Source organism: Prionailurus viverrinus, chromosome B1, assembly GCF_022837055.1.
Source record: "Prionailurus viverrinus isolate Anna chromosome B1, UM_Priviv_1.0, whole genome shotgun sequence".
NCBI lineage: Eukaryota > Metazoa > Chordata > Mammalia > Carnivora > Felidae > Prionailurus > Prionailurus viverrinus.
This window is the reverse complement of record NC_062564.1, coordinates 48,608,705-48,671,443: the sequence shown is the minus strand read 5'-3', so window position 1 is coordinate 48,671,443 and position 62,739 is coordinate 48,608,705. Positions and strand designations below refer to the sequence as shown.

Sequence of the window (62,739 nt, the reverse complement as noted above, 5' to 3'; positions counted from 1 at the left end):
GAGAAAGAATCCCAAGCAGGCTCCACACTCAGCATGGAGCCCAACACTGGGCTCGAACTCACCAGCCATGAGATCATGACTTGAGCCGAAACCAAGAGCTGGATGCTTCACCAGCTGAGCCACGCGGGTGCCCCTGGGAACTGCTTCCTGTTGCTTCCTTGGCCTGGAGGGCCTGTTGCCCTCCTTTATTTGCCTTCAGTCATCTGGGCTCCATGGTGCCTCCTGAGACCTGCCCAGGGCTTGCCTGGCTGCCACCTCACGTTGTCCACTCTGCTGGAAGGGCGCCTGCATGCAGAGTGCCTCTGCTGCCTTCTCTGCGCAGGGACTTTTGAGTGCAGGAACCACATCACCTTCACCTTTCTACTCCTGGGTCCTTGTTGCTGGGCATAAGCAAGATCATTGGACATGTGAGTTGGAGTTCAGGCAAGCTGTGCCTGAAAGCCTCACATGACTGGTGGCATCTTTGGTAAGGAGAAAGCGGCCTGGCACCTGAAATCCAGACTCCTGGGATCCTGATCCTAAGTATGATTTATGAGCTACCGGAGCCTTTGGAACCATGATGCTCTCATCTAAAATGAGGATTATAGTACCTACCTCAGATTGTCATGCGGACTGAGATAATTTTTTTGGTACAAATGCCATGTATTCTAAACATAGTACAGCCTTAATACATGTTGGCCGGTTCTTCAGGAAATGAGAGATTCTGAATACTGACATGATTCACATTAATGAATCCCAAAGGAAATCGAGAAATTTAAAGTTATTTATCCTGGGAGTACTCCAATTTCTTGAGATTTTTAGCAAGGATATATACATACAGGATATAGGCTTATGAAAAATTTCCATACAGCAGGAAAATGGTTATGTTGTAGTGACCGAGAAAAATAGGGTTCAGAGTTAACAGACATGCAACACACACAAAAAGACCAGTAGGATCTTGTCTGTAATTTGTGTGTGTTTGAGTAGATAATCCATTTACATGGCTGTACATTTCAAGGGTACAAAAGGTACTAAGAACAGTCTCCCACTTCTGACCACTCAGCTTCCCTCCTGTGAGCAATCCATATTACCATTTTTTAAAAAAACTCGTTCCAGTGACATTTCATGCATAGCATGAGTATATTCTGGTTCCCCCAAATACACTGTCATGTAAGAGCACATACTCAGATCTGTATCCCTAAGCAACCTAACCAAGAAGAGAAAACTCAAAATAAAGGCTGTTTAAAGTAATTTCCTGTCCTTAAAGGGAAGGTTTGCCATGGATGTTTTCTTGCAGTCGGCTCAACTGGCGGATTTATTTAGCTTTCCATTCTTGTTTAAATATTTCACTCTAGGGTTTTTATTTTCATTTTTTTTTAGGTTTACTTATTTATTTTTGAGAGAGAGAGAATGTGAGCCAGGGAGGGGCAGAGACAGAGAGAGAGAATCCCAAGCAGGCTCCACGCTGTTAGTATAGAGCCCGACATGGGACTTGATCTCAAGAAATGTGAGATTGTGACCTGAGCTGAAATCAAGAGTCGGATGCTTAACCAACAGAGCCACCCAGATGCTCCTCACCCAAGGGTTTTAAAGCAGAGGGAAAGCTATGGAATTTAGTTGTTCCTGACATCAGAAAATTAACCTGAAACCTCAACATGTTTTTAAATTTTCAATTCTCACAGGGCAAGGACCTGAATTGTCTAGTGGTCACAAGGTCTTGATGTGGGATCGGAGAGCTTGGGTTCAAAGTCTGACCTATCCACTGTGTGACTTGGGCACAGTTACTTGACCGTAGTGCCTTACCTTCATCATGTGAATAATGGAGATAAAGATACCTAAAGGGCTCCTGGCTGGCTCAGTGGAGCTGTGACTCTTGATCCTGGGATTGTGAGTTTGAGCCCCATGTTGGGTGTAGTGATCGCTTAAAAAAATAAATTAGAAAAAATGTTTTTAAATTTAAGAGAGGCAGAGACAGTGCGAGCAGGGGAGGGGCAGAGAGAGAGGGAGAGAGAGAATCCCAAGCAGGCTCCACGTTGCCAGCACAGAGCCCAATGTGGGACTTGAACTCATGAAACTATGAGATCATGCTCTGAGCCCAAACCAGGAGTCAGGTGCTTAACCAACTGAGCCCCCGCCACCCTCTCCCCCCCCAATAAAATTTCTTTAAAAAACTAAGATATGTTAAGATGAATGGAGATAATAACCCACCTTGTAAGTGTGGTTGTGGGACTACACGAGCTAACCTTTAAAACACTTAGAACACGTCTGGCACGTACTCTGTGGTTGAGAGTTTACTGTTATTTTACCTGGTTCTGCTACCAAATAACAGGTTTTAGAGAAAACCATTGAACTTGTCTTCTGTAAAAAGGGAAACTGGGACACTTGCGTAATTGTTTTCAAGGTCTTTTGCAATTCTAACATCCTGTGATTCACAATCTGTGTCACTAGCAGAAGCCCAGGGTCCTGCACGTGGTAGCAACTGCTGCTGACCAGTATTTAAGAACCCGGGTGTGGCACCACCCAGAGCTTTGCCCATGTTTTGAGTCTAGACAAAGCGAAGGCTAGTGTCCTAATGTTTGAAGCGTAACAAAGCTTATTCTAGAGGGGAGCGGGTCTTGAAGAAATGTTGCTAAAAATAGTAAACAGCCATGCACAATAAAACCGTATGGTCACGTTCCAGAGATGGCTCGTATGCTTGGAGGGGCGAGATTAAAGATGGCGTCAAGTGCTGACCCACATCCACTGTGGGGATGATTTTGGTGGCAGCAGAGCTGTTTGGATCCGGCGAAATTTGATGACTCTCTGTGGTGGAGATTGTAGCATCTGCCTTCAAGTTCTCAGAAAATGCAGCTTCTCACACTGGCCTGTGCCACCCTCTCCTTCCTCCGGCCCTGACTGGAGGCTCACGCAAGATGGATTCAGTGATGGCTAAAGCCTCATGGCCCAGCAGAGGGAAGCTTCCCTGCTCTGGGTGCTCTTTGTCCTTGTTTGTGGGTGTCACTTGGGTGTGGGGGGGGGGTTAGTTTTGCTAGGGAACAGACTGAGGAAGATGGGAGATTCTGGTTTCTATGGATACTGGGCTAGCTGGGATTTGCATAATGCATTTCAGAGAACAGTCTGGGAACAATGTGGCCCCAGGAGGAACATAAAGGCACATGGAAACGAGTTGGAGGGCCTAGAAAGTCAGGCTCCATTTCAGCCCTCATTTAGGAACAGGAGTCTGGGATCCAACCCCCTGCACCCCTGTCGGAGAGGAAGCAACAGGGAACCCCGAGGATGCATGGAGGTTGTGCATACACAGCGCCCCTGCCACAGGCACGGTCTGTACTGTGAGCTCAAAAAATGTCCCTGCTCTTTGGCTCCCCCTTTATCTCAGCTACTGTTTGAAGGGGTCCTTAAATACCTGTACCCAGCATGGGAAGCTCCCAAGTGTGCTTCCAGAACATTTCACACAGGCCCTCTCATTTGAATCCTGACTCCCAGGTGAGACGTGCTCAGGAGCCGGCAGGTCACGTGACGAGTCAGTAGCCCAGCCAGCCCTCAATGCTGGTCTGGTTCCTGTCCTCAAATCCCCAAATATCTCAGGTTTGCAGCAGTAAGGGTGGCATAATTGAGCCCGTTGAGTTTGTGAGGGCCTGAACTAGAGGAGGAGCAGTGGGGATAAGGAGAAATGGGCATCAGGAATACCGGAGAGGAGGCAAATCGGCCAGGCAGCATCAGGCAAGTCAGGGGCAATGGCCACCAGTTTCTGGCTTGATGGAGTGTGGTCAGTGAGGCCTGGACAAGGGGAGCACCCGGGTTCAGTGTTGTGTGGTGGGACAGCGGGATGGAAGTAGAGTGAGGGCCATCAGAGAGCACTCTAGATCAGGATGGGAGACACTAGAGTCAGGAGTCATCACGGAGTCACCTTGTGGAGGCCCGTGGAGGCTGCGGGAGGCTGACTTCCCATGTGGGGAGAGTCTAGAAGGAGAGGAGGAGGCAGGCACAGAATCCTGGGGAGTACTGACACATTCGGAGGTGGGCCGAGGTCTCCGGGGAGAGACACAAGTGAATGCCCAAGCAGAACCAGGGGAAAGTGGTGTGACAGAAGCAAAACAACATGTTGAAGGGAGTGGGCAAGTGTGGAAAGACCCAGAGAGTCTGTATCATGAGCACAGAAAGTGATTGAACTCCAGTTTAATCATGGAGCCTGGAGTAGCTTTTCCTGGTATCAGTGAAGACAGAAGAAAAGACGAAAACTCACACCATCAGGAAATGATGGGTAGCCAACCTGTTGGCAGAACGTAGGAGGAATGCCCCCTAATTATGAAGCCAGGGGTGGTGGTGACATTTTTAGCACCCACCCTGACTGCCTTTTGAAACACTCTCCCAAGAGATCTCAAAAGCTGCTGTGTCTCTCCTTGTGTCTCTCCTGTATCTGTACTGTGAGGACCAGACCCTACGAAGGTTCTGGTGTTAGACTCTGGGGCTCAAATGAGGTGGGCTTGTTGGTGCTACAAGGTCATGGCCCTGACTCCCTCCTTGCTTTATTCCCTTTTGCTTTCCATGAACCTGGTCTCAGCTGTGGGGATTAAAAGGGGAAAACCACACTGCAGGGCCATGGGTGCCACCACAGCAGCGACTGGGGAGCTTATGGAGATCAATATTTGTTGAGTGGACGAATGCGTAAAGGAATGAATCAGTACCCCAAAGGGGAAAGTGCATTTGGTGAACAAAAGTTGAGGTGGTGAGACCCAGCCATTCCCCTCACCAGGAAGTGATGGCTTTCACTGTTGAGACTGAGGATCACATTTTTTTTAACTAAGGGATTTCCCTTACCTGTCCTAACCCTCTACCATTCCCAAGCTGTTCTTTCAAGTGGCCAGGAATACTGGTTTCTTCTGTCCTTCACCCTGCCATACCCATTCGGTTGACCGCACATCCCAAAAAAGTACCAGGCAGAAAGGAGGGGGAAGTGATGGCAGCGTCGTGAGACCAGGGAGGTGTCCCTACAAAAGGGGGGAAGAGGTGGCCCTACCAGGGTGCACACAGGTTTGTAGTTTGTCGTTGCTGTGTTTCTGTTTGTATGAGTCCACTTTTTCGTAGTCTCAGGAGAGCTATAAGCCTAGAAGATCCCACCTCCATACAACAGAGCCCCCCTCTGCTGGTACCTGCGGGAAGGTGGGAGGTGCTGGGAACCCAGGCACCAGAATGGCCCTCCGTTGTCCACACATTGTCACCTGACGACCTTGTGTGGGGTGGAGGGAATCCATGCGTCCAGTTAGAAACCATCTTCCTGAGGATGAGTTTATTGATCAGAAGCAACAGAGGACATGACAAAATACCACAGAACAAAGGAAAAGAATCATCCTGACTCAGTGGGAGCGCATGCCCCTTTAAAAGGCCATCTGCAACATCCGGAAGAAAAGTGTCTTCCTCAACAAGGAGTCTTGTGTGTAATAGGAGCAGAGGGAGCAGGAGGGGAGCACGTTCCAGTGGAGACAGAGGGAGGGGAGGTGGGAGGGAGGGTAGAATCCCAGGAAAACTGAAAAGGTAACTGCAGGCTTGAAGCCCATAGAAGAGACAGCAAAGACCCGAGGTGTAACTAAGGTGGGTATGATTGAGCAAGAAATGTGGAAATGGACTTGGAAACAATGCCAGAAGACAGAGGTGAGGGATTTTTTTTTTAAAGAAAAAGAAATCAAGATATGGAGGACAGAAAATAAAAATCCAGCTTAAGAATGATAAAACTAAATTACTGGCGTAACTGGAGGCTGAAAGTGTGTATCACATTCCGGACAAATTCATGACAAATGCTTTGAGTTGTAGAATATAAAATAAACTCTTCTAAATATCCATGAATCCCAAGGAAAACAACACAACAATCACCCAGTTATGTACAAATCAAAACCAGCCCTTGCTACCAAAAGAAAAATAACGGGGGAGTATATATAGAATCTTGAGCAAATTCTGAATTGTTTGAGAATTTTATACCCACACACGTTGCACGAAGGTAAAAAATGGCATTTTCCGAAATGTAAGGATTCAGAAAATATACGACCCATAAACCCTGCTTGCTTGATTATGTAATTTTGTTGAAGATGGATTAGGTTGCAAATGTCAAAAATATTCCTGGAAGAGATAATATATAGTGTTAGATGAAATTTAACAACAATAATCTGATTATATGACTCCAGGTTCTATTAACCAAATCCAGAAAATTGGAGGCAAGAGAAGTAAAATTTCCTAAATCCCTCACTTGAGGAAAAGGAGTGGGAAAGAACAGAATTAAGATAATATATTGTTTTATTCTGCACTTTTGATATTGAAATAAGTATAGTGTATACTTCAAATATAGTATATTCAAAGATTGCTAAAACACTAGGAGACTTTTTTTTAATGTTTATTTATATTTGAGAGAGAGTGTGAGACATAGAATTCAAAGTAGGCTCTGTGCTGTCAGCACCAAGTCCAAGGTGGGGCTCTGTGTGGGGCTCCGTATGGAGCTTGAACCCATGAACCAAGAGATCATGCCCTGAGCTGAAGTTGGATGCTCAACCAAATGAGCCACCCAGGCACCCCAAACACTAGGAGACTTTTAAAACAGCATATATATTCCTTCCAAAGCACGAACAAACAGGAAAGAAAAAAAGATAGTGCACGCAGCAAAAATGCAAACAAAGCTAACAAGAACCATAAAATTCAATATAATAGTCACTAAGTCAACAAATATATTCCTATTAAAAAGTTAAGATTTGCAAATAAGATTGTAAAAACTGCAATCAACTGCTTGTTAAAAACACATCGCAGACAAAATGAGAAAATGAACCACAGTAGTAAGGGGTCTGGTTTCTAAGTAGATACCCAAACAGAAAGGAAACAAGACTGGCAACAATTAATTGCACACAGAGATTCAGAGGAAAAGGACAGAGTGAGATTTAAAGGGATATTTCGCACCAATAAAAGCATCAACATCTATTACAAGAGGTTGGACACACACTGCAAGTTTGCTGCTGTAATAATTACTTACAAACCCAAGAAAATCAACTGAAAGCAGTGAATCCAAATGACATTAGCTTATAAAAACCAACACTTTTTTTTTTTGCCAGCAATATCTACCTAGGAAATATGATAGAAGTATGATTCCATTTCACAAAATTAACTACAGTATAAAACTACCTCTTGATTTAAATTTTAAAACAACTACTTAAATTTTTAAAATCAACAGGAATAAGCAATCATAAATAAAAACACCTATGATTTGGTTTTGAAATTAAAGTGATTTTTAATTTAATTTGGAATAACAAGCAAGGTTAATCAAAATATTTGGGGGCAAAAAAAATCTTTTTTCAAAAAAATTTTATTTATTTATTTTAAGAGAGAGAGAGAGAGAGAGAGCAAGCAGGGGAGGGGCAGAGAGAGAGAGAGGGAGAGAGAGAGAATCCCAAGCTTCACACGGTCAGCACAGAGCCTGCTGTGGCAGGGAGAGGCTCATGAACCGTGAGATAATGACCTCAGCCAAAAGCAAGAGTCAGACACTTAACCCACTGATCTACCCAGGCATCCCAAGGGGGCAAAAAAAATCTTTAAAGCAATCACATCCCTAGGACTGCATCTCCAGGAAATACTCAGTTATTGGGACAAGAAATTATGTACAGAGTCTCCTTCTTCATCACAGAATTATTTTAAACAGGGGACAGTTGGAAATAAACCAAATATACAAAAGAAGGGGCATAAAAATAAATTAGTCCATATGCTAGAATACTATGAAGCCACTAAAAACCAAAACAACTAAAAAATTTATTCTCCCAACAATATTTAGATTTAGACCTGCAGAAATGCTACCTGACAAAAGTCAAAGTTAAAAAAAGTAAACTATAATGAGTGCAAATCCAAATTTGTAAATATATCACATTTTTGATACGAATACCTGATATTGTGAACAATGGGTATCTTTGGATGATGTGTTTACATGTGACTTTTGTTTTCTTCCTCCTCCTCCCTCATTGTGCTTCCTCCCTTGTTTTCTAAAGAAAGAAAACATTGCACCTAAAATCGGAAAGGGGGACATTAAGGAAATAAGAGTCGGTTAGGGGCGACTATTAGATGGTGACTGGCGCCCCTAACGCAGGGTTTTATTTGCAGGACTGTAAGGCTAGGAGGGAGCAGCCTGAACGGACAAGAGAGAGGGAGCACAAAGGCAGGACTGGGTCCCCAGAGAGAGGATGGGTGAAACATCGGGACAAATGGAAGCAATCACATAGACTCATCATGAATCCAAGGGGCACAGGTGTCCAGGAAGAACAAAACAAAAAACAAAACACGTGAAGCCAGCGCACTCCAAAGAGATGACCCGCAAGGGACAGAACCCGCGGACTTGGAGACCCCAGCGTGGCGCGAGCCCGCACACCAAGCACCGCGGAGCAAGGCATGTTTTGCAGGGCGGGGCCACAGTGCTCAGCCAGCCGCGCCGACCATGGAAACGTCCGCCGAGCTGGCCCAGACGCCTCATTAAGGCATCCGGGTCTTGGAGAAACATCCTAAGCAGGGATGCTGCTATTGGCTCCTGCTACTGGCATGATGTCACCATCCGCCAATCTGAAGTCAGTTGAGCCTCCCAGGCTAAGGGGTTAATGAAAGAGATAATTAACTCTTCCTAAACCAAAGGAGCCTGCAAAAACAGTGCCATTCATGTCTTATGGCTATTCTTTGCCAGGGTAGGGAAGTGAGGAAGTGGAATTGGAAATGAACAGTAAAGACAGTGAAACTCAAAAGTGTGAGATTTTATGGAAATTAACTCATGCTATGTTTTGTAGCTTTTTAAATTCACTGGCTGTAAGACTTTTCCTTTGTTATTAAATAATCTCCCAATGCATAGTATTTAATAGCTGCAAAACTTTTCAACTTAATGGACATTCCATAAGTGCACCAGTATATAAATCTATGCTATCATTTTTACTGGCTGCAAGGAATCGTATTGTATGTATAAAGAATAATTTATTTTAAAAGTGCCCAGGCCACTATTGAAAATAATGCTGCAGTGAACTATTGTATATTCATTGCATTGTAGGACACTTGTCCAATGAATTAATTAGGATAAATTCCTAGAAGTGAAATTCCTAGAAGTGAAATTCCTGTGTCAACATTACAATACGTGTTCTCAGATTGCTCTCCAGAAATGTAAACAGTCTACGGGAATGTCCAGTTGTTTAAACCCTAAACAAACTTGTATGTTTTCAATCTCTTACATCTTTGATAATCTAGTACAAAATGATAGCTCATGAATCTCTTAATTCATTTCTTTTGTTATTAATGATGTTGACCATGTTTTCCTGTATTCAATGGCCTTTTATGTTTCTTTTCTGAGTTATCTTCTTTGCCCATTTTTATATCAGGAGGTTTGTCTTTTTCTAATCCATTTGCAAGATCTCTAATTTCCACTTGACAGTATTTTCTTGACTTTTTTTTCATCGGGGCATAGAAGGTGTATAGTTTTCCTTTATTATGCTATTTTGTCAGGCTTTTGTTTCTGTGTTCAGGTACTTTTGTAATGCATCTGGACAACTGTCCTGTTTTTTCTGTGCTGTGGAATAGTTTATGTAGTATGCTCCTGGAAAGTTTAAAGAACCAGAGACATTATTGGAGGTAATTCTTTGACTACTTAAAAACTATCTGACATAATTTTAGTCAATTCAGTTCAATTATTCTGTTCTTTATTAAATTAAAATTTTTATTTTAGTTCAGTTAAAGTTTTAAATAAAACGTCATTAAAATTTCTTTGTCAAAAAGGGCTAGTATCCAAAATCTATGAAGAGCTCACCAAACTCCACACCTGAAAAACAAATAATCCAGTGAAGAAATGGGCAGAAAACATGAATAGACACTTCTCTAAAGAAGACATCCAGATGGCCAATAGGCACATGAAAAGATGCTCAACGTTGCTCCTCATCAGGGAACTACAAATCAAAACCACACTCAGATACCACCTCAGGCTAGTCAGAGTGGCTGAAATGAACAAATCAGGAGACTATAGATGCTGGCAAGGATGTGGAGAAACGGGAACCCTCTTGCACTGTTGGTGGGAATGCAAACTGGTGCAGCCGCTCTGGAAAACAGTGTGGAGGTTCCTCAGAAAATTAAAAATAGATCTACCCTATGACCCAGCAATAGCACTGCTAGGAATTTACCCAAGGGATACAGGAGTGCTGATGCATAGAGGCACTTGTACCCCAATGTTTATAGCAGCACTTTCAACAATAGCCAAATCATGGAAAGAGCCTAAATGTCCATCAACTGATGAATGGATAAAGAAATTGTGGTTTATATACACAATGGAATACTACTTGGCAATGAGAAAGAATGAAATATGTCCTTTTGCAGCAACGTGGATGGAACTGGAGAGTGTTATGCTAAGTAAAATAAGTCATACAGAGAAAGACAGACACCATATGTTTTCACTTTTATGTGGATCCTGAGAAACTTAACAGAAGACCATGGGGGAGGGGAAGGAAAAAAGAAAGAAAGAAAGAAAGAAAGAAAGAAAGAAAGAAAGGAAGAAAGAAAGAAAGGTTAGAGAGGGAGGGAGCCAAACCATAAGAGACTTTTAAAAACTGAGAACAAACTGAGGGTTGATGGAGGGTGGGAGGGAGGGGAGGGTGGGTGATGGGCATTGAGGAGGGCACCTTTTGGGATGAGCACTGGGTGTTGTATGGAAACCAATTTGACAATAAATTTCATATTTAAAATAAAAAAAATCTTGGAAATGAAAAAAAAATTTTCTTTGTCAAACATTTACAAATTAGTAGTATTCACTTGGGTACAAATGCAAAATTCAAAAAGAAGACAGTGCAAGTTAAGTTCCCCTCTTTTCTCTGTCCCCAAACATCTATATCCTCTTCCCATAGGCAAGCACCATTACTGGTTTATTATGAATCTTTCCAGAGATATACTAAAATAACAAAAGCACATCCTTTCTTTTAAGTACAAAATAGTCACAGATTCTAAATATCTTCATTTTGCTTTCTAAAAACATATTTTGAAGATTTTATCTTATATAACACGCAAGAGTTACCTCATTCTTTTTAAGACTGTATATTGTCCCATTGTATGGAACTTATAATTTACTTATGTACATCATTTTTTTTAATTAAGGTTTTTTTCTAATATTTGCTTTTATAAATGATGCTACAGTAACTATCCTTACATGTAACTATCAAATCTGTGAATTGCTTTCTTTTGTTGTTATTTTTAAAAATTTTTTCTTTAACATTTATTCATTTTTGAGAGACAGAGTGCAAGTGGGGGAGGGGCAGAGAGAGAGGGAGACACAGAACTGGAAGCAGGCTTCAGGCTCTGAGCTGTCAGCACAGAGCCCAATGCGGAGCTTGAACTCACAAACCGTGAGATCATGACCTAAGCCAAAATCAAGAGTTGGACACTTAACTGACTGAGCCACCCAGGCACCTAGAAAACACATGCTTAATGATGAAATGTTGAAAGCTTTTTTCCTGAAGTCAGGAGCAAGACAAAGATGTTCACAATCACTGCTTTTCTTCAGTATCTTTTTGGAGGCCCTAGGTAATGGGATAAGGCAAGATAAAGAAATAAACGGCATAAGGATTGAAAAGGAAAAAATAAAACTCAGTATTTGTAGGTGATACAATTATTTGTGTAGATAATCAAAACAATTTACATATAAATTATTAATAAATAAGCTTGGCAAGAAACTAGAATTTGAAATTTAAAAAAGGCATTTCAACAAAAGACTTTTTCAGTAATACTGAAAAATTAAATATTTAGGAATAAATATAACAAAATATTTTGATGACTCTACACAAAATTATAAAAGGTTTTGAAATTTAAAAAAAATCTCTCTGATTAAAAAAAGCTTTTGAAAAAATTGAAGAAGATCTAAATAAATGACAAATATACCATGTTCATGGATTGTAATATTCAATCAAAATTAAGAAGATGTCAGTTCTACCCCAATTGGTCTATAGATGCAACACAATTCCAGTCAAAATTTCACATGATTTATAAAAATAATACTGGGTAGATTTTAGAGTCAAATGTAAAAAGCAAAAAGTCCTTTCAAATGTGAAATAAAATAAGTGAGTATTTTTAAAACCTTGGTGGAGGAAAATAAACAAGGCACACACAAATATTTATAATGAAAAGACTGATGAACTTGACTACGTTAAGATTAAGATGTTTTGTTCACCAAAAGAAGTCATTAAGAAAGTACTCATACAAGCAACAGAGTGGGAGAAGATATTTGCAAAACCTAATCTAACTAAGGGCTTGAATTTAGGATATATGAAGAAGTAAAGATGGGCTTTAGTATAGTTCTCTAAAACCCAGACCAAAATGGAACACGAAAAGAAACGTTTTCATTTGCTATATGTATTCTTTCCCCATTCAGAGAACCAAAAGCCCGGGGTGGGATGATTAGGAGGGAACCAGAACCCTCATTATTCATAACTGGGCATTTGCTTCTGCACTGACGTGTCTTTGCTCTGCATTTTGTGCGGCTGACCACGTTAGGAGCAAGTTGGGTGCTCAACACTGTCTAGGGTGGTGCACTGTTCTCTCCTTATGCAAAGGTAACTAGGAGCAAGAATTATAAACAACGTTAATAGTCTAATTTTGCAAATCCATATTTAAAAAAATTGTATGATGAACATGTATTTTAAAATTAGAAAACAAAATTCTAAGCCTTATAATAAAGTGCGAAGCAGCAGGGTGGCGGTACCATGATGTAAAATATCGACTACGGTAAAACCCCCATCCGCCTTCAAAATATCTTTCCTGGGTTCATACTTCCATATTTGAAATGTTACCATATGCTTCCTCCAGTTCAAGAATTCCACTCTCCCTGTGGGTTCCCCTTTAAAAATTCTAGATTCATATTCAGCTCTTGTGTTAGCCGTTCTAAATCATTGTCTCCATCAGGTGCTTTAGGAAATACAGGAGTGAGAACGATTGTTTCCTGAGTCACAGAAAGCCTCTCAGAGGGGTTGACAACTGTGCTGGGATTTAAAAGGTAAATAGGAGCCAGCCAGCCAGAGATGGTGGAAGTCACTGCAGCCATGAGGAAGGACAGTATATGCAAAGGTGAGTGGCTGGAAATTGTGTGGCATCTTTGGGGAGCCAACTGTATTTTGTTGTAGCTTAAAAGGTGTTCAGTGTATAGTGTGTGTGTGTGTGTGTGTGTGTGTGTGTGTGAGGGGTGAGGTGCAGAAGGGGAGAGTGCTGTGCATGCAAGGCGCTGGGGACACACAGAGAGGTTTAGATTTTTTCTTGTAGGTGCTGGGGAGCCATTGAAGGCTCTAAGGAAGGTCAAGGTATGATCAGGAGCAGGTTTCCCCTTTTTCTCTTTCCCCAGCCCCTAGCCCAGTGAGGTTATTCTCTGTGTGAGGAAAGAATGGCCATAATGGCTTGGCTTCCACAGCCATGATGCTCATTACTTAAAGAACCACAGTCACTCATGGTCCTTGGAAGGACTTGTCTGGTGTCATCCCTGGGGAGCTGAGGGCATCACTGGAGTCCTCAGAGTCTCAGCAGCCAGGATGATGTCATGCTTTATGTGACTTGAGTCGTTCCCCCAGGGACAGCTCTCAGTGTGGCGGAGAGTGCATGCCCACAGGCTGAAGAAAGCCAAAGATGACTAGCTGAGATACAGGCTGAGGTAAAAGCCCAGAAGCGGCTTGTGATGTTTTGTTGAATGTTTCACATGAAGTTGACAGTGGCTTCCAATCTCTCCATTTCCAGATCAGCTCTGCTAGGGAAAATGGTAGTAAGTCCTTCTGTGCCAGACTTCTGACATAGGTCCTATTCCCTTTGGCCTGTTGGGCTCCTCTGTGCACTCCTTTCTCGTCTTCCTCAGCATCCATGAAGGCAGACATTAAATTATGACAGATTCTAGCAGCTCATCTGGGGAATAGTTGTTCAGAACTTGAAACACATAACCCATAAAGTAATAAAAGTTTGCTTCTCTTGCTTTGGAATGAATCCATCTACTGCCTCTATCCCCAAAAGTTTCCTTCTTCTCTGCTTCCCTCTTCCCAGGATGTGTCTGGTACATTCTGAGTTCATAGCCTGCTGGATTAATCCCCATCATGTGTTTTGTTGAAATGTACCACCCAAAGGAAAGAAGGGAGCAGACGAAACAATACACTGTCTTCCTTCTTTCTTCTTTCTGGACTCCTTAGGAGTCACAGCAACAGTCCTGGTCAGGGGTCTTAGGTGTGACCCAGCTCAACCTTTTCATCTCACAGGCTGGGAACTTGAATCCTCCTACCTTTCTCCCTCTGAGGGAAGCCCCAGGAATCCCGTGCATCAAGTGCTGTGACCAAATTCTTGTGCCAAAGACTGGGATTTCTGAGGCCAGTTCATTCCCTGTCATGTGTTTCTTCGTGGTTTATTCATGCCTTCCTTAATCCCAGAGTGTTTGAGACTCTGCCAGGCAGTGAGATTCACAGAGTTTAAAAATTTCAGAAGTTCTTGGGCTCAAGAAGCTCACGGTCTAATGGAGAGACGGTAAAATACATTGTGAATGTTTAGTGTCAACATTCTGCTTGAGGCCAGAGAGGAGGAGGGGAAATGGGGAAGGCAGGGGGCACCCTATAAGGGGGCAGAAAGAATGAGCAGGAGAAGGTGGCCTGGAAGAAGAATGGGGTCATGACCTGCACTGTCTGGATTATAAACTACTTGAAGCCTTTTGGATTTCTGAATTTTGTTTCTATGATATCGACCTACACAAAACATTTACTCCTGGGATTGGTGCAGCGTGGAGTCTTGGAGCCAGCAAGCCTTGGCTCGTTGTCTGGCTCTTTCCTGTACATAGCAACGTGACCTTGGCCAAGTTAGTGAACCCCCTTGGGACTCAGTTTCTTTATCTGTAAAGCAATAATTGCCATCCCTGCCAGATAGGTTTGTTCTGAAAGTTAAATGAGATAATCTATGTCAAGCACCCAGCAGAGCTGGACTCACGCAGGAATCAGTATGTGGCAATGTTGCTGGTGTTCTCTCAGGCTGGGATTCCAAGAAAATACGCCCAAACACTCCCACATTCTAAGGTGAGGAGGTGGGACCCTGATATAAGGGCACTGATACCTTGTTTAGCCATCCTCAGCCGACCGCCCTTTTTCAACTTGTAAGAGAAGCTGGAAACCAAAAAGTAGGGCTGAGGTGAGAGGGAGGATTCCTTGGAGGAGTGTTGTGGGGATCCTGTGGGTTCCACCCTCCCTCCCAACCCCCCAGCTCCCCTACCCCCATGCTTCCACCACCACTGAGAATGAACTATGTGTGCCCTTCTCTTATCCCAAGACCAAGGGAAGGAATTTTGCAGGGGCCCCCTAGAATACTTCCTATATGAGCCCAGAGGTCACAGTGGGCTGGCATCTCAGTATTGCTTGAGGAATCAGACTAGGAGGGTCCACACTTGGCCAGCGCCTCTGATGGCAGAGAGAGGCTGCTGCATGGGGGCAGGATGGCTTGTCAGAACAAAGCACAAGGGAGGATCTCACATGTGATGTGGTCAGCGTGACAAGCTTTCTAGGGTTGCCTTAGATTCCATCCAAGGGGGCCGCCTGGAGGGGAGAGGGGCCCTAGATACAGAAGCTGGTGTGTATCTCCCTTACCCAGAGGCTGCTAGAGCAATCAGTTACAGAGGCACCCATCCACCCACCAGAAAGGAGCTGCAAGGGAGAAAGGCCAGAAATGGGAGTGGGCGCTCTTTGAAGAACCCTCCCAAGTGCTCCAAAGGAAAAGCCAGTTCTGACGCCTTCGAGGCCCAGAGAAGACAATTCATCATCATGACTGAGGCATCCTCAGAAGACCCTTCTCCTCCCCACCCCCAGGGGGGAAAGAAAGCAAGGCAGAGACTTGGAGAGGAGCTGACCCTGGCCCCAAACACCCCCAGGATGGAGGGAGACAGAAGTGGTAACTTCTAACAAAGTTGGAAATCTTTATGGAACACACTAATTCTAGAACTGAGGCTGCTTTAGAAACTGAGAAGAGTGTACACGGAAAAGTTGTGGGATTTGCTGGGATTTTCATCCCGGAACATTGACTGTCTGTCACAAGATATATTTGTTCACTTGCATTTTTAAAAAATGTTTATTTATTTATTTTGAAAGAGAGAGAGCATGAGTGGGGGAGAGTCAGAGAGAGAGAGAGAGAGAGAGAGAGAATCCCAAGAGAGCCTCACTGTCAGCGCAGAGCCCCATGCAGGGCTCAAACTCACGAACCATGAGATCATGACCTGAGCCAAGATCAAGAGTCAGAGGCTTAAGGCGATGGAACCACCCAAGTGCCCCGACTGCATTTTGATTTTACTATTAGTTCACTGAATACACCACTTAAGAAAGCCAGTGCCTTACACATGCTGACCTCTCAGCCTGAAATGTCCTCCTCACCCCTACCCCCCACCCTGTTCCTGCATCTAAATGCAAGCCCATCACGGTCTCCTTTAGAAAGTCTCTCTTGACTCTCCTTGTCCCCTGCTTTCCTTTGCGGAGAGAGAAAGGCCACACCCGCACACCTGTTTGATTCCAGGAGGACAAAAGCTCCCCAATACCCCAGCCTTGGGGGAAGAGACTATTCTTTATAATAATTCTTTTTTTTTTGCCACTCCCACACAGTGTTGTTTCATCAGATTTATTTAGTATAATTTACCAATGGTAAAATAAACTCATTTTAAGTTCAGTGAGTTTTAACAAATATGTAAACCCATGGCCATCACTACCACAATCAAGATATGGAATGTTTCTCTCACCTCAGAGTTCCCTTGTCCCTTCCCTAGATAATCCTCACCCCTGCCCGGGCCCAGGCAACCCCGATCTGCTTTCTATTTTTTTTTTTAATTTTGTAAACTTTTATTCAGTTTTGAGAGACAGAGAGAGACAGAGCACGAATGGGGGAGGGGCAGAGAGCAAGGGAGACACAGAATCCGAAGCAGGCTCCAGGTTCTGAGCTGTCAGCTCAGATCCTGATGCAGGGCTCAAGCACCCAAACCATGAGATCATGACCTGAGCCGAAGTCGGACGCTTAACTGACTGAGCCACCCAGGCACCTCTCCGATCTGCTTTCTAATACTCCAGATGAGCTCTGTCTTTCCTAGAGCTTCTTGTAAGTGAAATTGTACATGACAATTCAGGTTTAATCAAGAAAAAAAATCTGTCTAGATAAGAAAAAGCCAATTTCTTTCTGGAAAATGAGAAAGTCGGTTTAAAATGTGAGTTGTTCTCAAACCAATATTTATTCTCCCTGGAAAGTAAACCCACTGAAATATAATCTTTCTGATTATATTTTCCAATTAGCTGAAAATCTCTGCCTCCTTCTCCATCGCCCCTCCTCCAGTCTATCTGTTTCCATTTTCCTTTGATGTCTTATTTATTTTGCTAGAATATAAAAATGTTATTGGCATTCTGTTTATGGGTATGTCTAATTTCCTTGGATTTGGATACAAATTGATTTTGCATGGGCTCATACATCTTCAAGATTGCTTTGCTTGCATTCGGACTACTCATCAATCTAACATGTTTTCAAAGACGTTAAGCGACTCGAGGTGGATTCCAAATGAAATGAATGAAATTCACCATGGTTTTTGTCATCGTGGCAAGGTTGTATGTATTTCTTCCTTTTCTGCCTTTCTTTGTAACCTACCTTTACAGTCTTCTGTGTCCCTAGTGTCCCTTTAACCTAAATTCTGTAGGGGAGGTACTGGTTGCTCCCCTCCCAACCCCCACCCCCCATACATTCCTGAGTGGGATCAGGAGGCAGTGTGCCAGGTGACTCCAGAGATGAATCCATCTCCCTGGTTCCAGCAACTTCCATGTACAGACAAGAACTGGATGCCTGGCTGGTAGCCCCCCTCTCCCAATCCCCAGCCCTCTGACAGCCTGTGGTAGAGGTGCTTTTGTTAGCTGCTGCAATCACCAAAGGAGGAATCTCGTTGAGGGGTTCAGCCCCTGGGAATTCTGCACGGGAGGAGAAACAGCTCTAGTGCTAGGGGCCAAGATGTGCATAAAAGCAAATATTCTCCTGTCCCAGGCTTTCTTCTTTTTTACCTAATCCAATGGAAGTGTTCTGCCATTGGCAATTAAATTTTGTCCCAAGGCGTTGTTTGCACTGAGCACAATGTTGCTGTGTTACGACTGGTGGCTGACCCCGATGGAGTACCTGTGTGGGATGTCTGCTCAGGTCTCCACAAAGGCTGCACTCTGAGAATGGTACCCGTGCAAATTCATACCATGCATCCCAGCCCTGGCCCAGATCCTTGACATCAGATACCCACACCTGATTGAAACTGGGCCAGACGGATTCTCTTGCTTGAATATTTGAAACTGGGATTGAAAGAGGGGCTAACAGGTCTCTCATCTCAGGAAACATGGGATGACCAAGGCTCAGGAAGCAGGGTCTATCATGGAGATGGAAGGAAATAGCCTTGGATATAGATGCAGATGTGGATAGCAGTGAGCACGCGGTGTGAGGGGCACATCCATGTAAGGAGAGGGGAGGCAGGGAGAGAGGGGCAGAGGCACAGAGGGAGGGAGAGAGGGGATGGGGGGAGGCTGCTCGGATTCTGTTGGCTTCCGTCCCCAGTTCCAGCCCAGCTGTCCCTTTGTGTTGGTTTCTGCGTGATATTCCTGTAAACGTGAATGAACTTCCTGTTTATGCTTGAGGTAGTTTGGAGTAGTATCCTGCTATTTTGCATCCAAAAGATTCTGAAAAGGTTGCACCAGGGGCCTCAGGAAAGTTGCACACAACCACCTAAGTGGGCCATTTCAGGGCTTGGAAACAGTAAGGATTCCACCATCCCCGAACAGGGAGGAGTGTTGAATGGAGCACAGACGGCACCAGCCGGTGAAATCAGTGTCAGGGTTTTGGGAACTTGGACAATCTTCCTCCCGAGCCAGAGGCCGTAGCAGGCTCCAAAAGGCCATGTTGAAGGATGTCTGACTGTGCTGGCTCTTCGCTGGGACTTCAGTGAGGTGCATGGAGGCATGGACCAGTCTGTGGCTGCCCAGCTTACTGTGGAGGGGGGAAGCGGGGCGGTTATGCTGCTGGGCTCCTGCGTGTCCTCTGTGCTGATGGGAGAGGAGCTGAGACCACCCGGGTCCACTCTCAAAGTGGACTCAGCCAGCGGCAACTCATAACACGTGCAGCAGCCTGCATTGAGAACTGAATGCGGTGCACCACTTATGAAACAGGGAGGTCCTGGTGCTTGGAAAGAAGTCACCTGGGACGCACCGGGGGCACGGGGGGACCCTGAGCCTTTGATGCTTTCTCCAAGTCTGTCTGCTGTGCCCTCGTGCTGGGCAGAAGTGGTGATGCCTGTGCCGTGAAGCACAGTTTAGGATCCGGTTTGGGATGCTCCACTGGGCTAATGAGGCGAAAGAGACTGTGTCCACTGCCCTCTCCACCCTAAGGAGAAACACGTGAAGTGGAGAAGCCAGGCACAGCCCTCAGGTGTCCGTCTAAGAAACTGAAGCCTCCCAGACATGGCCCACCTCTGGCTGTCCAGTGTAGCCAGCTGTCTAGAAAAGGCTTCCAGCAAATTGAGCTTCCCTAAATTAAATCAGCGGGCTGCCAGTTGAGGTTTTATAGGCATTACGCTGCCAGGAAAACCGCACAGGGTCTTTAGAGCAACACAAATCCACTGCACAGGGCTTCTCAGTCCCTGAGTCAAGCCCAGACCCAAGCTCAGAAGCTACGGGCTCCCTTCAGAAGATTTTCACGACCCCCTCGCCAGCTCCTCTCCAGTCTTCTCCCAGGGGTGGCTCTGGAGGGCCCTGGACAAGGCCACATCCTCAACGGGCAGAGCGTGGAGTGGCTCCATCGAATAACCAGGGACCTGCAGGAGTCAGCGCTCGACGGCCACAGCTTTGTCAGATACCCAGCCGCCGACACAAGCCGCCCTGGATTTTTCCCTCCTTGTCCACATTTAAGTGGGACCTTCACGCTAATTACCCAGTCTCTCTCCCAGTGTTCGCTATCAGATAGGATATGATGGTGGATTTTTATCATTTCCTCTATGGACAGGACCAGCTCGAGACTGACTTGGAGGAGAAAGAGGCCCTGTGTAGGATCAGGGCCTCCACGAGAGGAGGTGAAGGCATTCACCTTGGCGGGCATGTCTGTGCTGTGTGATGTGACCGCACCACCATGACATGAGGCAGGGGCTCCCAGCCCTGATATGGCTGGTTGATTTTGTTCTCTTGGGGATTTTGCATTGAATCAGAGAGAGAGCTACTGGGTTTCCCTGTGTGGCCCAACAACAAAGGATACCAGCTCCAGCAGAAGGCAATGGGGTCCTTGATGGCTGTGAGAAAGCCACATGCATGGAGCAGCAGAGACTGCAGTCTACAAAGAAGGGCGCGGCTTTGCAGAGAGAGATGGGGACAGAGAGAGAAACAGAGAGAGACAGACAGACAGATAGATAGACAGAGACAGGGAGACACATTCTGATTCATGACTGCTTTCCTGGTTCTTGTTTTTGGGGAGAAGGTGTTGTACTCTTTGCTTTGGGTTCCATGAAATATCCCAGATACTCCTCTTACCTTCAAACAAACAAACAAAACAAAACAAAGCAACCCCAAAATCCACCTTTTAGTTTTGAAATAATTCTAGATCTGGAGGAAGTTGCAAAGATAGTATAGAGAAGTCCCATGTACCCCTCACTGTTTCCCCCATGGTTGCAATTCACATAACGATAGTACAACATCAAACCAGGAAATTGACATTGGTGTAACGTGTGTCATTTTTTTTAATAAAAAAATTTAAATGTTTATCTATTTTTTAGAGAAACAGAGTGCAAGCAGGGGATGGGCAGAGAGAAACAGAGACCCAGGACCCAAAGCAGGCTCCAGGCTCTGCGCTGTCAGCACAGAGCCTGATTCAGGGCTCGAACCCACAAGCTGTGAGATCATGACCTGAATCAAAGTCGGACGCTTAACTGGCTGAGCCACTCAGGCGCTCCTGATGTGTGCCCTTTTATCATATGTGTAGATTTGCAATCAAGATATAGAACTAATCCATCCCATAATCATCTTCTTGTTATCTCTGTGTAGCCACACTTCCTCCCACTGTTCCTAATCCCTGGCAACTACCAATCTGTTTTTCACCTCCATAATTTGAGAATATGCTACAAGTGGAATCATATAGTTTGTGGCCTTTTGAGGCTGACTTTTTTTTACTCAGCATAATTTCTTGGGATGCATCCAACTTGTTATGTGTCTCAATCATCCATTCACTGTTCTCACGGACTAGTGTTCCGTGGTATGGAGGTACCATATTTGTTTAACCATTCACCTCTCAAGGGACAGGCTGGTTTTTTACAGTTTGGGGTTATTACAAATAAAGCTGCTTTGAGCATTTGTGTACTACGTCTTTTTTGTGAACATGTTTTCATTTCTCTGGGAATAATGCCCAGGAGTGCAATTGCTGGGCTGTATGGTGAGTTCATGTTTTGTTTTGTTTTGTTTTGTTTTGTTTCAAAGAACTGATAGACTCTTTTCTGGAGTGGCTGCACCATTTTACATTCACACCAGCTATCTATATGAGAGTTCCAGTTTCTCCTCATCATTATCAGCATTTGATATTGTCGTTTTTTTATTTTACTTGTGCTAATCTCATTGTGGTCTTAAATTGTATCTCTCTTATCGCTAGTTTTCATGCATATATTTGTTGTTGGTATATTCTCATTGATGAATGTCTCTTCACATCTTTTGCCCCATTTTTTCCCCTTGGCAATCGTATATTTCTTACTACCCCCAAATTCAACACTCATCTCATTAAACTTATTTGTAAAACACTGATATATGAAGTGGGGGTGGGACAGGAGAGGCTACCTGCTTCTTCCATGTCTGCAAAGAAAGCTCTTTTTGGATGACAATCCCATGTGCAGATCTGAGCATAAGCACATGACTGTTATTCTTAGCCATAAGCTAATAAAAAAAAGGAAGAACACATTTCTAAATCATACTATGTTTATACCATAGTCACATTTTAGTTGGCAGAACTGCTCCCAGGACAGACAGGGTAGAGATCTGTCATGCAGGGAAAAGTAAGTGAAGGTTTTTGTAAAGCTGGAAGAGAGAAGTACTACGCTCACACGGGCATTGCTACAGCAGCTTCTGACAATGGTGCGGGGAGTGGCGGGGGTGGGGACCAGCGGACAGGAACCAGGGGACCTCCAGAGGTCATTGGCCCATGCGTTTGCTCTGCCGCCACTGCTGTTTCTCAAGTGAGAGGCAGCTCCTCCCATCATATTTTCATCTCTGTTATCTTCTTGAGGGTCTGTCGAAATCAGGGAGTTATGGCATCAGACTGTTTCTTCAGGAGGTTTCTACCTGCCTTGCTCCTTTTAATCAAGCCTTCCTGAAGGGCTGTGCCATTCGCATGGGAGAGGTCTGTTGGGTCTTTGCCTATATTCTGAAGGTGACTGTTTGGCTCAGGTCCCAGCTACAGTACCTTCCTCTGGGAGTCAGATGTATGTCCTCCCCATTCTCTAAAGGGTGTGTGTGTGTGTGTGTGTGTGCGCGCTCCCTGTTAAGCTCTGATATAAATGCTCCTGTTTTGTTAAGTTTGAAACCGGTTTCTGTTACTTGCAAACTCGTGGGTAGTCTACTTTGAATTCAACCATAATAATAGCTAACATTTATTGAGCACATACTTTGCATCAGGCACTGTTCTTTGCTTTTTTTTGAGAGAGGGTGCAAGTGAGCAAGGGACAGAGAGAGAGAGAGAGAGAGAGAGAGAGAGAGAGAAGCGTGGCTCACCTGAAGTGGGGCTTGTGCTCGCCCAATGTGGGACTCAAACTCACAAACCATGAGATCAAGACCTGAGCTCAAGTCAGGTGCTTAATGACTGAGCCATCCAGGCACCCCTCAGGTAGTGTTCTGACTCATAGGGTTTAGCCCCCTTGATAAATGTTGTTTTTATAAACACCATATGTTGTTCCAAACATTAACCACCATTACAATTAGTTTACAACTACTTACCAGCATAAACAGCTTTGGCAATCCAGGATTGCCTAAATTTGAGCTGGCTAAGTGTTATTTGTATTTCAGTTGATTGAAAAATCTAAGGTGCGCCTGGCGGGCTCAGTCTGTACAGCATGCTACTCTTGATCTCGGGATTGTGAGTTCAAGCCCCACATTGGGCGTGGAGCAGACTTTAAAAAAAAAAAGGAAGAAAGAAAGGAAAGGAAAGGGAAGGAAAGGAAAGGAAAGGAAAGGAAAGAAAAGAAAAGAAAAGAAAAGAAAAATCGAAGCCACTGATGTCATGAGAGTGCACGAGTCATGATAGCCATTCCTCAAGTGAAATAGCATTGCTCGGACATTGTTTTAAAATTATATAGCACGCACATTTTTATTCATTTTAGGTAAATATCTGACAATGTTCAATTCAATAAATTATATAGAAGAAACCTCCCAAACTTTCATCTAAAAAAGGGCACAAAATAAAAGCTCATTTATTTTACGTTGTATAGTTTTTAGAAATTGCACCGGTGTCAGTGTAGCAGCCTGCACGTGCAGTGATCAGATAGTCTGAATTCTTGTACGTAGCAAGGACCATATTTCCTGAAGTTTGGAAAGCGACCAGAGGATTGTTGAGGGTCCCCCAGGTGAATGTGCAGCTAGCCTCGTAGTAGAACTACCTCTGCGACAGGCAGGGCCCCCTGGGGGCCTGGGCACTGACCTCTGGGTCCCAGGAAGTGTAAGTGTGACCTGGCGAGCCAGGTCATTGAACAGGGACTGCCGTTATATGCCTGGCTTTTGGATAATCATCTCTGCTGCTGCTTCTTTCCACACTTCAGAATCAACCGGAAGATGTGGAGCCCCCTTTCCCACACGTTAGACACTCGCGTTTCCACCCTTGGAAGGGGCGGATGAATGGAGTCCCACAGTGTAGCCAAGCCGCACATGTGTGTCCAGGGGATGGCCTCATGCGCCCATCTGAGTGTCATTGCCACAGTGTACCATGAGCTGTGAAAAGTGACAGCAGAGCAGTGTCGCTGATCCGCTCCTCATGGGCCCCTAGTCCCTTTGACTAATGTCCAGCTGCTGCATTTAGATGGATTGAACACAGACAGCGGGCTCGCCCGCAGCTGATGCAGCAGGCCCAGGGATGGCCTCTGCTCACCCACCTTCCTCAGTGGAGCTCGTGACACCTTCGGACACTGGGGTGTAAGGAGCACACCGTCCAGCTCCTTCCCCGCCGTCTCTTCCCTGATGACAACCCCACCCCTCTGAACCTCCCAGCTTTGACCTTGCTGATTTCTCTCCTCACTCTTTATCCTTTGCACTTGATGCTTGGAGCCTTTTCCACAATAACTGTGATTCTTTCTCTCTTCCACCCGGTACTTTATGCCATCTTGGGGAGGCTCTGGGACTCTCCCATCAGGTAAGGCTGGTAGAGGGGCTCCATGTGGCTTGCCCACCCTCCCTCTTCCAATATTACTGCCCCCCCCCATTCAAATCTAGGCCTCACCACTTTATGGGAGACTGTGCGAGTTACCTTGACCATTTGACTCCGTTTCTTGTATAAGTGGGGTGGCGAATCCCTTTCTCACCAGCTATAGTGAGATTTACTGATTATATATATATGATATATATGGTCCATCACAACGTAGTGTGTGTGTATATATATATATATAGTCCATCACAATGTAGTATATATATATATGTGTGTGTGTGTGTGTGTGTATATATATATATATATATATAGTCCATATATATATATATATATATGGTCCATCACAAGGTAATACAGATATAGATATAGATATGGTCCATCACAACATGGTGTGTATATAAATATATATATATAGTCCGTCACAACATAGTATATATACATTATATGTGTGTGTGTGTGTGTGTGTGAGTATATGGTGTATATGGTCCATATATATATATGTATATATATATATGGTCCATCACAAGGTAATACAGATATAGATATAGATATGGTCCATCACAACATGGTGTGTATATATATAAATATATATATATACACACACACACACAGATATATATATATATATATATATATATAGTCCATCACAACGTAGTACTCAAATGGTAGCTAAGTGACTCTAGAAACAAGGCAGCTTTCTGCATTTCCCTTCTCCCCCTCCTTGGTCTCCGGTTGTGATGTCCTGTCCTCCCCGCCTGGTCCCAGCCCCCTTCTCCTACCAGTCAGTGAGGGGGACTCTGAGCACTTCCCTCCCCTAGTAGCAGAGTATTTCTCATTGGCTGCCATCACCATGGCAACTCACTGTCTCCTCCCCACACCCCACCCCCCTTTCCAGAGCAGCAGATTGTGGAGTTCCAGACTTCTCAGCGCTGGGAGGGAGGAGGGGGGAGGGGAGAGAGGATGCCTTGACTGCAAAGGCGGCCACCGGGTTCTGGTTTACTTGGATTCCTGATACCAGCCTGGGAGGCAGTGTGGCCTCTATTATCTCTGCACATCCAGGAAACCATTTAGATACCCATAGGCACTCTTGATTCCGTTTAAAATGAGACAGCCCCGGGCCTGGGGGAGGGGGGGCTGGGTTCATGGCTCGTGGCGTGTGTGATAAGCATGTTGTTCCAACAAAAGAAGGGTTTTCATCCCACTGCCTTTGCAGGGCTGCTGGGGGTTACAGGACAGGACACGCGTGAGCAAGCATTGTGAACTCCAAAGGCTGTCAGGGGTCATTCGTTTTTCTGGTCACTCCCTCACCCCTACTCGGTGTGGTGGCCCAGAGTGGGGCAGTCTAGTGGGTGCTTTCTTCTCTTGATGCGAAGTGGCTGGTTTGGAGATATATGTCCACACGGGGCCCCTGGAGGACAGCACAGGGCACTGGACAGTGAGATGCCAACCCTGGGTCCCAGCTGTGAGGTCCGTGCCAGGGCCTGAGAACCTACTTCCTCCCCAGCACGCCTACAGAGTGGATACACAGGGCATCTTCCACCTGCACAAACTGATGTGCAAATGCTCTTCGGTGCTCTCGCAATTTAAAAACAATTTAAAGGCATGGGCTGAGCGAAGGTGACTTTCGTGTGTTCTCGGTCAGCAGGGATGTGGTGGTAGAGGGTGAGAGTCAGTGAAATTGACTGTGGGTGAACAAACCCTCCGTAAAAAGGGTGAGGTGATGAGATTCTGACACAGGCCACCACGTGGATGAACCTGGAGGACATGATGCTAAGTGAAATCAGCCAGACACAAAAGGACAAATACAGCGTATGATCCAGTTGCATGAGGTAATACATGAGGTAATGAATTTGCTAGAAGAGGCAAATTCATCAGGACGAAGAGTAGATTAGAGGTCACCAGGAGCCAAGGGGAGGGGAAAGAGGAGTTAGTGTTTAATGGGAACAGAATTTCAAGGCGGGAAGATGAAAGGGTTCGAGGGATGGGTGGTGGTGATGACTGAACAGCACTGTGAAGGTGCTTAATGCCATCCAAGTGTATACGGAGAGATGGTTAAAGTGGTAAGTTTCGTGCAATGTATATTTTATCGCCACAGCAGAAATCCACCCTTTCCCACTGGAAAGAAGGAGGTGAGGTGAGGCGGGGTGGTGGGACGCTGCCTTGGGGGTGCAGGGATGGAGAGCCCACTCAGCGAGGCTTTGATGGGAGAAGCATTCTAGAGAAGGGGGTCTAGTCCGGCAGGCTGCCTGGCCCTGCCACTTCCGGCTGACTGGCAGGCTGAGAAGATGCCTTCAGGGCTCCCTGCCTCCACTCCCTGAGGGAACTAGGGGAACCACCATGGGTGACCCGTCACCTCTGGTCAGGGTTCCATCTGTTTGAGGCATCACCAGGGTAGTGAGGGTCCTCAGCTTCAGTCATGGTCTCTTTCCTTCTGGAAGGCCCAGGGGAGTTGGGTGGGCTGTGAGGGCCCACCAGCTCTAGTCAGGTTGCCACAGAAGAGGCGTGGCCAACATCACAGCCAGGTGGCAAGAGGGGAGCCTTGCTCTCCTGGGACCCGCGTGCCAGGCCCTCACAAGCCCCAAAGCCTGGGGTGTCTGCAGCCCCTCCTTGCCTTCTGAATCACTGTTCAAACCCACCAGCCCTTCTGACAGAGCTGGAAACAGGCACCAAGCCCTCCGGAAGCTATTTTTAGGGTTCATCTGTTCTTTTTGATTTCTCCTCTAGATGCCATATTTTCCCACCCCCAGATCTGAAAGAGCTAAAGATTCTGGAAATCATTCATCGCTCCCCCTCTCCAGGTGCTCTCCCTCTGGCCGGACAGCTGAGCTTGCAAGGGGTGCCTTCGCCCCCACCTTCTCGTACCGTTCCCTCCCTCCTTCTTTCTGCATCCCTACCCTTACCCTCTGGCCCCCAGCGCCACAGGCAGCATGGAAAGCAGGTTGTTTGTCTGACATCATCTTCCACTCCCTGGCCTGCTAAGAGTTACTCACTCAGGCAATCCCTGCTCCACCAGCGGAGACTGTCCAATTGCCAAGCAACCCCCTGTCAGCCAATCACAGAGCTCAGAGGTGATGTCATGGCGAGAGCGAGCAGTGGTGCTGATGTGGAGAGAAGCCCAGGGTACCACTAATTGAGGGAGTGAGGAAGGAAGCACCTCGCCTGAACAGGACCGCAGGTAAGTGGGAATGGAATGCAAATTCTTTGAGGCTTTTCAGACAAAAGAAAAAATTATTAGCAGCTGCAGGGAGGAGGAGCGAGGGGCCTGGCGCCCTTTGTGTTGCCTTTTGGTTTCATTCAATCAATGAAACTTTGTGAAATCCTGGCAGAAATGGGGTGAGGTGAAAAGAATGGGGCTACCCCGAGGGGCAAGGGTGGGCTACAGGCAGTCCTTCTGTTCCAGAGCTCGGAGGACAGGTGCGAATTGCCAGGGTTTCTTTTGGGTCAGATATCCATGGTGAGATCTTTCTGCATAAAAATGTTTTGTTGCTTTGGGAGAATGGTTTTGTTCAGAGTCCGGCTTCCCTTGGAGCTGGCTCTGACCCGTGATTTGTTTCAGGCTAGAAGCTGCTTTGTGTTTTACATTTCCTTTCTCAGCCACAGTTTTTCTTGGCTCCCTTTCCCCTGTGTATCATCCTTTTCTTTCTCCTCTGTCTGCACTGGGTTACTTTTTGCTCTTGGTTCTAAGGATGCAATGAGATCACCACCTCTTCCTGGCTCCGCCTCGCCCTGAGGTCAACCCATCCTACCTGGGCAGGGCCGGCTGGCTGTAGGGCTGCAAACTGCGGGAACCCACAAGTGCCACGCCCTGGTCCCCGCTGGTGGCTGAGCGAGGCCACTCCTCAGCCCACCGCCCTCGCCTGGAGTTTAGGCATTGCCCTCTTCTCATCCAGGGGACCAGGACCTGGATCCACTGTCCAGTGGCCAGCCTTGTCCCCACGTGGCAGTGCTTTGTTTCATTCCTCCCAGGAAGACACAGGTGTGGAGGGGTCCCATTGTCCTGAAAAAAGGCAGGTGCCCGGAATCCCTTGGGGGGCTCAAATATTGAGGTAGCTTGAGTCCAAACACCCTGGGCAGGAATACCCTCGTGTCTCAAGACCAAGAGAACAGTTGGGCGGGGATGGCCAGTGGTGGCCCGCTGGAGTCCTGCGGGGTGGGTGGCAGACTGAGAGAGAATGTGGGAGAATCTGTCTCTCCTGACGCTGAGCCCCTCTCTAGGGGGAGGAAATCTCTCCTACAGGCAGGGAGTCAGGGTGCTAGGGGGAATGAGATCATCCTTCTGTTGAGGAGATAATCATAGTGCTGGAGAGAGTGGTGAGGAAGCAGAGGGCCAAGGTCTGATTAGCAGCTCCACTGAGCAAAGCTAGAGTCTCCAGAGACTCTGCCCTGTCCTCTAGGGCCAGCCAGCCCCCTCCTCTCAAGCATGCCCCAAGCCCCCACCTTGCTGCTAGGAACTCCTTGAAACCCACTTGTCACCAGCACCAGAACACCTGTCAGCAGGTCCCAGACCTTCTGTGATCCCCGGCTCCACCTGGCCCACTCCTGGAACAAGTTTGGAGTGGACGGGATCTTTAACTGCTAGATGGATTCACCACAGAGCATTGTAGGGAGTGAGCTCCCCATCACTGAGGGCATTCAAACAGAAGTTGGATGATCACCCAGGAGATCGGTTATAGAGATTTCTGCATTGTTTTGGAGACTGGGCTAGATTAGTGTTTTTCAAACTGCTGACTGGGATCCATTAGTGGACTGTGAAATCAAATTTGGGGGTTGTAACTGATATATATATTTTTCAAATAAAATGGAGTTAGAGTAGAAAAAAAGTCAAAACACGTTCCATATAGTAGAGTAAATATTTCCTATGCCATTTTTTAATGATGTGTTTTTAGTTATATAAATATTTGTAAATAAATTATGTTTATAAACATATTTAATAAATGTCATATTTATAAATAAATACACCCATATTTATGTCTATATTTTAGTTATGTGTATATTTATGTGTATCCACGTAGATGTATCAATGACTATATATGTGTGTATATGTCAGTATTAGGACATATACATGCTGGCTCATGATATAAAATGAAGTTCTTTATTGTCGGTCCCAGTAAGAAAAAAAACATTGGCTAAGGGACCCTTATGACCTTTTCTAAGACTATAAGCCTATGGATAATTCTTACTAGACTATGAACTTCTTTTGAACATTTTTTTTTATTTTTAATTTGGTAAAATACACATAACATGAAATTTACCACTTTAGCCATTTTTACGTCGTGTTGATTATATTCCCGTTGTCGTGCTGCCGTCACCACCATCCATCCCCGAAACTGTTTTTATCTGTCCAAATTGAAACTCTGTCCCCGTTGAACACTAACTCTTCATTCTCCCCTCCCCCCAGCCCCTGGCAACCCCCATTCTATTTCCTGTCTCTGTGAAGTTGACCATTCTAGGTACTTTATATAAGTGGAATCACGCAGCATTTGTCTTTTTATGACTGGCTTCTTTCACTTAGCATAATGTCCTCAAGATTCACCCATATTGTAGACTGTGAACTTCTTGATTTAAAAAAAATTTTTTTTAACATTTATTTATTTTTGAGAGAGAGAAAGCGAGAGCGACAGAGTGTGAACAGGGCAGAGGCAGAGACAGAGAGGGAGATACAGAATCCAAAGCAGGCTCCAGGCTCTGAGCTGTCAGCACAGAGCCCGACGCGGGGCTTGAACCCACGAACTGTGAGATCACGATCTGAGCCGAAGGACTGTGACCTTCTTTTTTTTTTTTTATTTTATTAAAAAAAAAAATTTTTTTTTAACGTTTATTTATTTTTGACACAGAGAGAGACAGAGCATGAACGGGGGAGGGTCAGAGAGAGGGAGACACAGAATCTGAAACAGGCTCCAGGCTCTGAGCTGTCAGCACAGAGCCCGACGTGGGGCTTGAACTCACAGACCGCGAGATCATGACCTGAGCCAAAGTCGGCCACTTAACCGACTGAGCCACCCAGGCGCCCCATGACTGTGACCTTCTTGAAAGGAGAACTATCTTGTTCAAACATGTCCCTATGACCATATACAATATCAAGTGTCCAAAATCCAAGTACTGTGTTTAAGTGGAAAAACTATCTCTTTAGGAGATCCTGTGTTCTAAAGGACCCATCAAAAATGGAAAAAATCTGTCCTTCCTGAGCAGAGTGTTGAATAGACATATTATTGGCTGGTGGGGTGGTGGGAGTGTCTTGCATTTTTTGGCTTAATATCTAAATTTCCTTTTGGCTCAGTAAAAGAAATCCAAGGGCCAAGCACAGTTGCTGCTTCTCTCATCCGACTAGGCCATTTAAACCACATTTGCCCTGTGGGACATGAGTGGGCTGACTGATGAGGTTTAAAGTAGGACAATAAAGATTGATAAACTGAGATCCAGAGTAAAGTGTGACAGATAGGGAGGCAGAAAAGGAAGGGAAGAGAGAGGAGAAGAGAGAAGGACCGAGTGTTTATATTAAACCAATCACATAGAAAGAATGGGAAAATTCAGATCTTCTGTGCTGTTGATTTTATTTTCTTTTATTTTTTAAAGTTTATATATTTATTTTGAGAGAGAGAGAGAGAGAGAGAGAGGGGAAGGGGCACAGAGAGAGGGAGACAGAGAGAATCCCAAGCAGGCTCTAACATGAGGCTCGATCCCACGAACCGTGAGATTATGATCTGAGCTGAAACCAAGCATCGGATGCTCAACCAACTGAGCCACCCAGGCGTCCCTGTGCTGTTGATTTTAAATGATTGGATATTTTCAAAATCAAAATCCTAATCCAAGAAAGGCTTAATTTTTCCTGAACCCTTAATATCCTTTCTCCAGACCCCTTGATATCTTTGCTTTATTTCCCACTTACCTGGAGACTATCATTTGCAGACACAGAATTCCCAGAGATTTTGAAATGACAGGTAGGTAGAGCTGAGACCTTTATTTGGGGAGAGGGATAGGAATTTGGGGAAAAATGATAAAACATGCAAAATGTAATTTTTATAATGCTCTGTAGAGAAACAAACTCTACCCCGCTTTTTTTTTTTTTGGCTTGGCTAATAAACATTCATCATGTATGATTGAATTTGCTTATTAAGTTAAAATTTGCTATATTTAGAGATGTGATAGACTGGAAAAATGTTACTTTGTGTGTTTTTCTTTGAGGAAGAGTAAGGACAAAGAAAATCTCTTCTGATATTTTAAAAAACATTTTCTAGGTTTTTACATTTTTAGTTCCACTAGGAAGACAGGAAAATACACAGATAATGGGTACATTACCCCTGCCTCTCCATACACATCTTTCCTTTCCCCCTTCCTTCTCTCATGCTCACTGGTCTTTTCTATCCATTAAAACTGATCGCCGCTGTGCGTCCATTCCCTTAGGGTCCTCTGTCAGAGGTAGGTGGTAGGAAGCAAGAGGACAGAACAGATTGAAAGGAACAGGGGTCTGGGGTGGTTGACTGACCTAATTTATGGCAAGGCACAGGCAACTGGGAGTTCAGAGAACAAACCAGAGACTGTGAATCCAGAGAAAGGAGCTGAGTGCAGGCGACAGGGTGAAAGACCCAGCGGGCAAGGGGGTGGGACAGATGCAGAGTTCCAGTGGATCATTTGGGTGTCAGTGCCCTGATATGCGAACCAGGTAGAAAGCAAGGTTGAAACACAGAATGTGGAAGCACTAACACAACTTGACTATTGATCCCGGGATAGGTTTGTCTGTCTTCTGCATCTGCCATCAAACAGATATGTAAGGACTCAGTAGGTATTCCACAAACCCTTCTTGAAAAATATATTACCCCGGAAGTAGTCTAGGTAGCCAAAATTTTTTTTTATCAAATTAAAGAACCCAAATACAAAAAAGATATGACATTGCTAATGGTTACCACGAAAGAAAGCACTAGAATTTAGAGCTATGTCTCAATATAATCAACGCATTTACAAAGCTGAATGCAAATGTCGAATATCTTAAGGCTAAGGAATGTGTCTATTAAATTTATCATTATATATACATGTATATTGTCTTAGCATCTCCCATAGTGCATATAGTAGGTTCTCAATGAATGTTTGTTAAATGAATAATTTAAGAAGGAAATCATTAATAATAATCCAGAACTGAAAACACAGTCACTGTGACAAAATCAGAAATTTTGTAGGGAAGGAAATTAAAGTATGCAAAACTCTCATCTTTCACGAAGAAAAACGTTAGATACTGTTTTCTCCTTAAAGTAATAAAATATAGATAGAAATGATTTTAACTTAAATATCAAACACAAGTTGTGAAACATACAAAGCATTGGGGAAAAATGAAAGAATAATGAAAACAAGAATAATATTGCCAAAGGTGAGACTGTCCCTTGATTATAGGCTAAATGTAGGTTGGGAACCTGACTCTGTTCCTCCTACTTAATCTTGGGAAAGGCACTGAACCTCTTGGGGCTTCTGTCTCTTCATCTGAAAAGGGTGGGCAATGCTAGAGATCTCCAGGGCTTCTCCCATCTAAGGGCAGAGAGCTTGCCCCCTGGGAATGTCTACAAATCTATTGCTTGTTCTCTGTTGATGTGAAAATGATTTAATTTATTACACTTGGTAGGTCATGTGTATGCATTTTAACAGGACTTTTTTTTTTCCTCATAAAAGGCTTTTTATTCCTTCATTTTCTAGCTTGAACATTTCTTAAAAATTTTATTTATTTATTTATTTATTTATTTCCAAGTTAGTTAGCATGTAATGTAATAATGATTTCAGGGGTAGATTCCAGTGATTCATCCCCTATTTAACAGGACTTTCGAAGACATTGCCTGATGCAAGAGAGAACTTAGTAGTGAGAATTTTAAGCCCTGGGGCTGCCCATGGTGGGAAGGCAGATGTGGGGCCCAGGAGCCTTTGTGTGCCCTTCATCCACATGCCCTAGGCAATCATCCATCTTACATTTTCTCTTGGCCTTGGATATGAGGAAGTACCATGGAGCTTTGATGTAAGAAGACACTAGTTCAAATCCCATCATTATCATTTTCTGCTTGTATGACTTTAGGCAAATCAAGTAATTCACCTGAATTGATCATCAGTGAAATGGGTATAATAGTACCTATTTTATAGGATTTGGAGAGAATGCAATGATAAAATATATATGTCCAGATTGCAACCATGTAAAAATAATGGACATTAGGAAAAAAAAAAAAAACTAGAAGGAAGTGCCAACAGGAAAAAGTAGAAACCTGGCAGGGATTTCTTTTCATTTCTCTGTCACACAGAGAAACATGTCACACATGTTTCAAACTAGGATTTTAATATGCTTATAATTAAAACATTACATATAAAATGTACATATACACATATACGCAATTGAAAACGTCTGATAAACTGTAAAGTACTCCAAAATATTGCTATTGGTGTCACTAGGACTCAGATTACAAGAGTTTCTTCCATATGCTGATGCTTCCAAGTAATCTGAGTCCAGGGTCTCTCATGGTACCTGGGTCGCAATGCTCTGCACTCCACCCAGAGACCCTGAATGGAAGTCCATGCCCTGGAACTTTGCTTCTGTTTTTTGTCTTTCCTTTTTTTTTTTTTTTAATATAATTTATTGTCAAGTTGGCTAACATACAGTGTATACAGTGTGCTCTTCGTGTTGGGGGTAGTTTCCCTTGATTCATCGCTAACATACAACATCCAGTGCTCATCCCAACAAGTGCCCTCCTCAATGCCCATCACCCATTTTCCCCTCTCCCCTGCCATCAACCCTCAGTTTGTTCTCTGTATTTAAGAGTGTATTATGGTTTGCCTCCCTCCCTCTCTGTTTGAAACTATTTTTTCCCCTTCCCTTCCCCCATGGTCTTCTGTTAAGTTTCTCAGGTTCTACATATGAGTGAAAACATGGTATCTGTCTTTCTCTGACTGACTTATCTCACTTAGCACGAGTGAGTTCCATCTAGTTCTTCTAGTTCCACGTTGCTGCAAATGGCAGGATTTTATTCTTTCTCCTTGCCAATTAGTATTCCATTGTATGTAGAAACCACATCTTCTTTATCCATTTATCAGTTGATGGACACGTAGACTCTTTCCATTGGAACTTTGCTTCTAGTATGTTGATTCTTCTGTAGGTGTTGAATGGAAAATAAAAGCAGCCCAGAAAGTGCTATCGCTGTTGATTATTTGGGACTCATTTCCCCAGACTTAATTTTCCTCCTCTGGCTTGCCTCCCAATGTAGCTATTACAACTAGGAGGGGTTCCTCAGACTTAGGCCTCCAGAGGTGTGCACTTGTCAACAGGTGACTCCTCCTTATTTCCTAGAAGCACAACCGAAGCTGCATTTCTGAGTCCGTTAGGTACTGTCTGGAAGTTGCTCCTGACCATGGTTCCCACCTCTCCTATTCTTGATCCCCTTAGAAGCAACCCAAGTGAAGGTGGTGTTCAGGTAAGCGCCAGCTCCCCAATGCCAGCTAATCACACACTGTTGTGCCTGTCCAGTGTCCTGTGGATCTCACTGGCCCAGTCTTGACCTGTGCTCTAATATCTGCTCCTTCTGCCTTTATAACTGCTGGAGAATTGCTGAAGACCCGCGGAGCATCTGCAGAACTTCCAGAGGCCCCGAATTCTCACCCAGGGGACCTGTTTCACATTTTCATCACCAAAAACCCCCGTGGTTACTTTAGGACCCGGCTGAGTGTTTGGCACAGAATTAAATAGTCAATAAATAATGTGGAAAGAATGAACCACATTCATGAAAAAAATAATTTCTCTCTCTCTCTCTTTGTTAACCTAGATATGGCTTTCGGTCAGAGTCTTCTGATCAGCACAAAATAACCAGGGGCACTGTGCAGAGATGATATGATTTTGTGACATTGATGTAGTTTGTGCAGCTTATTTCCAGCACACGCATAACTTCGGTAGGACTAGTGATTGGGACAGATCTAAAGAGCCACCTCCCTGTCCTGCCTGTGTTAGAAGACCTGGATCAGAGCTCACTGCATCCACTCCACAGTCCCTCTATTGTGTCTGAACACCCCTGCCCCGGACCACTCTGTTCAAACCACTTGGATGTGTTAGCTTCCTATGCTTCAAAAATAGTCCTCATAAGATTTGACACATCCTGAAGGCCTTATCTGGGCATTCCTTGCAGTAACAAACAAAATGCTGGCTCACTTGGGCAGTGGACAGTCAGAGTTGCCTTGGGAGTTCCGGCATGTGCCCAATAAATAGCCATGTGGCACTAGAGACTTTGGTGCTCTTGTCTATCAGCTCCTGGTCACCAACTGCATTATAGAAACCCTGGGAGCAGGGGTCACCATTTTTGGTCATGTAGAAAAGTTCTTCTGCATCCCTTTCTCTTCCCTATCTCTGCTGTTCTGGTGGCCCCCTTTTCCCTCACATCCTCGTGGTTGGGAGGAGGGAAAGGATCAGTACGAATGGTGAGGGCAAACACTTGGACCCTGGTCCCATCTTGGTCATCAACTCAGTGTGATCTCAGAATCTCTGATCTCTGGGAAGAGCATCTGGGCACTTTGGAAGGGACAGTTGTTGGTTGTGTGGGAATCTTATGTGCAGTTCAGGGTGTTGGTTTACGTGGCCTCTGCCCACTAACAGCCAAGAACACCTCTAGTCTAGTGACCACCAAAAAGTCCCACATATATTCCTGGGAGTGGGCTGCCCTCATTGAGACCCTCTGGCTAGTGATCACCAGTTCAGTCCCCTCCATCGCTGACATTCTGATATTCTAGGAAAAAACTGGGGGTTCTGATCTCTTCACTTTGGACACCTTGCCCCCCACTGTGCCACATGAGATCCCCTTCAGTCAACAGCCTTAATTTCTAGACCTTCTCTCTCAGCCACCCTCACTGCCAGTCAAAATGTACTCATTCTGCGTCTTACCTCTTCATGGCCTGGGTCTCTGCTCGATGGGGTTACCGCTAACTAATTATCTACCAGTTACGTTAATGGTTCAGTCCATCAACAAAAATGTGTGATCGCTTTTTCATACATAGACGCTTAGATGCTGGCACTGGAGTAAATGTACAGGTCAGTTTGCAAATGAGAAAACAGTGCTGGGTGGAATGCAAACAGTCCAAGGTGTTACTGGTTCTAGGCAGTTCCTCACCATTTTGTGCCTAGTCCTGGCTTCCAAACTTCTTCTCCTAATCTTTCCCTCAAGCTGATGTTGCCGGAAGAATCTATTTTTGCATGAGTAGCAGCTAATGGCAGAGATGGGCTTTAGGATGACAATCCCAGCTCTGCCCTTAACTACCTGTAGGACTTGGTGTCATTAACCTGACTCTGCCGAGCTTCAAGTGCCTCCTTACAAATAACCTCAGGGAATAACTTGAGATAACGCTTGTGAATTTTCTGGTACAAGCAGGTGTTCAAGATGGGGTAGCTATTATTATTGCTATTATCATCAGCATTACCATTTCCTCTCTCTCTTCTTATTCAAACGATGAGGGCAGTGCCTTCCTACTGAATAGAATATGAAGTACAAATGCTTCGTCTAGCCTGGAGGTCTCTGATCTTCCCACTGCTATTCCTGGTCCCAATGAGTCTTGCATGCAGCCCAGCAGGTCCTCTGTGTTCCCCCCAAAATCCAGTCTGCACGCCCACACACTGTCAAGTTCTGAAGCCATGGCAGTGAGAGAAGCACCTGCAGAATCTGAATTGCAGCATAACCCAGCACACTCTCACTTTTGCCATTGGAAGCTTGAGTCCCCTCACTACGGGTTTTGCTGGATCAATAACTGACAGCCCCAGGGTGGGGCTGCCCAGGGAGGCCCTGCCTCTTGACCAGCCGTCTGCACCCATCAAGAATGCTTGGGAGTGAGCGTGGGGCAAGAGTCAGGAGGCCACTGTCGTGGGTTCTGGTTCTGTGCTATTGGCTGAGTGAGTGTGAGTCATCTACCTTCAGTTGGGGACTGCTTTGATCTTTGTTATGGCTGGATACAGTCATTGTCCTGGTCTTTCCTAGGACTGGGGAGGCTTGGGACTGGCCTTTGCCATAACAGAAAACACACAAAGAGCCTCTGGGAGGGCTAGAGGTTTGCCTCAGTGCAGAGATTTTTTTTGCCTTACGATGCCCTGATGTGTGATGTTTCAGATAGGATTTCCCCCCATGGGACTGACTCATGTCTACTCTGGCCTCTGTTGTCTCTCTTTTAAATGTTATTTATTTTTGAGAGACAGAGTGAGTTGGGGAGGTGCAGAGAGAGAGGGAGACAGAGGATCTAAAGCGGGCTCTGTGCTGATAGCAGAGAGCCTAATGTGAGGCTAGAACTCATATACTTTGAGATCATGACCTGAGCCGAAGTCAGACCCTCAACTGACTGAGCCACCCAGGTGCCCCTGGCCCCTATTGTCTTTTAGTCTTCATATTGCCTCCCTGAATTCCTGGCATTTTGTCCTCTGTAAACTTGAGCAATAACATCTCTTAACGCCCTTCTCTGGCAGTTCTAGGATAGGCCTGGTGGCCCCATTGCAGTGCAGGTGTTTTGCTGTGGCCTGACAACATAACCCAAGCCACCATGCCATTTAACAGATTCCCAGCATTGTGAGAAGCTTGTAGGGACCAGGCCAAGGCTGGTTTGTGGGCCCTCAGGTTGATTGGATGTATCCAGGAGAATGGCCTGAGATGTTGGTGTCAAAGATGGGAGAACAGTGGCCAAAGGGCCATTCTGAAGGGCCTCCAGGCTATGGGTTAGCATAACCAGATCTTCCAAGTGGTGTGCATCCAATCTGGGTCTAACCCACCAGCCAACTTGGAGACGTTACGTAGCCGGGCTAAGTGCTGGGGAGGCAGGTATGACCCACCCCATTTGACTCTGATGCTCCCTGTTAATTAGGGGCAAAGTCGGGCTCCCTCCTGTGGCTGCCACCACCCAATGGCTTGGGACCTCTTTTTGCCACTGGCTTCTCTAGAAGAGTCTAGGCCCTCCCCTTTGCCCCCTTCTATCCTTTCTCAGAATGTCCCATGGGCAGCAACATCTTTTGGGTCTTGAATGCAACGGAAATGTCACGACTATGGCATGAGGATTTCTAGTGGCCCCGTGTACCTGTAGGTGCACCTGTAGGTGCAAATATACAAATTATCTTAAGGAACAAACTGACTGTGTATAAACACTGGTAGTTGAGATAAGGTGGAAGAATCATGGGTCTGAGCCCTGGTTCTGCCACTTACTGCATGTATTAGTTTCCTGCAGTTGCTGTAACAAATTGCCACAAACTTATGACTTGAAACAACACAAATAATTCTTTCACCATTCTGGTGTGCAGAAGTCCAAGGTGTCATTCTCCCATAAGACCTTAGGGGAGGGAACTTTTGTGTCTCTTCCAGCTTCTGGTGGCTTGTGTATGCATCGATCCAATCTCTGCCTCCCTCTTCGAATGGCCTCTCCCCTCTGTGTGTCCCATATAAGGACTCTTGTTATTACATTTGATGCCACCTGGATAATACAGGATGATCTGACCTCGAAGTCCTTCACTTAATTAAATCCGCAGAGACCCTTTCCAAATAAATCCACGTTCCCGAGTTGCAGGAGTTAGGATGAGGACATATCTTATTGGGAGACACCATTCAACCCACCCCACTGAGTAGCCTTGGAAATGTCATTTACCCTTTCTGACCCTCAATTTCCACACCTATAAAACAGGGACGATAATCTTTACATCATAAGGCTCTTATGAAGATTAAAATGAAAACATTTGCCACATGGTAGATGCTCTATAAATACACATTTTTGATTATGTGGGCCCCAGTCCTGTGAAACAGCTTTCAGTTACAGCTCCCTTGGCTATGCATGCCTCTGCCCATCTCTGGAGTGTCTCCTGTTCCCTGCCCTGGTCTTCCTTCTTGGCCTCTCTGACCTTTGTTCTCTACCTGGTTCTTCATGCTTCTATAACTCCCAGCACAATATCTTCCCAAGAAGTGTGGAAAGCACTCACTCATATTTGTAATTAAACTGTACCTTCAGGCCAGATCGGCTTTCCCTGAGTCTCCAGGACCATGGAGGACCTGGCCGCTAGCATCCAGTCCCTCCTCTGGCCAAAAGGGAAGAGCTCACAAGTCAGAAGAGCTGGGTCCCAGGGCCAGTTCTACCACCAAGTAGCTGTGTGACCTTAGCCAAGAGTCTCAGTTTCTCTAAGCCTCAGGTTCTTCATCTGAAAGTGAAGCTGATGATTCCTGTCTTGTTAACTCAGCCTCAAGTGAACATTAATTGGGATAACGTGGGTGACAGCAGTTGTCATCTGTGCTCCAAGTCTGGAGGGCCTTGATCATCATTCCCAGCTTAGGCTGAGGGGCGCAGTCCCTGGTTCCAGGCATCCACCTCTAGAGAAAAAGCCCAGTTCAGTCCCCCTTCTTTCTCAGAGTCCCTTCTCTGCCTCACTTCACTTATTTGGACCCCTACGTCAGATCCATTACCTAGGTTAAAATCTGATGAGGCTCCCTCTCCTGGCAAGGACCCTCTCACCCTCCCAGTCACCTCATCAATCAGCCCAGTCGTGGGCTGAGATTGTGTGGAATGGAGCCTCATGACCAGGGATGTCCCCTCCAGGCCCTGTTCAGGGACCCGCTGGTACTGTCAGGATCAGCTTGACTCTGAGTAAAGAGGCCTATTGTGCTGCACGGCGAAGGGGGCGGTGCATGGCAGGGCCCCTGGCTCCAAAGAACATGAAGTTGCCGGAGGGAACTTAGTGCTTTTGACCTCGTTTCAGAGCTTTGACCAGAGCCGGTTGACCTGGCTTCCAGTTGCTGTGTTTTTAACTCTCTAACCGCATGACCCCGAGCAACCCACATAAACCCTCTGAACCTCTGTTTCCTCATCTTCAAATGGCAATGACAGTCCTTAACTGCAGGGATGGTGAGGACCAGAGAGGTAGTGACTCTGAAGCAGGTGTGTGGGGGCTGGTGGCCACCCTGATGGAAAAGGTGGACGAAAGGAAACACGTTTATTAAGTACCTCCTTTTTGCTGGATGCTGTATATATGCATTTCTCATTTAATGTGTGCAATTTGAGGTCAAGTCTGTGTTGGAGTCCACATGGGTCTGGCCTAAAGCTGAGCCCACTGCTCCTGTTGGTGCCCCTGCCCACCCCCAGCCAGTACAGACCCCAGTCCCCGTTGGGAATATGCCTCATTAAGGAAGGAAAGTGACTCTGAGTCAATCTCAGAGTCCTTTGCCTTGTGAGGATGCAGGCAGGGGAGCTGTTGGCTCATGCCGCCCTGGCACAGTGCCCACTGAGGGTGGCTGTGTTAGTCGGCATTCTCCAGAGAAACAGAACCAATAGGATGCATACAGAAAGAGATTTATTGTGACGGATTGCTCACGCGGTTATGGAGGCTGAGAAACCCCACGATCAGCTGCCGACAAGCTGGGGACCCAGGAAAGCTGGGGGCAGAACTCCAGCCCAAGTCTGAAGGCCAGAGAACCGGAGCTCTCACGTCTGAGGGCAGAAGACGGATGTCCAGCTTAAGCAGAGAGAGCGAATTCACTCTTTCTCCACCTTCTGTTCTGTTCAGGCCCTCAACAGATTGAGCGAGGCCCACCCACACTGGGGAGGGTCATCTTTACTCAGCCTATCCACTCAAATACTAACCTGTCCCTGAGAGGGGGTGTGCCTGAGACATCCAGAAATAATGCTCACCAGCTATCTGGGCATCCCTTAGTCCAGTCACGTGGACACAAAAATTAACCACCATAGTGGCCAAGGATCAAGTGTTCACCATGATTGCTACTTACTGTTGGCTACTCCTCATTCCCTTGCATAGCAGCCTTCGGTAGACATCTGTCCCTTACTGTCCCTGACCTTCTCCCTCCCTGCTTCTCTTGTTTCACCTCCCCCTCCTCTTTTGCACTCTCTGGTCAACCACAGACATGGAGATTTCTCACCACACTCCCCCACCTCCAGCTTATGGCTCCCTTAGCACAGTGCCCTCCAGGCTTAATTCCGACTCATCAGTTAAGACTCAATGCAGGTGCTGCTAACACCCGGGGTCCCTTGCTGGCTCCCCAGGCCTCGTGCTGAGCATGAAGCCCCATCTCTGTGCTCCCACAATAATCCTGCGTGGAGATTTCCATCTCTGTACCAACCGCATTGTGATGACATCACTCCTTAATAATATTTGTCTCTTCTCATAGTTGGTCTTAAACGGGGTCAGGGAGTGTTTGGTGGGTAGTGAGTGAGAGGCCATGTGAACTAGGATTTTGACAGCCTCTGTCCAATGCCCTCTCACCCCCTATCAGAATGGACTGGGAGGGAGAATAGGGAGAAATTCAGGACACAGAGTTATTTTGTGAAAACCTCCCAAGCGATTCTGACTTAAGATTTGTCTCTCACCTCAGCCTTTGCTTTGGCCCAGCCACTGAGCCGCACAGAGACAAATGAACAGCTCTTGACATGTACAGTTTTGGGAAACCCATGTCTGATGCTCAGGGGGGCTTGAGACTAGAAAGCCAATTATGAAGCTATTCTTAGTGCCCGGAAACTGAACTTGCTTGCGGTAATATGGAAGAGGGGGGGTCTGTGTTTGGGAAAGGGAGGGTGGGTGTGTAGAGGTCCTGGAGGTGGGGGCAGACCAGGTGCGTCCTGGGATTCCCTCCCCAGTTGTGCAAAGACCTTTCTTATGCGAATAACCTGTCAGTGGGAACATGCTCTCTTTCTCAGATTTGTGACAGCGTCCTGAGCTGGTGACAGACCTACTCTGTGACTTTCAGCCAGATTCAGCCCTCACATTCCTGAAAACATGACCCTCGCCGGTAGGTACAAAAACTGTCTATGCAGCGGGGCACCGTAGGGCAGGGTGTTTCTGTACACACATATATGTGCTTATCTAGACACAGAGAAGGGTAAAAGACTGACAGAAAGTATACCCCAGGACTAAAAGGCGTTATCTCTAGATGGTGGGTGGGATCACAGCTGAGATTTTCTTTCTTTTTTTTTTTTTTTAAATTTTTTTTTTAACATTTAGTTATTTTTGAGACAGAGAGAGACAGAGCATGAACGGGGGAGGGGCGGAGAGAGAGGGAGACACAGAATCTGAAATGGGCTGCAGGCTCTGAGCAGTCAGCACAGAGCCTGACGTGGGGCTCGAACTCACGGACTGCGAGATCATGACCTGAGCCGAAGTCGGATGCTCAACCGACTCAGCCATCCAGGCGCCCCAGAGCTTTTCTTTTACTCATCTGTGCGTGTTTTAAAAACTTTTTACAATGCACACGTATTATTTTCACACTGGATTATGCTTTCAGCAAGTAAAAGGAAAGAAGAAGGAGAGTGCCTGGGCACCACACTGGGTTTAGCTGAGAACTGAGAGGGCCTGAGCACGTGGAGCTTAAAACAAGGTGCACTGGCCCCAGGGTGGTGGAGGGACAGGCAGGATCACAGGCCGGGGCCAGGGCAATAGTGGGCTGGACTTGACCATATCAGCTCTAACTTGTGACCTCTTGGCTTTCAAATCTTCTCCTGACACAAAGAGACTAGATGGTGGGAGTGCCTTTATGGGCACCGGCACCTGTGCTGGGAAGGTCAGAGAAGGCTCACAGCCTGACCTTGCCACCCAGGGAGATGCAAGACCGGAGGGATGGTCGTGTGCATCTTTACCATTCAGAGAAGCATTGCTGAGTACTTGGACTAAAATGGAGCGTGGACTTCCTGCATCTCGGAGCAAAGTAGATGGAATATTCTGGGCAAGTGTGAGGAGACAGAGAACTAGGTCCAGGGCGCCAGGTTGGGGTTTGTGGTCTTTACCTGAGGGCATTCTGCATTCGGTAGGAAGAAGGGAAACAAGGTACTCAGGAGAAGATGGGGTCATCTGGGTGCTCTGGAAGGGTCAGGTTCTAATAAGGTGGACAGAAGTGGATCTGAATCACACACAGGAATCCTAAAATGGGCCGCTCAGGGCAAAGGGGGCTGAATCCCCAGGCAAGGGGTAGATTCGGGTGGTTTAGGTGCCGCTGTGGAGCCTGGTGACCCCTGGCTGCTCAGGCACCCAGACTCACACGGAGGCTGACTCAGGAGACTAGGAGGGAGTCACCACCTTCTGCCGGTGTTTCTGCAGCCTACAAAGAGAAGATGAAGGAGCTCCCACTCGTGTCCTTGTTCTGCTCCTGTTTTCTGGCCGATCCTCTGAATAAATCATCCTATAAATACGAAGGTAAGTGAGGGCCACAGTTGAGGGTGTAGCTTGTGGAGGATTCCTGGGCTCGTATCCACGAGTAGCACGCTCCTGTCCCAATTTTATGAAACTCTCCTCCCCGTATCAAGTTTTCTTTCCCAGAGCCAGTAAAACCACTGCAGCTGATTCTGAGGGTCTAAGCATCAGGCAAAGGCTGGTGTGGGGCTGCAGCCCGGGGGACTAGGTAGCAGCTGAAGGTGAATCAGGCCCTCTGCCTCCTGATCTTATCTTTTCTTCATTCATTTAACAAACGGATGCTGTGGAAGATGCCGAGGTGAGGCAGTCAGAGATTCTGCCCTTGGGGAACACCTAGAATAGAAGATGAGTGCAAACCACTGGATTCCACAGTTGATAGGTCTCCTTAGTGAATGGTGGAGATGCTCTGACAGAGTCCAGAGCGGGGGCGAACGAGAGGACTTCCCCCTGCAGCCAGCCAAGGAGGTTGTGCGGTAGCCATGTTGCCTGGGACCTGTGACAGGGTCCCAGGACACTGGCAGGGGGCACTGAGTGGCCACATTCTGCTCAGGGAGGGGTGGGGAGCAGGTCACCTCTTAATTTCCGTGGGATTAAAAGGAAGGGACAGGTTTGTTTTGGAAATGAGAGATGGGAGTGCTTGGGTTACCTGAGATTGTTTTTTCTGTCTAGGCTGGTGTGGGAGACAGTGTAGGAGGAAAGATCAAAGCCAGCGGAAAGACAGTGCTGACTGGAGAGAAAGAAGAGAGCAGGGTAGGAGGGAGCAGGGGAGAGGTGGCAATAGGCTGAGCCATCAGACTGGTAGTGGGACGAGGAGTGGACGGGTGGTGGGTGGTGGGCAAATGAACCACTGGCTGCCGCTGAGGACAATTTGAGCAAGAGCTCAACGACGGTAGGAGCCTGTGGCAGAAACAAAAGTGAAAGCAGTTGCTACGGCCATTATTAGAAACCTCGATGCCTGGGACCTCAACTCTTGGAGCCTGAGCCCTTGCCATGGCTACCAGCCCCTTCAGCCCCATTCACCTTAGGTGCCTAGTTCAGGACCAACCCAGAACTGATTGCCTTGGGGACCCTAGAGCTCCCATATACGTGTGCATGTGTGCATGCTTTTGGGGCACGAATCTAGTTTACAGGGGGTGAGCAGCCCCTTTTATTGCTTTCTTTAGCAGACACAGTGGACCTGAACTGGTGTGTAATTTCCGACATGGAAGTCATTGAGCTGAACAAATGTACCTCGGGCCAGTCCTTTGAAGTCATCCTGAAGCCACCTTCCTTCGATGGGGTCCCCGAGTTCAATGCCTCTCTACCCAGGCGGCGAGACCCATCACTGGAAGAGATCCAGAAGAAACTAGAAGCAGCTGAGGAGCGAAGAAAGGTAAGTGCTGTCCTTTCTTTCCTCTATTTCAGCATGAGGGGAGGGACTTAGAGAAGACAGGTGGTGGCCCTGAGCTGAGGTCAGGTCACCACCAACGTACAAATATTTCGGCAGTGCCTCCCATGGATAGGGCAGAGAATGGAACAACCATTGAGGGAAACAAAGAAGTGAGGTACCTGGTCTCTAGGAGCTTACAGTTTGGTGAGAGGGATAAGGCACTGAATTACATATGCCCAAGAGATGGCCTTATATGCACACTGACAAGAGGAAGACATCGGCAAACACTAACGATTTAGGGAAAGGCTAAACAATTAAGGAAAAGGATCCTTAACTGGGGAAAGGGTAAGAAGGTCATGGTGTGGTATATTTCACCCCCTTGTGTGCCTTTCATGTTTCCTATTGATTCCTCTGACCCATCTTTATGGAAGCTCTTCATCTTTTTTTTGGTAAATGTTTATTTATTATTTTTGAGAGAGAGAGAGTGCAAGCAGGGGAGGGGCGGAGAGCGAGGGGGACAGAGGATCTGAAGTGGGCTCTGTGCTGTCAGCGCAGAACCTGACGTGAGGCTCAAACTCACAAACCGTGAAATCATGACCTGAGCTGAAGTCAGACACTCAACCTACTGAGCCACCCAGGTGCCCCATAAGCTTTTCGTCTTTGAAGGAGAAAATAATCTCCTTCCTTGAATTCCTATAGCATTTCCTCTCTACCTCTTAGGGCATATGTCACATGCTAGTCTGGGTTAGACTTATATATATGTCTTATCTCTAGTAGACTTTTTGTTTCCCCAAGTTGCTAGGATAGTGCTTGGCACTTGGTATATCATCATTTAATATTTGTGAAGGAGGAAAGGAGGGAAGGAAGGAATAAAGGAAGGAGGGAGGGAGGGAAGGAAGGAGGGAAGGAAGGAAGGAAGGCAGGCAAGAGGGAAATGAGAAAAAGAACTGAGGGTATGGTGGGAGAATCCAGAGTGTCTGCTTCTTGCCAATGTGCCAGGCTCAGGGAGGCGTCTGTTCTGGGTGTGCAAATCTTAAGTGATGGTGGTGAAAATTCACCCTGGTATGCTCACTTTCAAGGGCCTCTCTCTCCCTTTTGTGCTTCCTTAGTACCAGGAAGCTGAGCTCCTGAAACACCTAGCAGAGAAACGAGAACACGAGCGGGAGGTGATCCAAAAAGCCATTGAGGAAAACAACAATTTCATCAAGATGGCTAAGGAAAAACTGGCCCAGAAGATGGAATCCAATAAGGAAAACCGGGAGGCCCATCTTGCCGCCATGTTGGAACGGCTGCAAGAGAAGGTAAGTGGTCTTGGAGAGAGAAGAGATTCCTGGAAACTCTCTTCCTTCCATGGCAAGTATAAAGGGCCTACATATTATTTTAGGCATCAAACAGCCTCAGGTAGGAAAGGGGTGTTTCTGTTAGGTTGGATCCTTAGAGAGTTCCAAGGAATGTTCTGGGAAGTTGTAGGCAAGAAACATGAGCCAAGCTTTGGAATTCTGTGGGGGCTATGATGCACAGCTACACAATTGAAGTTTCTCATTGTCTTAGGGAGATGAGACCTCTTATCTTCTAGAGGAACCCTGTGTGATGCAAGGGAGTAAGGACAAATAAGCAGTTGTACATTCCCGGCTTCATCCTTCAATGGACTGATTCGATTTAATGCAAGATGATGATTTGGGCTCTTGGCTCTAAGCCAAGGGCATGATAAGCTGGGTTGACCATTGAGCAGGAAACCTGATTCTCTCCAAACCTCTTGATATGGACTGAGTGAGTCACAGGTCTTTCCAATATTCTGCCTTTTGTCAATACACCAAATGGTGTCACCTACATAGGAGAAACGTGAGAGACTGGGATTGGTCCCACGTGTCAGCAGAGTAACAGCCCGTTCTGCTGAGAACATGTTGGCCTCATTTCCTGAGTCTCCAGGCTGCCCCAGTTTCTCCTGCAGCTCCTGGGAGAGCTCCAGCTCTGTGTTTTATTTCCAGGAGCCGCCTGCTGCGCGGTGACTCCCGGGACCCGATCGGTGGCCTCGTCCCATGGTGAGCAGCGTGGTCCCCACTCTTTTCCTGCCCATCCACCTAGAGTCTCAGGCCCTTGGCAACAGCTACTAGAAAGATCGGTTTCTTCACAGGGGATCTGAATGTTGCGTAGGCCCTGCCTCTGGCCAGCATGTGGCAACCCTTCCACTCTCACGCTCCACCCTCCTAGGGGAAGTAAGGCCTCCACCAAGTATCAGATGGGAGGGAAGTGATCTGGGTCTGATTTCAGGCTTCCCCAGTTACTGAGGGCTGGCTAGGAACAAACTCTTGCAGGAAAAAACAAAAACAAAACAAAAACCTGGGATTGCGATAAAATGGGGGCGTGGGCTCTCAGGCCAAACCCAGAAGAAATCATTGAAGCTAGAACCACGATATGGTATTTAAATGATGGCAAAAACACGTTTACTTTTCATACCCCTATCCCCACAGCAAATCCATGAGGTAAGCACAACAGTGTTATCCTTATTTGATGGGCAAACCATGTTGGAGAAGGTCAAATAACTTGGCCAGGGTCACACAGACACTAAGCAGTGCAGCTGGGACCAGAACCCGGTTCTCTGGGTACCATAAAACTAGGGGACTCTTTCAACCCCTATTTCGGGGGGATCAGTCCACAATCATCCTGTTTTCCCTTTGGCCAGAGAGGGGACCATTGGAAGCCAAAGAAAAGGAGCCCAGAAATCTAGGGTTCTCCCCAGAGAGCTCACCTGAGTGGAGGTAGATTCTGAGGGGAAGATTGAGAAGGTCCCCACTCTGGTGTAATAGCTACGGAGGTGAGGTAAGACTTCAAGAAGCAAAATGTCAGAGTAAGAATCTGAGTGGGCATCACTCTTTTGGGATCGTGACCCCATTCATTCTTGGTCACTGATGGAGGCAGGAGGTGGAATGACAGATAGATGTATGACTTCTGCCCTGCCCCAAGCCAATGCTTTGTGTCAGTTTCTGTGTGGATCACTGACCATCTGCAACAGATTCACCTGGTGTTAAGTTTAAAGCTACAGATCCTTGGGCCCTACCTCAGACCTACGGACACTGGCTCTCTAGGAATGGTGCCTGAGGACCTGGCGGTGTCACAAATTCCTTAGGTCATGCTGATTATGGGGTGAGGTTTAGAACCACTGTCCTAGACACACCACTACCCACACTTTCCCTAGGGCCACGGAAATTTCTAGGGCCTCTTCAGGGATGGATTCATAGTTTAAGATATATCCTGAATTCCTGGACTGACTTAGTGGGCCTACTCCAGGCTGATTTTTGATATGTGGATATGATGATATCTGGATGATTGCCAAGGTCTGGTAGAGACAATATTTACTGAGCACCTGCCATGTACGAGGTGCTCTAGGAAGAATGGGGAAATACAAAGAAGAAAAAGGTGTGCTCCTTGCCTGCAAGAAAGATACCGTTCAATAGGGGACCCAGGCAGATGTACAACGAGCCGTGACAGAAGGCAGGCCACGGGGTGCCCTGGAGGTGAACACTAAAGTCACAGAATTCTAGAGATAAAAGGAGCTTTCCGTTCATGGCCCTCTTTAAAAACCAGGTTGCTGAGGCCTGATCGGTGACGTGATTGGTCAAGGTCACATAGCTGATGGGTCTTTGAAGTCAGATCCCATCTTTTGGCTATTATGCTGTGAGGCAAAGAGGGTTCTCATACCCCACTTGTGAGAGAGTCCACTTTCTGGAGTTGGGTGACATTTCCAAAAATTCTTCAGTCAATTCATACCTTAAGAGCCCTCATCTTTCACCAAAGGGCTTAAGAAAACAATTTGCATGGAGGGAGGGGAAGGACAGAAGTGAAGGCCGTGGTCACGTTGCAAGTGTTGGGCGGGGGGGAGGGGCACTTGTAATGAGGCCTGGCCATAATGCCACATGCTCCTCTCGCATAGTGACACTGAGCTGCTTCTCACACTGAGTCAAGCAATGCACTGAGTGCGAGCTCAGGACGGCCAGGTGAAGGAGGGAGAGGTGGGTGGGCTCTGGGGTTGCTGGGATGTGGGTTCCCCGTGGGAGGTTGGCCCCAGTCAACGAGCTCCCCGGGGCCGAACCAGTGGGCTCGCTCACCTGCCTCCTGCCAGTCTCACCTGCCACCTTCTGCCCCTTCTCAGGACGTCTTTGCAGACTTTGCTCTTCACTTCCTGTGGCGGCAATTCTTTACTTTGTGTTCTCTTTCCCCTGGCTTCCCTTTATCCCCTTATCCCGGGGGAAGCCTGTGTGACCTGCCCTTTTCGCTCCCTTCCTTCTCAGGACAAGCACGCGGAAGAAGTGCGGAAAAACAAGGAGCTGAAGGAAGAGGCCTCCAGGTAAAGCCCAGAGGCCAAAGAAGTTTCCAGAACAGCCGGACAGCTCCAGCAGCTCCGCAGTTCCCGAGGCAGCCTCGTCCGCCGCGGGCTGCTCTCCCAGCACTGGGGTTTGGGGGGGAGGGGGGTGGCCAGGGGTGTTTCCTCTGCTTTTGGTGTTTGTACATGTAAAGAATTGACCAGTGAAGCCATCCTATTTGTTTCCGGGGAACAATGATGGGGTGGGAGAGGGGAGAGAAGGAGAGAACTTGGGAAAGAAGATGGAGAAGGACTCATGGACATTGCAACCCTGCCCACCGCAGACTCAGGTCAAGTCCTTGGCTTTTCTTCGCGGTGAATGTCCAGGCACCATGTTGAGGGAGGCTGCAAACGGGGCAGAGTCCGGGGTGGGGCAGCGGCTGCAGGGCCCTGCGGGGGAAGCCCAGCGAGAGGGTGGGGGGCCCCTGGACATGTTGCTTCCGCCCTGCAACAGGTGGGATGAGGTCCGAGTGTGTGTGTATTAACCATCATCTTTTGATCATCATGACCAATGAAATATTTACTCCAGGTCTCCCATTCTTTATTTCCTGAATTTGTCCTTCCAGTGACTGACAAAATATTCTTGAATTTGGTTTCCACCCATCAGGGGGCAGCTGCCTCTTTTGTTCCCGAGTTTGACCATCAGAGCATCTGAGAGGTGCTGGGGGAGGTGGGTTAAACATGCCAGAATTTGGCATAATTAAAGAGTTCGTTTTTTGCTTTTCTCCTCCCCCTCCCCTCCCCTCCTCCCTCCCTCTCCCTCCCCTTCCCCTTCCCTCCCCTCCCACCTCCTCCACTTCTTCCTCCTCTTCTCCTCCTCCTCCTCCTTCTCCTTCCTCTTCTCTTCCTCCTCCTCCTCCTCCTTCTTCTTCTTCTTCTTCCCCCTTTGTGGATTGTCCATTATTGGATTGAATTCACTGAATTGATGAAGAAAGAAATTCCATCTTGCCCGCTATGGGTTGACATTTGAATGGTCCCTGACATCATCCTAAGAAAGAAGTTCTCCTCACTTTGGGGGTGTGGGATTCCAGGTGGTCACAAAAAGTGAGCAAGAAAATTAAATGTCTGTTAGTGGAAAGCAGAGGTATCATTTCAGAGACAGCATTCACCTTATCCAGAACACTAAACCATGAGCAAGAAAGGGGTCTCCCTCCCCTTCTTCCCTGCAAATAAGGGCACAGCCTGCAGAGCAGGGCCCCCACCCTGTCCTGCACACTGTGTAGTTTTGTACAGCCTTGTAAATAAATCTTTTGGTATTGCCCCCGCCCCCACCCACCAGTGGTACTGTATTTGGCTTCTCCATTTTAGGTTGGGATAGCAGGAGGGATCACTGATGATGATGAAGAGCAGGGAGAGGAGGAAGGTAATGGCAGTTAACACTTAACCAGCACTTACTAGATGCCTGGCAATTTTCTGGAGACCTACATCTATATTTAGCTATATCTGTATCTATCTATACCTACGTTGTCCTATTTTGCAGACAAGGAAACTGAGGTATAGAAAGGGTAAGTAACCTGCCCAAGCCACACAGGTAATAAGTGAGGGAACTGAATTCTGGCCATTTGCTCCCAGAGTATAAGTTCTTAGCCACTGTGCTGTGCTGTTTCTCAACACTTCCAAACTCACATGTGAGTTCTAGAATAGGGTTTCTCAAAGTCGAGTTGTGTCTTATTGGATTGTGAAATCAACTTAGTGGGTGCCACCCAACCTTAATTTTTTTTAATGGAATAGACTAGGAAACAAAGCATCAAAGCGATCACAGGAAACAATGGACACTGGTGGAAATTGTGTTTCAATTGTATGTTTGCTGATGTGTGTTCTAACATAACATGCACTTCTTCTGGGGGTTGCAATTAAACTCTTTGAAAGCCACTGCTCTCCAGTGAATGTGGAGACTAGAGGTTAGCCCCAGGGGCCTCTGAAGCTGCTGAGCTTGAGAAAGTGAGAAGCTGGGGCTATGCCATCTAGAACTGTCTGCTTCCAAGTGGAAGGAACCAAGAGTGGCCTCAAGGGTCTATTCCCACAAATCTACGCCATCAGCGTCTCCATCCTCCCACTGGAAAACCCAAGGCCAAGAGGAAGCTTCATTCCCACTATTGTCTTTCCCCCAACTCTCTTGCGCTTATCATTCATTCCCTGATAAACCCAATAACCACCCCTCCATCCTTTGCAAAGGCTGTTCTCTTGCTGGGGTTGCTCTTCCCTGCCTGGCTGAATATGAATTCTTGCTCATTCTTTAAAACTCAGCTCAGATATTAAGTTCCCTGACTCCACCAATATTTCTATACCTCTTATAGGCTGTGTTTACTATGTAATTATTTGTTTACCTCTGTCTCTCAACTATTAGATTTGAAGTTGCTTGGAAACAGGAACCAGTTTTATTACTCTTTGTGTCCCAGGCAGTGGCCACTCCAGACTTTCTGCATAGAATGGGATTATGGGCAGCAATCTGGATGAAAGAAACATCAGGGTACTTGTCCCGAAGCTTCATTTGTATAGCATTTTACTAAAGCACTGTATATAAGACCCAGAAAATACTATCAATTGCACATATCAAAGAATATGGCTGATCCAGATGATGTAGAAGACTGTAAAATCTGTCAACAAGACAGATGGGTCCCACCAATTCTCAGTGCCTGACATTGAAAGCTGGAAACTCCAACTATGTGCTAGGCATGGGACTAGCTTCTAAGCATTAAAAAGGATTCCTACATTGGAAGCGTTTACGCATCAGTTGGGATGCAAATGAAATGTCTAAGGCAGTGGGTCTTAAATTTTTAGTTTACATCAAAATGCCTCCGAGAGCTTATTAAAATGTATATTACAACGTACATTACAAACATTGGGTGTTTGTAAGTGAAAATAATTTACCAAGCTTATTGAAATGTTATCTTTTTGAAGATGTTGCCTGGGAACCTACATTTTGAAAAGCCACTTTCCAGGTTTTTAGGTGCCAATCATGACTACAGTGTGAGGAATTCTGGACAGCTAAGAGCTAAGCCTTAGGTAGTATTTCCAAAGGCAAGAGGAAGGGAGAAGTCTTCATGAAGTGGGCGGCACTTGAGCTGAGACTTTAAGGATGAGCAAACTTTGAACAGAGAGGAAGAGGCAGACCTAGGAAGGGTGAGCCGGATATGTGAGTTGGGACTCATGAACGTTGGGAAGCAGCTGCTGCCCAAGTGAACGAATTCATCACCCAGGAAGAGTATACAAAGAAAAGGGCCCTTGGGATGCCCCTGATGTTGTGCAACATGAGGAACGGGGGCTAAGGAAGAGCAGAATAAAAGGCGTATTTTAAATCCTGAGATCCCAAATCAGTGGTTTTCAATGGGGCAGGAATGCCCCCTGGAGGGCATTTTGGAAATGTGCAGCAGCGATTTGGTAAACAAGACAGGCTTAGAGCACTTCCTTTGAGTGGATGGAGACCAAGGCTGCCTGACTGCAACCAAGGGAACGTCTCATACCTATAGCATTCAACTTCTGAATGTAAATAAGAAACCCTTTCATGATTATCGAAGCCCAGAGCCTAGCTCAGTTTTACATATAAACACAACTTCTCCCACCCCCACCCCAATTTAAATATTCACTGACTTTTGCAGGAATACAGTTTCTCAGGTTTGCTGGTCTCTGATATTTGCCCCCTGATCTCTCTCATCCCTCCCGCTCTTTTCTGCCTCCTGAGTCCTATTCCTGTCCATTCACTCTGTCCTTGGACTCAATTCTTCTCTCACTCAGCACCTTCTTAAAGACAAAGGCTAATTTGAACCCACTCTGACAACACTTAAAAGCAAGTCATACTGCTTTCAAGTAAAGGCATGCCAGAAAAAAGTCCCAGTTGATTTAAAGGAATCCAACAAAACCCAGGACCAATAATGTAGAATTCAAAATGTCTGGCATTCAAAAAAAACTTCATCAGGCATACAAAGAAGTAAGACACTATAACATTTAGTCAGGAGAAAAATCTATGGATGCAAATCTAGAAATGGTGGCTGTGATGGAATTAAGCAAGATTTTAAGATTTCTACAAATGTGCTCCATATGTTCAAGAAACTAGTGGGAAGTATAGATAGAAGAAATAGAAGATATAAAAAAAAAAGACCCAAATGCATTTTCTAGAATGAAAAATACAATATTGGAAAAAAAATACAGGGGGTGATATTAATGGCTGGTTAGTTACAGCAAAGGGAAACTTGAAGTTAAAGACAAAGAAATAAAAAGTATCCAAAACTAAGCAAGGAATGAAAAGGACCAAAGAAATGAAAAGGACAGCAGTGACCTGTGGAACAAGATAAAATGCTTTATCTTATGTGTAATTAGAGTCTCAGAAGGAGAGGAGAATGTTGCGGGTGGTGAGGGAACAGAAAAACATAGGAAGAAATAATGGCTGACAGCTTTGAGATTTCATAACAAGTATAAGCATCAGATTTAAAAATCCCAACAAGCCCCAAGGAGGATAAACAGAGAAAAATCATACCAAGACGCACCCCAACCAAAATGCTGAAAAAAAAAATGATAAAGAGAAAAAGCTTGAAAATAGCTTACGGAAGAAATACCTTACATACAGAGGATCAAAGCAAAGAGGGATAGTTCACTCTTGTCAGAAAATAATTGTTATGGGCTGAACATGAACTCCCCAAATTCCTATGCTGAAGCCCTAACGCCCAGTACTTCAGAATGTGATTGTGTTTGGAGATAGGTCTTTAAAGAAGTAATTCAGTTAAAATGAGATTGTATGGTGGTCCCTAATCCAATCGGACTGCTATTCTTTTTTTTTTTTTTAATGTTTATTTTCGAGAGAGAGAGGGAGAGGGAGAGAGAGAATGAGCGAGGGAGGGGCAGAGAGAGAGGGAGACACAGAATCCGAAGCAGGCTCCAGGCTCTGAGCTGTCAGCACAGAGCCCGACGCAGGGTTTGAACTCACGGACCGTGAGATCATGACCTGAGCTGAAGTCAGACGCTCAGCCGACTGAGCCACCCAGGCACCCCTGACTGGTGTTTTCATAAGAGGAGGAGGTAAGGACGTGTACAGAGGAAAGACCATGTGACAAAGGAAAGACACAGCAAGAAGACGGCCATCTGCAAGTCAAGGAGAGAAGCCTCCGAAGAAATCAACCCTGCAGAGACCTTGATCTTGGACTTTCCAGCCTCCAGAACTGTGAGCAAATAAATGTCTGTTGGGTAAGCCACCTAGTCTGCAGTAGTTTGTATGGCAGCACTAACAAACTAATAAAATAATGAAGCAAAATCTTTAAAGTTCTGAAAGGAAAAAAAACTGGCAACTAAAAATTATAACTGCAACAAAAATATCCTTCGAGAACGAAGGTGATTCAGATCACCAATATCTGAGAGAATTCATTGCCAGCAGATCTGAACTAAAAGAAATGATAACAAACTTTCCTCAAGGAGAAGGAAAATGCTATCAGATTTATGTAAAATAGTATCAGGAACCATAAATATGTGGGTGATATAAACACATTTGTTTTCTTATTTAAAAATGTTTAAAGCAAAATTAATGACAGTGTAGTGAGGGCTTTTTAACACATAAAAATGAAATGTATTACAAGAAGGAACAAAAGATTGGAGGTCTGAAATGGAGGTATTTATAAGGTTTTCATACTATAGGAGAGGGGTTATGATGTTTAACAAGAGACTGAAGTAAGTTGAGGATGTATGTTATAAGCCTTAGAGTAACAATGAAAACAACAACACCAAGAAAGATGAGAACCAGAAAAACAGAGAGGTGTAGCTAATAAGCCAAGACTGGGGATAAAATAGAATATTAAAAAAAAATCCAATCCAAAACAAGACAAGAGAAAAGAAACAAAGGCCAAGTGGGACAAATGTAAAGCAAATAGCAAGATGATTTATTTACATCTAACCACACTAATAATTTTTTCATTTATTTCCTTGAGTTTTATTGAGATATAATTGACATACAGCACTGTAAAAGTTTAATGTGTACAACATAATGACTTGACTTACGTATATTGTGAAATGATTACAATACGTTAGCATCCATCATCTCATATAGATACAAAAGAAAAAAAAAGAAAAGAAAAAGAAAAAAATGGATTTTTCTTGTGATGAGAACTCAGAATTTACTCTTAACAACTTTCACATATACCATATTGATAATTCCATTAAATTTAAAGGGTCTAAACACTCCAATTAAAATGTACAGACTGTCACGTTGGACAAAAAAGCAAGATGCAGCTATTTGCTAGACACAGGTAACCCACTTTAAATATAAATACAAAGGTAGATTAAAAGTAAAAGGATAAATTAAGATATATCATGCAAGTAGCAATGAAAACCGAGCTGGAATGGCCACATTCATATCAGACAAATTAGATTTCAGGACAGGGATTATTGCCAGGCACAAAGGGAGAAAATATATAACAACAAAGGAGTCGATTTATCAAAAGAAAATAATAATTATGGATATATGGGCATCTAATAACAAGAACTTGAAAATACACAAAACCTGATAGAACCGAAAAGAAAATCAGTTGACCAACCTGACCAACTAAAACATTATATCCAACAATAACAGAATGTACATTCTTTTTCAAATTCACATGGAATTCATCAAGAAGGACTATATTCAGGGCCATAAAACAAGTTCCAAAACATTTAAGAGGATGGAAATGATACAAAATAAGTTTTTTGACCATGATGGAACTGAAGTAGAAATCAGCAAGAGAGATATGTGGAAATCCCCAAATATCTAGGAATTAAACAACATACTTAAATCCATGGGTGAAAGCATAAATCACAAGAAAAATTAGAAATATTTTGAACTGAATGAAAACAAAAACATATGAAAAATTATAGGATGCAGCTATAGAAATGCTTAGGGAGAAATTTGTATCTTTAAATGCCTATGTTAGAAAAAGAAGATCTGAAGTCCATCTTAAGAATTTAGAAAGGGAAGAACAAATTAACCCCAAAGAACTGAAAGGAACGCATAAAGATAAGAACAGGGCACCCAAGTTGGCTCAGTCAGTTAAGCATCCAACTCTTGGTTTTGGCTCAGGTCGTGATCTCGTGGTTCTTGGGATCGAGCCTGTGTCAGGCTCTGTGCTGACAGCATGGAGCTTGCTTGGGATTCTCTCTGTCCCCCTCTCTCTGCCCCTCCCCTACTCTCTCTCTCTCTATATATATATATATGTATATATATACACATATATATATATAAATACACATATATACACATGTATATATATAAATAAATAAATATTTAAAAAAACCAGAGAGATAATAGCCAATTATTTCTCTGGATGAAGATATAGAAATGACAGTACCCCATGGATAATGTTGAGTTTGGTTTCCTTGCAAGTGTGATGCAGAATAATGTGTCTCAAACTGGACACGTGACACGTGGGGATATGCAAAGCTACAAGATAAAAATTTCACATCTTCCTAGAGGATTATTTTTATTGGAAAGTTGGGAGAAAATCTTGTTATGGTAAATATGAAAATCAAATACAATACAAAAATGTACCTAGATTTTTAAATTGCAGTCAAAGCACATCATGTAAAAGCTACCATTTTAACTATTTTTAAGTGTACAGTTTAGTAAGTGTTAAACATATTCACATTGCTGTGAAACATATTTCCAGCAATTTTTCATCCTGCAAAACTGAAACTCTGCACTCATTAAACCACTCCCCTCCCCTTCTCCCTCCCCTCAGCCTCTGGTAACCCCCACTCTACTTTCTGTGGCTATGAGTTTAATTGCTTTAGATACCACATATAAGTGGAAGCAGACAATATTTATCTTTTTGTGACTGGCTTATTTCAGTGAACATCAAGTCGTTAAGGTTCAGCCATATTGTAACATGGGACATGATTTCCTTTCTTTTCAAGAATTGTATGAATTCCGTTGTATGAATACATCACATTTTGTTTATCCATTTATCCATTGGTAGACATCCTCTTTTTGGCTAATGTGAATAATGATGATGGGAGCATATGAACATTACAGAGGGTTAGCTCTGTCTACTATATTCCACAAACCCTAAGGATCAATTTTCACTCTTCTCTACCATTAGGCTTACTTGGTAGAAAAGTTTGGGTAGTCCCAGGGTAGTGGTTAAAAACACGGTCTTTACAACCAGCGCAACCTGGATTTATGCATACTGATCTCTTATTAATTACCTCTGTGAATCTTGGTAAGTGACTAAACTTTGGAAGCCTTTTTTAACTCTCTGTAAAACGAAGATTCAGTAAGTACTATAGCTGCAACGCTTAACACAGTGCCTGGCACACGACTAATGTTCAATAAATAGTAGCTAGTGCTATTCTATTGTTGTTTTCTATAAATGACACCAATGTCTGGTTCCTCTTCCTAATGATAGTGTTATCATAATGTTGTCTTCATGACTTGAAAATATCATTTCCACCCTTACTTCTATTCCATGTATCTCCAATAATTACTTGCATGTGATGTTTACAAATTCCTCAAATTTGTTTCATTCTGGTATAGGTGCTTTCTAGTTGGCCTGTATCTCTTAAAATGTGATGCTCACCCTCATGTACTGCTTTTCTAAACCCAAATAGGTTGGGCCATTTTAGCAAGCCATTTGGCAATATTTAACATGACCCTTAAAAATGCCCATACCCATTTATTTAGGTATATTTCTTCTAAAAATCTAAAGAAATATTCTGAAATACAAAGCTGCATCAACACTAATGTTCATCAAAGTGTTAAATATAAACATGCAAATAATGTAAATGTTTAGCAATAGGGAAATAATTTAAAAAGTAGACAAAAAAGGGGCACCTGGGTGGCTCAGTTGGTTGAGTGTCTCTTTTTCGGCTCTGGTCATGATAACAGGATAGTGGGATCTGTCCCCATATCAGGCTCTGTGCTGAGTGTAGAGTCTGCTTGAGATTCTCTCTCTCTCTCTGTCTTCTCCCACCCACCCGCCCCTCTCTTCTGCTCACACTTGCTCTCTCTCTCTCAAAACAAGTAGGGAACAGTTATATAATAAATATTTATTAAAAATTTTAATGTTATAGCGAGTGTGATTCAGCAGTCCCTATGAAATAAAAAAATTATATAATATTAAGTAGAAAAAGCAAGATAATTCTCAACCATACAAAATTATATGGGCATAAACACAGCGACATGCTAATTTATGCATTAAGTCTTTCATTTTACTAAGATCCTATTATGGGTTAGGTCTTGTGCAAGGTTCTGAAGACACATATAAACACGATTAAAATTCCTATTCTGAAATGTCTTGCAATCTAGCTAAGACAGAGTTTTAAAATATTGTAATAAGTCCTATAATGAAAGTATATGCTTCACGAGCAGAGGGCAGGCCTTACTCTTCAGGGGAGGGGGAGGAGGCGGGGGCAAGAAGGGTACACAGAGGAATCATGTCTAAGCTAACTTTTGGAGGATAACTGGGAAAAGGTAAGGCCAGCAGAGGATGGAAAGAAAAGAATGGGGGACAGAAGTGGAGAGCCTTCCAGACCAAGAGAAGAGCAGGTGCAAAAGTGAGAATGTCACATGGCATTCTGGAAGTGACAAGTGTCTCCCCAAAGCAAGGATTTATGTTAATATGTGGAATTGCCAAGAGCTGGAGCTGGAAGGACTGGCAGGATTCTTCACATGGCCTGGAGGGGTGGGAGCTAACCAGTGTGGGCGTGGTCCTGTGAGTCTTATGGGGTGTTTCAGGCAAGAGAACAACACACTTGTAATTTGGAAGGCCATTAGCAGAGAGGAAAGGGCTGTGACCAGAAGCAGGAGTCTGGTGGGGAGGATACAGAAGAAGACCAGGCAAGGTAGGAGCCTGCACTAAGAATGTGATGGTGAGAAGGGACACTGGGTGGCTCAGTCAGTTAAGCGTCCCACTCTGGATTTTGACTCAGGTCATGATCTCACAATTCATCAGTTCGAGCCCCACATCGGGCTCCATGCCACCAGGGCCGAGCCTTCTTGGGATTCTGTGTCCCTCTCTCTGTGCCTCCCCTGCTTGCACTGTCTCTCTCTCAAAATAAACAAAAATAATGTGATGGTAAGGGAGTGGAGGGAGGGATTGAAACAGGAGGAATCAACAGAACTTGGTGACTGAATAGAGAGATTTCCACGTTTCTGGCTTGAGCAGATGGGCAGATGGTGCTGCCATCATCAAGATGAGAGTATGGGAGGAGGGGAAGGTTCCGTGAAGAAAGATTCGGTTTGGGGTGTGAGAAATTTGAGATGTGATTTCTTTAAGTAATATAATTAAGCTGATTTCTTGATTACAATTAAGTTACGTAATTTGCTGATGAGCCGTTTCTCACTAACACCATTAGGGAGTAGTGGGGTGCTGTGCTTAACAACCGAAGTTAGGGAACAAGTAGACATAAGCAATCTCAGAAGCAGGAACCGCAGTAATATCCCAATATCCACATGGTTGAGTGAAGTTTCAGCCCTAGCTATAAATACATGAGAAAATATATGCTTGAATGTAGAGTAACTAATTAATGCTAAGTGTGGTGCACATTTTAACTTGCCTTGAGCATAACTTCAAATTATCATAAGTCATTGCGGCCGCAGGGAGTCTGTTTCATAACTACGTGTTTAGTTTGCATCCCGAAACTTTGGATAAAGACTCCTCACTTCCCAAACTCCCTTACTGCTAGGTGTCAGTTTACCAATTTTTGACCAGGAAATGGAATGAGGACAATACGATTTCCAGGAAGTAGGGTTTTTTTTTTTAATTAATTTTTTTTCACATTTATTTATTTGGCAGGGGGGAGGGGCAGAGAGAGGGAGACAGAAGATCTGAAGCAGGCTCCACTCTGTGAGGGCAGAGACCGATGCGCGGCTCAAACTCAGGAACCATGAGATCATGACCTGAGCTGAAATCAAGAGTCGGCCACTTCACTGACTGAGCCACCCAGGTGCCCCTCCCGGAAGTGTTTTTAATTGGAGAAGTGTGCCCTTTTTCTTCCATTTCCTATCTCCTGCTGGATTGACCATTGGTGGGATGGCTGGAGCTGGGTCAACCATCTTGGATCCTGAGGTGAAAATAGGAAAAGAAGTATACATGGGGGCAGAAGCCTGGATCCCTAACAGCACAGGCACCAAACATACTTCAGACATTTGAAAGAGAAATAAACCCTTTTGTGAGTGTGTGTGTGTGTGTGTGTGTGTGTGTAACAATTGGATCTAATCATATTGAATTTAATTTCTGTTTTCATTAGTAACATTAATATAAAATTGTCTTCCCAGTGCCCTGACATTGTAATAATGCTGTGGGAGCACTGGGGTCATGGACATGAATAAAAGGACTATAAAACTTGCGTTCTCTTGGGGAAGAATCACCCACCACCTACCACACAGCCATAGGTGATAGGTTCCGGTTCCGTTGCTGTTATTTGCTGGAGGCACAGAAGAGGGGGTCATTAGCTCAGGTTGAATGAGAATGACATTTAAGCTGAATCCTCAGGGTAAGGAGGCAGTCACCAGGTATGGAAGGAGTGTGGGGAGAGGACATTTCGAGGATCATACAGCATGGATAAAGGCAATGGCTATGTGCAACTTCTAGGAACGTTCTCTGGAAGACTATGTGTTTAGGGAACAGTGTGTTATCCAGAATAGCCAGAATGACATTTGCAATGGGACTGGCAGAAGATGAGCCAGGGAAGGGCCCCAAATGTCAAACTAAGTAATTCACACCTAATCTACAGGTAGTTAAGAGCCATCTAATAATCTGCAAAGATAAGAAGTCTAGTCCCAGCCTGCCAGGGCAATGATCACACAATTCCATTTTCAGAACATCAATCTGTTGGCAGCAAAGTAGCGAAGGGACTTCCTGTAGAAATACAATATAATTACGATTTCTTTTCAGAGACTCAAATAATTTTTTGGGCAAGAAGTGAGAGTTCGGAGAAGGAAAGGAGGGAGGGAGGGACACACGCACACACACACACACACACACACACACACACAGAATGTGTACGTTGGACATATTTAATAGATGCTCCAGATGGTAGATAAGGGAGAGAAGAAAGCCTGAAGCCTGAATAAGAAAAGATTTCCAAGGAATGGAAGGAAGGATCAAGACGAATTTTGAAAAGTTTAATTAAGATCATGGGAGATTTTTGCCTTAGGGAAGGAGAAAACTGTGTCTAAATTTATTCGTAATGAGATCTTCACACTTTCTTCCTTGGTCTATTTTTGTGGCTTCTTTGCAGGTGAATGGTAATAGAGGTTAAATGTCTGTTTAGTTTGGTTTCTAGAAATGTTATATGTGGTATTTATTTAATTTCAGGTTTATTTTTTTTATAAATACCCAAGGGAAATTTTATAATTTTAAAATTAAATTCTGCACTGGGAACCAGAGAAGAAAACAGACATGAGATGTCTCCTGTATGCACTATGGCCCTTAGACAATCTCACTTCATTTGGTTTACTCATCACCATAACCCTATGAGGTAGACATTATTGCACCCATTTCACAGAGGTTGCCGATGGTCTCAGAGATTGAGGATAGTGCCCAGGTTCTTTCTAAGTGGAAGAACCAGGATTTGAAATCTTTTTTTTTTTTTTTTGAGAGAGAGACAGGGAGAGAGAGGAGGAGGGGGGAGGGGCAGAGGGAGGGAGAGAGAGAATCTTAAGGAGGTTCCTTGCTTAGCATGGAACCTGACAGGATGGGGTTTGACCTCACGACCCAGGGTGGGGTTGACCTCACGACTGTGAGATCATGACCTGAGCTGAAACCAAGAGTTTGATGCTTAATCCACTGAGCCACCCAGCCCCCGCCCCCCAGCCCCACAGGATTTGAAATCTAATCAGCTTGACTGTAGAACCTATGTTCTTTTGAAACACAAAGAACATTCTGGCTCTGCCTTTCACAGGCTGAGAGAATTAGGGCTTTGTCATACAGCTGTAATGAGGTGAACTAAGTTATGCTCTGAATTCCCAAAGGAGATACCTCTGGGTACCTTGAAATGAGGCACACTAGTGATTCCAGGTTAATTTTCTCATGGGAAGGAAATAGAGCACTCATCCATTTTTTCTTGTTGGCAGTTTTATTTGGGTCCCTTGAATCTATGCAGAAAAGACTTCTAAAGCCACATGTAATGCTCTGGCCTCAGCGAAACAGGGGAGATAGCTGAACAATCCTAAGCCACCTTAAATCACCTAATGTCTTCACATATAAACCATATGCTTCTTTGAAAGGTGAGGACTATAAGGCTCTTGATTCATATGGGAAGCTTCAAGAACACGGGGATGCCTTGTTATGTGCTGTTTTAGTCTGTTTGCTTCGGAAGTCTTGAATGTCTCAAAAATCAAACAGGATATTAATCTATTTTAACTTCTAAAATTCAAGAGAGGTATTCGAACACTCATGGTAATGTGCATTTAGTTTCCTTACTTCCTTTCCTCCATGGTGATTTCATGGAATTGCCATACATGTGGAGGTAGAAATTTGGTCTTATGGGTCGAAAGCTCTGTCTTCAGACTGTGGGACCCTGATG

At 45.1% G+C, this 62,739-nt stretch overlaps 1 protein-coding gene across 3 annotated transcripts; it reads left to right on the top strand.

Moving 5' to 3' along the window:
• Nucleotides 1-27,523: 27,523 nt before the first annotated feature.
• Nucleotides 27,524-49,295, top strand: STMN4 (stathmin 4). 3 transcript variants are annotated; one of them, XM_047856582.1, is made up of 7 exons: nt 27,524-27,556; nt 42,043-42,134; nt 43,436-43,531; nt 44,198-44,278; nt 44,692-44,900; nt 46,007-46,198; nt 49,187-49,295. In XM_047856582.1, exons 2-7 carry the CDS (start codon nt 42,122-42,124, stop codon nt 49,244-49,246), a joined length of 651 nt encoding a protein of 216 aa, XP_047712538.1. In that variant the 5' UTR covers nt 27,524-27,556; nt 42,043-42,121; the 3' UTR covers nt 49,247-49,295. The 3 variants fall into 3 exon arrangements, with proteins under 3 accessions (XP_047712538.1, XP_047712540.1, XP_047712539.1); XM_047856584.1 differs by lacking the exon at nt 44,198-44,278 and adding an exon at nt 46,886-46,939 and having other exon boundaries at nt 49,187-49,278; XM_047856583.1 differs by lacking the exon at nt 44,198-44,278.
• Nucleotides 49,296-62,739: the final 13,444 nt, after the last annotated feature.

Excerpts from the sequence above, each read along its gene's own strand:
- STMN4 (XM_047856582.1), top strand. Across the intron at positions 43,532-44,197 it reads ATCATCCTATAAATACGAAG|GCTGGTGTGGGAGACAGTGT; the intron begins GTAAGTGAGGGC and ends TTTTCTGTCTAG. Across the intron at positions 46,199-49,186 it reads TGGAACGGCTGCAAGAGAAG|GACAAGCACGCGGAAGAAGT; the intron begins GTAAGTGGTCTT and ends CTTCCTTCTCAG.